At 45.0% G+C, this 60,948-nt stretch overlaps 1 protein-coding gene and 1 long non-coding RNA gene across 2 annotated transcripts; one reads left to right on the top strand and one right to left on the bottom strand.

Moving 5' to 3' along the window:
• Window positions 1-220: 220 nt before the first annotated feature.
• LOC132324407 (uncharacterized) lies at window positions 221-13,362 on the top strand. The gene is made up of 2 exons (XR_009485614.1): window positions 221-4,620; window positions 12,947-13,362. It is a non-coding gene; the product is annotated as an uncharacterized LOC132324407 (long non-coding RNA).
• JAG1 (jagged canonical Notch ligand 1) lies at window positions 5,433-40,461 on the bottom strand. The gene is made up of 26 exons (XM_059840437.1): window positions 40,343-40,461; window positions 39,205-39,510; window positions 28,498-28,549; window positions 22,808-23,062; window positions 21,724-21,784; window positions 17,848-17,978; window positions 17,450-17,569; window positions 16,883-16,996; window positions 16,226-16,339; window positions 15,352-15,465; window positions 14,902-14,948; window positions 14,231-14,404; window positions 13,592-13,742; window positions 12,903-13,067; window positions 12,289-12,402; window positions 11,560-11,673; window positions 11,341-11,454; window positions 11,100-11,216; window positions 10,550-10,577; window positions 10,364-10,449; window positions 9,446-9,559; window positions 9,113-9,222; window positions 8,795-9,031; window positions 8,328-8,459; window positions 7,738-7,888; window positions 5,433-7,416 (listed from the first exon to the last, which is right to left on the bottom strand). The coding sequence occupies exons 1-26, from the start codon at window positions 40,412-40,414 to the stop codon at window positions 6,959-6,961; spliced, it is 3,651 nt and encodes a 1,216-aa protein (XP_059696420.1). The 5' UTR covers window positions 40,415-40,461; the 3' UTR covers window positions 5,433-6,958.
• Between the last annotated feature and the right edge of the window lie 20,487 nt (window positions 40,462-60,948).

Below are 60,948 nucleotides of genomic sequence, written 5' to 3'. Positions count from 1 at the left end.
GGTGTTAGAGGTTGGAGAGTCAGAACAAAGCTGGGCTTTCTCACAGCTCCACAGTGGCATCATTCCTTTTGTCCTTACTGTCTTGATAAGTTCTAGGCTCTTTGGAGCTGTGTGTTCTTGAGCTTCGTTACTATCCAAAGTCGGGTCTTGGATCCTCTCAGAAATGCAGCTACTTAGGGAGAAGGCTTGGAATTCACACTTGTGTCTGGGGTTTAGAAGGTGTTGCTGCTCAGACCTGTGCTTTCTTTTGTCTGTGCAGCAGGACTTTTATCCCAGCTGGTCTTTTGCAAACCTGCTGGTGCTTTGGGGCTGCTGGGACAGGCTGTGTCCGTCTCTCTCCTCTCTCTGCTTCAAGCCCAGGGCCATCTTCTCAGACTTTGCTTTTTTCTTTATCACCCATCCACCTGCACCCAGAGGACTGGCAAAGGTGTGATCTGACATGCTCTAGAACCACAAATCTGATTTCCTAAATCAGGTTTAGAGGGGGAAAAGGGAACTAGATGCTGAGCTGTAGTAAAATTAGCAGTTTGCAAGTCTTGGCTTTCTTTTAACCTAATTGTTTCTGAGCAGCACTAGCATACCTTTCAGTAAATGGAAAAAATATCTGTTCTCTTCTGAAGCAGCCATTGAAGCACAGAAACAATTCCTTTGGTTCATTTTTTATCCTAAACCAGCCAGCTTTGGTGGGTTATTATTTTTAATGAATCATCTGGTTCATTTGGTCTGTGCTCTTGCTGATAATGAAACAGTTGTTTCCTAGTGAAATACTTTCTAATGTGTGCAGATGATAGTTTCCATTATTCTTTACATCAAAGCAGTTAAAAATATTTGTTTAGTGGACTTCTGTGGTTAAACACATATCAAAAGCTAGACCAGCCTTTTACATAATCATTTATAAAGAGGAAGCAGCTCATATGAAAACTCCCTTGCCCAGTGGTGGTCGGTAGGAAGGTTTTAAGTATCCCAAGATCTTGTGAGTACTAAGCTTACCTGCCAGGTAAGCACCTAGACCTCCCTTCCTACAAAAGTTTTTGACCAAATGAGCTGTTAAGTAGCTTATGAAGGCATTTCTTTGGTCAGTGTGAACTTCCTTCCCTCTCACTGCTCAGCATGTGGATTTCATTGGATGAGTTATAATTGGCATTTGCATCATCATCTCATTGGCTATTGACTAGAAAATGCTTTCTTCCTAAAGAAAAAAAAAAAAAAAGGGAAAATATTTTTCTGTTTGCACTTGGAATAAGAAAGATGTGAAGTATAGACTCTCCCAGATTGCACGCTAGGAGTACTTGGCTTTATCAGTACCCAGGGAAAGCTTCTCCATTCAAACAGGCTGAGGCAAACAGAGGCAGTAACTCTAAACCTTTTTGCCAGCAGTGGGAAGTGTGGGTTGGCCTCAGAAATTAGCTTTAATAAAAGGCACTCCTCACTTCTTTGCTTTGTGCTTTTTCTCCTTTAATAAACATAAACTCTCTGGCAGTAACCCAGGTGAAGGAGAAGATGTGGGCTGAGGGAACAGCCACGCACGGAGCCTTTCATCAGAGGATATCAAAGCACTCCAGCTGAACCTGGAGGGAGCTGGAAGGGCTTATTCTGATAGCTGGGGCAGCACTGAGGGAAGAGCTGCTTCCAAGGTAAAGCAAACTGGTTACAGAGCAGCAAATTCTTTCCTCAGCTCGCACGAGTCCTTTCGTCCACCTGTTTCCCCCAGATGTTTAAAATCTGGCCTGGTAGTGCATGACCTCGTCCTTTCCAAGGTGGCAGTAAGGTGACATTTTTAGGTAGGGACTTTTTTGGTTGTTTGGTGTTGCCTTATGCTGGGAAATCCTAATAATTGTGGAAGTGATGGAGTGTGACAAGGCATTTCAGCCGTAACCTGGAATTTGGTCAGGAAATTAGCCACAGATGTCCTGCCTTCCTTACTATCCACTGAAATTATTCCAGAGCTGGGAATCTACTCCTGTGAGAGCTGACAGTGTACCTTTTGTAAAGGACAATTCAGTGATTTGCTCCCATTCTGTCCAAGTTAAATCTTTTAGTACAGCAGTAGGAATTGGTACTCTAGCTCCATAATTGCCTTACTTGCTGGCATAATAATTATCTTTTTTGTTTATGCATCAGATCTTTAAAGAAAACTATCTGGAGCTCTAATTCTAGAGCTGGGCATGCCCCTTTTTAATATTAATATGATCTCATAGTGCTAGAATGAAAGGAATAGAGATTTATTTCTCCAGCCTGTAGGGAAACTGGCTGAAACAATTTGCACATCACAGAAGGCTCTCGCTGGCAGATCTGGGCTGGGACTCCAGCCCGACGCCGTCTGATCTCGCGTGGCTCTGCTGCTGCCCAGTGCCAGGGAGGCACTGCTGAACCGTCCAGAGCCTGCACCCTCTCCTCCTCTGCCCCAGGAACTGCAGCTCAGTTGGCACAGCTTTTTCACTGGGTTTGCCCTCTCTTGGGGGAAGTCACTTGGCAAGCCAGCTCAGTGGGCACTAGCAAACTAACCACCATGGCCATTGCTGTCAATGCCAAAAAAAGAGGAAGCCAAAAATTCCTAAATATGCTCAAATATTCTTGCTTCCGTTAGGAGGGGATGGGGAGGTTACGCAATCACTTCCACCTTCTGGGGAGGAAAAGGCTGAATTTGGTACTTCCCTTGTCAGAACTTCTCATCTTGGCAGGCACTTCTAAAAGCCATGAAGGCTCTGCCTTGTGACTCCCCAGATGGCAGGGCAGCACCCTGGACCTGGGATAGCTGGGAGGCAGGGCTGGATCCAGCCCGAGGGCTGGCAGATAAGGAGCAGAAGCAGGCAGTCTTCAAGGAGCAGCAGGGAGCATAACCCTGTACATCTCAGCTTGGCAGGAAGCTGATTAACAACATTAACTCTTGCTGTGCAGGTGCCAGCTGGTGTGAGAACAGGAAGTGTGCCTGTGCAAGGCAGAATGGTTTCACCAGGGCACAGCTGGACATGCAGTCCCACGTTTGGGCCCCAGCTTGGGTCGTGTTCCCCTGGTCAGAGGGGCTTCAGGTCCCAGTGCTCCCAGCTGCCCTTGGCTCCTGCCAGCACTGCAGAGGGAGCCGTTCCCAAGGCTGGCATTCCCAGTACATGAATGTATTGTGTGAAGGCTGATGTAACCTGCACCATCAGCACCTTTCCCAGGTACCTCTACGTAAGATGGGCCCTTTCCATGCGGAGGTGCAGGGCTTTGATGTGGCCGTGCTCAGCCAGGCTGAACCAAACCCAGATTCAGCAGGTTCAATTAGCTGTCGGTAGAGCAAAGCTCAGAGTGCTAAGGGGAGCCATTTCATTTCATTTCATTTCATTTCATTTCATTTCATTTCATTTCATTTCATTTCATTTCATTTCATTTCATTTCATTTCATTTCATTTCATTTCTTGTATGCTTAAATGGCAGCTCAGGAAGCACACATTTGTCAATGCTTAGATGAAGAAGGATACAAAGAACAAACTTACACTAGCAGTGGGAAACTTCTCCTGAGAAAACAGAATGTATTTTCCTCGAGTTCTAGAAGTGTGACCTGGCAAAGTATGATTTCCACAAAAATAAATGTGCCTTGGTATTGAGGGAAGCCCTAAAGTTCACATTTCTATTTTATTTTCGTGGCAACGGAAACTACTTCATGGACCAGCCCCAGCCTAGTGGTGGATCTGGGCTTTGGGGGACTGTTTTTGTGTTACAGTCACCAGTGTAAGTTTGGAGTTACCACTGAGATAGAAGGATTAATTAAAAATACCATTATGGCAATTGTGTAGAACTTTCTGACTGCTCCCTGTACAACTTACATGATTCTAATTTTCTAACAGTGTGGGATAGTGATGAAGTGAGGAAAATCCATGGGGAGAAGCAGGGTGTGTGTGGAGGAGCTCAGCAGTAGCAAAACCTGTGCATGGAGCACAGGAAAGGCTGGAAGTAAATAAATGAACCCTGAGCTCAGGGCTTTGACATGTTCTGAAGCTTGAGGAACCCAGGGTTTGCTTTCACTGAGTCTTCAGAGACCTAAACAGCTTTGTGACTACATGTACACATTGTTAAATGATTAAGTCTGTAAATAGAAATGGCCTCAGTAGGTTTTCAAGAAGCCTGACAACTATTGTTCTCAGAAATAGCAAATGCCCTATTTGAATTATTTTTTGGTTAATAGAAGGCAGACTCTTAGAAATCCCTATAAATTCAGGTATGTTTGAGCCCTTTGGAAGAGGGGCTCAAGTTTCTGTATCCTTGAATTTGAGATCCATGTGAACAGTAGACAGCAGGGAGGTGGTTAATTCAACATTAAAAGTACAGGAAAGCAGTCAGGGAATAGCCCAGCTTTGCCCTTTGGAGGCAGGTGGAAGATTCCAGTATCTTTAAGTAGCTTTTTTGGACATGACGTGTTTGCTTTATTGCAGATTTAGAAGTCAGGGAACAAAGGGAAACAAATACTCGTGGGATTTGTTTGATGAGGAATTATTGAAGTGGTCAGCTGCAGCTAATGGTGTTGACTTCTCCTTCAGGAGGCAGTAAACTAAACAGGCTCCAGTACCTGCCGTGTGTGAGTGTGAAGAGTAAAAGCAGCATCCAGCCAAAGTAGAGTAGCCACGATGGAAATCTTCTAAAGTGAGTTTAAAATAAAAAGTAACTCTAATTAGATTTTATCAAATTTTTTTTGACAGCTGTAAAAAAAGTACAGAAGAAAGTATTTCTCACTCTCAGGTTTTGTTAGCGTTCAGTGTATTCATATTGCAGCAATCTGTATATAAAATACCTGTTTATTATTGCAAACAAATACAGATGCAAAGGCCTAGCCTTGCAGCAGCTTGGTTTAACTATTTGTCAATGAACTTGTTACACAGTTAATTGTTCCTTCAGCTTTGCAGTAGCCCCTTAGCAGAACAGTTTTGCAGCTTCATCAGAACATGGTAAAACCAGAGCAGACCCTGAGCCAGCCAGCCCCTGCCCACAGGTGGGAGGGGCAGCATTAGTTCAGCATTCAAAGCCATCGTGTTGAATACTTTCAGAGTTTATTTTATGCTTTACAAAGCGCTTTTTGCCCAGTAGAAATCAGCATCATCTATGGATCCCTTCCCATCCAGGTCAGCACTTTGGATCTTGCCTAGCTACTTAGATTTGGCTCCTGTCTGGGGGCAGCTCATTGGCCCTTGCAGGGTAAACTCGCTGCACAGGTGCAGCCACACCACCTCTCTCAGAGTACCGAGGGACACTGGCCAAGAGGCAGTGAGAACAAGGGACATGCTGCTTTCAAGCCTCCTCAGTGCCACTGGGAGCCAGAGGGGAACGTGTAATCATCTAACAAAAACTGACTCCACCAAAGGCAGGGGCAGGTCCTGGAAACCTCCAGCAGCACCTGCCCCTGCTTTTGCACAACTGACTGGCCGGGAGTGCCTCCAAGCTCAATAATCTCCACGCTCTTTTATGTTTTCATACAAAAAATTTAATAAATATTACTTTTCAAGATTTATTGCCAGGAACAACACATCAAAGATGCATTTTCATATAACACTAATATCACAATACAAGGTATCTTCATGATCTCAATGGTTAACCACTGAGATGACTATGTTTATAAGCCTTTTGATCTTAAACATCGTAATAGCACTTTGATTTCCTCACTTGTTAAGGCGGGCAGTGTAATCTATGGCAAACCTACACAGTGATCTTACTGGACATTCTACTGTTCAAGTATTCAACAACTAGCTTATTAGAATACTCCCTAAATGCAGTAGATTACAAAAAAAGTCAAATCTACAAGTGGTTCAGTATTACATATTCATGGTGAGAAAAAAATAATTAGAATTTACAAAATAAGATTGCTGTGTTTCCAACTTCACACGCTAATTTGATATTTTTAATTACATGCAACCACTCACATTTCATCTACATAAAGTAATAGCTCAGTTTTGTTCCCTTAAACTGCTTCTTAGCAGATTATCTGCCTGTCACTCGGTTTTCAAGTCTAAAGCAGCAAAAAAAATTCTCTAGTCTAATTCTCTAAACTGCCTCAGTCAGTACTTACAAATAGTCTTAAAGTGATACTATGGAAGGTGTTTCAAACGTTTGACATTGTACAAAAACCAGCATCAAGGCATGAAAGCCCATCCTATTAAAAATAAACTATTTTAGAACACCTTAGTTTTGGCATATAGGCAACATGTAACAAGAAAATAAATTCAAAATAGAGAAGCCACGAGCTTACAATGCTATCAAAAACCTTCAACTCTAAACACATACATATAAATAAAAAGGAATGATATTTTAAGGCTCTTGATTATTAAGTTAATAAATCAAATATACACAGTGATTAATAAAAAAAGAATTATTTACATATCTATACAAACTTCTATTTTTGACACATTTTCCTCTTTAAATTCTTCATTTACCAGCAACTGCTGACAAGTTCCCCCCACCCGCCCCCAACAAAAATACAATAAAAAAATAAATAATAAACTTATTTTTGATAGTTGCTGTGGTTCCGAGCTGCAAAGGCACTTTCAAATACAGAACTAGTTGTACGTCACCATAAAACCAATATACAAAAAACTCAAATTCAATAAATATAAATAAAATGTATTATTCTAAAGAAACTGTATAAATCGGAACATCTGGCAGAAAAAAAAATGAACACTAAGGAAGAGTAAAAAGGCTATGTAATACCTTATGGAACGTTTCTGTGATGGATCAGCTGCAGCTGAATTTACAGGAGGGCACTTTTGACTAGTTTTGCATAGATGTGAAATGCAGCACTTGGTATTCCAGCCAACCACAGCAACTATCATTGCCAGTGTAAGCCAGCTTGTCCAAACTTAAATTAACACAGGGATTCTAAGTAAATAATAGCCTTAGACTCAAATATTACACAACAGTTTAAGAACTACAAGCTCTTGAGTGCCTTTACAACGATACTCAAAGGCCCTGCATGGCAGCACCCCACCGTCTGCTATACGATGTACTCCATCCGATTTAGGCTTTGTGCACTTTCCAAGTCTCTGTTGTCCTGTTTATTTGTCCAGTTTGGGTGTTTTGTAGGGGTGCTGTTGGGGGGCTTTTCATCTCTGTCTACCAAAGTGTAGGCTGGCTGCTTGGCAAATCGGGCCTTCTGCTGGTGCTTGTCCATGTCATCCTCCTCCACCTCGGAGTTGTGTGTCCTTATTTTGGCGATTTTAGAGTTTTTGTTTTCGTAGTCTTTAATGGGGACAGTATTTGCTCCGTGTTTCTCAATGGGGTTTTTGATCTGGTTCAGCTGCTCCCTGACGTTGTTGGTGGTGTTGTCGTCAGAGGCCGTGTGGGTGTGGCTGCTCTGCTTTCGGCGCTTTCGGATGCACCAGTAAAACACGGTGACCAGGCAACAGATCCAGGCTACTGTCAGCACCGAGCTCAGCAAGGGCACCAGGAAATCTGGAAGAAACAGGAGACAGTTAGTCCTGCTGCAGACCACAGGGGACACTTTGGGATGTCTCAGAGAAAACAAATCTCAGTTCTTACGCCTTGTTATTTCCCGCATCTCTCCACCTGGAGCATGGAAGGGTAGCAGCCCTTTTGTCAAGTTTAGCAAACTTCTGGCAAGTTTTTTTAGGGTTTTTAGCAATGAAAGGACCTTGTGCGCAAAGCCTCCCCATTGTTCCTGATGCACAGGGCCTTGCTAGAAGTCTCCAAAGGGAGGAAAGGCTCTGCCCTGGGCAGGGGTGCTGCAGGAGCTGGGGCCAAGGAGCAGCTCACCTGTTTTGCTCTTGGCCGGCCGCCGCTGCACCCTGACCTCGGCGACAGCGGCGATGAGGGTGTTGTTCCCGTCGCGCTTACTGACGAGGTCGATGATCTTATCTGTGATGTCTTTGATGGGGTTTTCATCCTCCCCGATGTCTTCTGCAGACTGCAGGAGGAGGTACAGAGTTAACACCAAGCACCACATCAGATGCACGGGGGAACTTGCTATTTATAAACCTTCACAGGCAGTGAAGGCTCTTGCTACTGTTCATCTATAACAAAACAGAATCAAAGCAAAATGGCCTGCTGTGGGCAAAAACGAACGACTCTGAGTTCTTGTTCTCATCCTTAAAAAGACCAAAAACCCCCCAAAAGCAAAAGTGTAATAGAGAAATGTTTCACTCCCCCTATTACAGCTGCCCCCAGACGGCAGCTTTCATGTAACCAGAATTCCTTTCCTGTTCTTAAAGGGTATCAGGATGGAAACTAAACCACAAGAAGTGCTGACAAAGCCAGGAATTAATATTTTTATGAAATCCACGTGTTGCACACATATCCAAGCAATTAACTACTAAGACATTTAAAAATATTCCAGGAATACTTACAATAGCAACATGGATTTCATTATTTGCCAAGTGGGAAGGCTCACAGGTAATATAGAGGGAATATTCAACAGAAACATTCTTCAGAATATTCAGATTCCTCAATTCACTGCAAACGTGCTCTGTGGTAAGGCCCTGGAGGATACAAAAAGGATGTTGGCTTTTTTAAAATACACATGCACACGAACACACAGATATAAGATTTGTTTGGGATTTTTTTTTTTTTTGCCCTGAAGTAAGAGTTCTCAGGGGAAAAGGAGGTGGAATTCCCTCCAACCTAGCCTTTTTTTTCTTCTCTAGTCACAAAAGCATTTAGGCTGCAAGGCTATATTAATCCTTCTCACCTTTTTGTTTTCTTTGCTAATGAGGCAGAGTCAGCTTTTGCTGAAGTTTTCCCTACGGAAAACATCATTCCATGCTCTAGGAATGAGTCTGTGTGTGCCACAGCCCAGCGAGCTGCTGTTACTCACCGGGGCCATCATTTCCTTGTTAAAGGTGAAGGTGATGTTGGCACAGTTGTCCTGGTAGTAGGAGTCTGAGTTGCACTTGGTCCTCACGGGCTGCTGGTTGGAGGGCCAGCACTCCCCCACGGCGGCACACGGGCGGGTGAAGCAGTGGTCGTCCCGCACAGGGACACAGGCGTGGCCAGCGGGGCACTCGCTGGGGCCCTTGCCATGCAGCACACAAGGCCGAGGGCCACACCAAACCTAGGAGAGGAAGAATGCTGGTGAGAATCCACTGGCTAGGGGACAGAAGGTGGTGTAAGCCAAACCACAGCACAGCTGTACCTTAGAACAGGTGACTTTTCCATTCAGACACTGACAGGTATTGCAGTCGTCATCCCACTTAGTCCCATCTGGCATGACTCGAACACTGGTAATGCAAGGCCTTCCTGTAACTGAAGAGAGATTGAACAGAATTATAAGCTAAAAACAGGAAACAACACCTTTTCGAAGTTCATCTAAACTTCCCACTGAGTTGCTTCTTCAGGAAGGATACTTGCTTTAAAAAACAACAGATAGTGTGCCCCAAAACCACCCCCCTACAACCACAAACCCATCAATGTGCAATTAGACAGCTCTAGCTACAAGTGCTAGGATCAGCTCTGGCATCTGGAATACCTTCTTGGCATGCTGGACCACTGCGACCCGGGGGGCAAATGCAACGGTAGCCGTTAATTTCATCCACACACGTGGCTCCAAAGGCACAGGGCGAGGACTGGCACTCGTTGATGTCTGTGATGGGAAGGAGAGGAAACGGAACAGTTACTCCATAGAATGCTTTTGTTTTGTCAGGAAAAAAGCCAACATGGGATAGAATTGCCTACTGGAGCTTTATGTTCATTTTCTAGTGTCTACTGGGACATGGATTCCTGCTTGCAGCACCAGTATAACCTCAGAAAAGTCCTTTGACGTTTCTGCTGTGTGACACTAACAAAGATCAAAACCTGACCCCTGTGGCTACTCGAGCTTTCCAGGGCAAGGACACATTCCTTCCTACACAGACACACTTCCTCTCCTCTCCTCTGATGTGCTTCAGTTTTGTCCCCCACTAGATTCTTCAACTGATGGCAGTGTTAAACCCTTCCCAGCTCTATTGCTGCTGTGAGACTTCTATTCCATGGCTGTTATTAAAAGAAGTGTCCTCCTACCTGTAATTATTATTAAATTACAGGGAAGCGCATCCATCACCTCAGGGCTTGGAGGTGGATTATTAATTGACAAGGTTTTTGGCTGGCACACTTTGATCTCAAGCAGAAGCCCGGGCCACACAAACACAAGGGAAGGCTGTCCCAAAGGGCATTTTGCCCACTCTGCTGAACCAAGAGGTTTCAGCTCCAGCTGAAAGACTTTAAATTTCTTTCATTTTCAGTGTGATTCCTGCCTTCTCCAAATCTGCTAAAGATCCAGGTATGGATAGAGACGACACAAGACACCTATCACTCATCTGATCTACTACTTAACTCAATTAAGATGATTGTCTTGCAACAAGATTGAAGCGAGACAAGAACTGAGGCAGAGAGCCATGGGAACACTCACTGATCCTGCAGTCGGGCCCGGCGAAGCCTGGAGCACACTCACAGCGGTACCAGTTCTCTCCATCCACGCAAGTGCCACTGTTGTAACTGTGGACAATTATCACAGACATTAAAAACTGCCACAGATAAAAGGAACCCAGAATTCTAAAGCAACCAAAAGAGCAAAGAATAAACATAACAAACTTACCAAGGATGAGGACTGCAGTCATTTGTGTCTGCAAAGCAAAGACAGACAGCATTAAATATGTAGACTTTGGCTAATTCAGCTCTACTGGCAGTAAGGAATGATCAAACTTCCCCTTAATGCCCAAGTTACACTTAGCTTAACTTTACAAAAATATGCTGAAATTCTCTACTAAATTGATTCCAGGCCCATACCACAAAATTTGTTAACTACATTGTGGAACACATGTACGCAGGAAGAGATCCTTGTAAAGAATCTAATGGGGTGGAGTGAGGGGGGGGGAAAAAGTGGAAGCAGACAGAGCTGCTCGTAGAAAAAGAATGCAGGAGAAAACAAGACAACATCTGTCTCCACTTAGCTCATTTGCAACTTTCTCATGCCCAGGTCAAGGCTGTATCACATAAAGTCATTAAAAACAAAGATTCAGGTGATGCTAAAGCCTACATCAAACAAGCTTTCCCTTCTGGATTCAATCTTGACTCCAGGGGCGACAGGATGAGCTCATGTTCTCATCATGCAACACTCTGGAAGAGTTCAAGCAGAGCTGACTTACTCTGGGTGCACGTGGGTCCTTCCCAGCCCTCCTTGCAGACACAAGTGAAGGAGTCCCCGCTGACTACACAGGTACCACCGTTGTGACAGGGGTTTGGCAGGCAGCTGCTGTTCCTCGCTGTAACACAAACAACATTTGCCGCTCAGTTGTTAGAAAGCCGTCAAGCCTGAGCCGAGAGGAACAGCTGAGGTCAGAGCTGCAGCCCTGCATCTGCTTCCTGGCGACTGTGCAGGCCATTTACCTATGTTACAAGTGGCTCCTTCCCATCCCGCAGGACACATGCACTTGAAAGTGTCCCCCTCGTCGTAGCACGTCCCGCCGTTGTTGCACGTCGCCTCGTCGCACTGGCTGTCACCTGTGGAAAACCCAAACCGTCCTCAGTGCTGGTGCTCCCTTAGGGCAGCGAGCTCAAGCAGCCTATCAGAGCACGTCTGATATGTTTTGGAAATGCTGAACTTACGGGAGTGGCAAGTTTTTCCTTTCCACCCATTTTTACATTCACAGAAGAAGTCATTGACCAAGTCTCGGCAAGTTCCTCCATTGTGGCAAGGGTTTTTACTGCAGTCATTAATATCTGGATATGTTAAGGAGAGAAAACAGGCTCAGTAGTGTTTACAGAACTGACAAACACAATGCTTGGAAGGAGCATAACCCACCCCTAATTTTGGCCTGTGTTTCAATTGTGGATTAAATGCCTAAGTCAGTATTTTAAAGTTTTAAGCACTGTCACATAGATGAAGAGCGTTTCACCCCAGTCCTCCAGTTTGTTTTCATTTTGTTTGTAATCTTGTTTCAGTGGAAAAGTCTATTACATAAACTACCCTGTTAGTCAGGGGAAGGGAGCAGAGCACTCCTCTCCTGTTCCTGAGATTGACAAAATGCAACTATGATATGCAGACAGGCCATCAAGTGGCATCTACTAATGCAAAGGGTTTCTTCCTGGAAGTTATCCAAAGGATAGAGCAGGAAACTCAAGAGTGAGAGAGCCAGGCTCCAGTCGCAGTCCACCTTTGTAACTTGGCCTTAGTTCCAATACAAAAGACTGGGACTTGGTGGGAGGACCTGGTCCTCTGTGGCCTTTGAAGCAGAGTTTATTGACATAGGTCACTGTCATCTTGACAGTACCAGCCATTCCTTCCCAATGTTTTCCCAAGAGATCTTTCTGTGTGCTGAAGCATGGATAACTTACTTGTCTCACAATATGTTCCTTCCCATCCATCGCTACAAATACATTTGTAGGAGTTGATGCCATCAATGCAAGTGCCACCATTTTTACAGGGGTTGCTTTCACAGTCATTGATATCTGCAACAGTTGGGAAGAAAGAAGAGGATTAAAAAAAGAGGGGGAAAAAAACGTCAAACTAGAAGTACAGTTACTAGGAGTCATTATCTTACTGCAGACTCTTTGGTGCTACTTCCATTTCTAATAATACCCTTTGGAAAGGAAGGGTTATTAGCAAGATGACAAATGAGTTAAAAACTGCACAAGGTGATGAACCTGTCACTATTAAAAAATTCAGGAGCCCTTAAAGATCCACGTTAAACCCCACTACTAACTCCCTCAGACCTTGTATACATAAGATTTTCAACAACATACAATTCAAGGCCAGAGGGGTCATGGCTCTGAACCTTCCCAAGGCCTAGCAAATTCCACTCTGCCTCGCCCAAGAGGGATATGAAAACTTACAGCAGTTCCAAGGTTCACTGAGTTACAATGAAGAAAAGGGCTCTGGGAGGGAAGGATGGAATCTTTTCCCAATAAGAGTGGGGGACAGTGAAACACATTCTCTTTTTTGCTCTTACTCTCATGACAGTAGGTGCCAGTGAATCCTTTGTTGCATTCACAGGTGAATTTTCCACCGGCTTGGCTCTTGCACTTCCCATGAGGACCACAAACGTTGGAAGAGATGTAGCGAACCCCTTCGGGTGTGCTGTTGGAAGCCACTGCCACAGTGCAGCTGTCAATTACTGCAGAAAAGCAGAGACCAGCATGAGAATTACCCATGCAACCCGATTCCTCAAGAGCAACATTTTCACTTCCAGCCACGGATGTTTAGAAGACACTCGTGCCATTAAGTCATTTAGGTTGGAAAAGACCTTTAAGATCATCGAGTGAAACCATAAACATATGACTACAAATATGTTTGCTGCTTTAAAATAACATTGGACTCTGCCAACTGTGCATAAAATAATCACAGCATCTTATCTGATGATTGCTGGAACACATCCATGGCTTGGAATAAATGCATCAGGCTATTTGCTACCTGCGCTTCCTGTCCCCATTGACATAATGCTGTCTTTCAATAGCTGAAACTTACAAATACCACTCATCTTTTCACAGTTAGAGAGGCCTAAGGCAGAGGGCAAAATTCAGCCTCTTTACAGCAGAGCTACTCAAGAGACTCCCCCGCTGGAGCTGCATAAGGGCTTCGGCGAGGGCAGGGCAGGAGCCATTGCCAGCCGTGGCCCTTCACGCGCAAGGCCACACCAACCTTCACACGGAGTGGTGCGGCAGTGATCCTTCAGGTGGGAGCAGTTCTTCCCTTCGTAATCCTCGGGGCAGTTACAGAAATAGTCCATGGCAAGATTGAAGCACTGGGCGCCGTTCTGGCACGGATTTGGCTCGCAATAATCTATGTCCAGCTGTAAGTAGTGCACAGAGAGGGAAGGGAAATGGGAAGGGGGGAAGGGAGCAAGGGAAAGCTGAGTGAAAGAGGTTTATCATGGCTTTCCCTCATCGCGACAGGCTGACATTGTGGAATCTGACCTTTTTATCTGCTGCCTCAAAGAATCATTCATAGCACACAGAGTTTAGTCCCGCTCGCCACTATTCTGGCAGGCAACTCTCGATATTAAACTGCCAGAGTTAATAGTGAGAGCTCCACAAAGCCTGACGTGCAAACTCTGCAGTTTGCTTAACAAAGAGAATCCTCCACAGCCTGTCAGGGGTTTGTTGGTTTCTTCCCCCGCCCAAATATATATTAATCAAGCAGCTTCTTGGCAGACTGACAGCGATATCAAGTACAACTTTATACTATGCTTCACTGGATGCAAGGCATTCCGTGCTCAGATCCGGAGCGTCGGAACAAACGGCACTGGCCGAGGGCCTGCCTTTCACCCAGCCTTCTTACCTGACAGAGGTTTCCTGAGAAACCAGCGGGACACAGACATTGGAATCCATTGATTTCATCCTGGCAGTGACCCCCATTCATGCAAGGGTTACTTGCACATTCATTGATGTCTTTCTCACAGTGATCTCCTGCATAGCCAGGTGAACAGATACACCGATAACCATTAACCAAGTCCTGGGAAAGAACAAAAAAAAGTTTCAGAGTTAATGTTGTTCCTCCCTTGATATATTCTTATTAAGAAAAAAAAATTTAAAAAGTTAAAAAAAAAAAACATTGATGTCTAAAATATTTAGAGGGGAAAAAAACCCAAACACACACACAGAACACCCTGTCCCAGTTTACATTCCTAATTTCCAGGCAGGATACATTAATCCACAGGTTGAAGGGAAGTGCCTACATTTCCAGTAGGTAGTTTGCACAACCACCAGCTTGTTCACTGGTGACACTGGCAGTGAAAATGAGTCATTTATTGAAGTTATATTTTTTTGCCCTTACTGTTCCACAGACATATCTCAACATGCTGTAGCATGACATAGGCCCTCCCCCAACTTCAAGACATGACCATTTGTACCAGCTATTTGCTATTTTCCAAACTTTTTGTGCTTAGGCTCTAATATTTTAGTTGCCATTGCAAGTCTTGGGGAAACCAAGGTAAAACAAGAACGGCTTACCCGACAGGATCCTCCATTCTGACATTGTCCACGACAGTCGTTAATATCTGCAATAAAATTAGCACGGTTAGAAGGCAAAAATATATTTACACTAGATAGAGAGTTCAGGTCTCTCTAAAACTGCAGCTAGATAAACTTTTTGTCAAGTTTCCTGCATGCCTTCCTTGAGATAAGGTTATTATAATGGGTGGGAAACCTTTCGCGATTCTTCTAGGAGAGGCAGTAAAACTTCACATCATTGTTTTAGTACCTTTATCAGAATATAGCTATGGTACAGGCTAATGACTTTGATAAAATTGTGTATTTTCATTCGGCACCAACTACTCCCTTTCTAAAAACATCAACTGCTGGGGCTCTGCCCAGTGTTTAAAGTGAGCTCAGAACTCAGGGGCACACACACATATGCCCAAAGAAGCGGCCGTTAATAAACCCAAGGGTAAGGACACTTACTTATATCACAGTTGTGGCCAGACCAGCCAGAAATGCAGTCACAGTAGTAGCTGCCAATCAGGTTCCTGCAGGAGTTGGCATTGACACAGGGCTTGCCCTCACATTCATTGGCATCTGGAAAGCCAAGGGGAACATTGAGGGGGGAAGGGAGAAGCCCACGCCCCAGCAATAACCAGCAGTTCCTCCAGAGCTAAGAGGAACTTGCGGCGTACAACCGGGATTAGCGTGACTTGAAGGAACAAAAGTCAATCACCATCAGCCTCTGAAGGCTCTTTCAGTTTCTCTGCAATTAGAACATACAGGCTACGCTAATTATTTCACAATTACCCAGCCACTCATTAAGAGCAACTTGCCCCCACACACGCATCTCAGCTGAGCATTCTGAAGGAGGAATGCAGCAGCCTGGTCATTGGGATGAGTGTGTTGTGTAAAGAATGCAGCCAGCTCACTCTCCGTGAGATCATCCCCATTTTGGAACCCAGCTGGGAGCTCCTGGGTCTGGAGGAGTTGACATGGTTGAGGAGATACAGCAACTTTCTCACAGGGCTAAGGGAGAGAAGCACAAGTTGGGGCGGGACTGGGAGGCACAACACACAGCCTCCCCACTTCAGGGCAGTTCTGGTTTGAAGGATGTCTCTGGTTAACTATTTCCTGCAAGTGCCAGCATGCAGAAGCAAGGTGATAGAAGCCACACTGCTCTTGGACACTGACCTAGCCCTCAGTCCTGCAAACAGACACCGAATGTCCTCAATGTGCCAAAATACATCCACAGGCTTCAAAAACATGACCGTGAGTAATGCAGGACTATGATCCCATTTGCATTTATCTTTTCCAGCTCTGGAACAACACTGGATGAAGACAAAGCAGTTCTTACCTAGCTGGCACGTTTTGCCAGTCCATTGAGGTGGGCAGATACACTTAAATCCATCAACTAGATCTTGGCAAGTTCCTCCATGACCACAGGGATTTGGAGAACAATCATCAATATCTGTAATGCAGAATAAGGAGAGGCTTAGCTCCACTGCCAGACTGGCAATGGCAGTAATTGACAAGTCTGACAAATGGTTGCTGCTACTCAGGTTTTCCCTGAGGAACAGAAGAACAACAGGACTTCTACTTGGAATTTACAGGTTATCTTTGATTTCAGAAAAAGCCTCATTTAAAGAGAGGAAATGGGGGTTCAAAGCACTGGGGGAAAAGTTTACCCCTGTGGCCTTTTTGCAAATGAAAGTCCTATTTGGATCCAGCAAGTCCCTCAAAGCAGCATCTTTAACAACATGCCAGAATGCTACAAAAATTCAGCACTCTATTTCGTTCAAGAAGCTTTGGGCTGTTCCTTCCCCAGTAGCTGACAAAACCCTTGGTAGAAGCAAAGGGGAAGAGAGTGCACAGGGGTGTAAATGGCTGCTGGGAAGCAATGCTCAGGCTGGGAAAGGTAAAGTAGTCTGCCCTGTAAGGTTATGAGGGATTAGAAAGACTGATCAAAACCAGCAAACTGGCACATTTTTACTAAACACTGAAAAGGACTCACTGTCAGTGCAAGTTGGTCCAGCCCAGCCAGGAGCACACACACATTCAAACCCCGTGGATGTCTCGAGGCAGCTTCCCCCGTTGTGACAAGGGTCGGAGAGGCAGGCGTGCTCCGCTGCACAGGGACAGAAGGACATTAGGGCAGAGGCTACAGCAATGCCACCACAAGCCAGCCCTGCTCCCTCCCTGTGCTTCTGCTCTGGACACACCATCAGCACTCTTGCTGCATCGTGTTCCTGCAAGAACCAGGAATTTCCTGGCTTGCAGAAAGCCTCTTTCCAGCTAAGCCCACCAGCACACCGACCGGCACCTGCTGGGGCCACGGGCACACAGGGTGGCTCGCAGTGACCTCCCCAGTGAGCAGAAGGCTGATGTGCAGAGACACCAAACAGTCATGATAAAGCATGAGAATAGGAAAGGCTGCATCTTTGTACCCAGCTCTGGCTGGGAACGCTACAAATTGAGTTTTTCTCCATCTCATACAGTGCATCCAAAACCAGTCACCAAAAGCTGGCAAGAATTAACTGTCAGGCGGCAGTAAATCTCAGCAGCTCCATCCAACACTTACCAATTTCACAGTTCTGTCCTGAGTAGCCCTCAGGGCAGGAACATTGGTATTTGTCAGGGCCAGTGTTGCTGCAGGTACCACCATTCAAGCAGGGCGGGTGGGTTCCACAGTAGTTCAGATCTGCGGGAGGGGAGGAGCGTTAAAGCCAGGCTGGAAGGTTACAGGAACATCACCGCGTGCTCTGTTCTGCTCTCCCGGAGCCTTTACAGAGTGCATGCCCACAGAGGAGCGGGACAGGACGGGGACAAGCTAAGGACAGATGCCAACCATGCTGGAACAGAGCGGGGACAAGGGCAGGAGCTGAGGGCCAGCACGTTGTGTCAGCTCGCTGAGCCCCGCGCACAGAGTCCGCCCACGGTGACATCCCAGTGTGACACGGCCCGCTGGCATTAGCATACCTTTGTCACAGAGCTGACCACCCCAGTTGGTTTCACAGAGGCACTGCCATGGTTCAATGCAAGTGCCATGGACACATCCCGGGTGTGGAATGCACTTATCACAGTACTGGCCTTGCCACCCATACTGACACCTTCAGTAAAAGAGCACAAAAAAAGGGAAAAAAAATCAGAGCAGGGAAAGAAACCCAAACCCATCATAACTGCTGTGTGCAGATATGAGTGTGCAACTCCAAAGCTTGAAGGCTGGGAAGTGGGGGAGAGGGGCAGGATGAGGGGAGGGGAGAAGCTATTCAAGGATTGTTTGATGGTTTCTTGTAAACAAACATTTTGGTAGTTTTGCCAAGGTCTCTGTAGCCGGCCTCCTGACAAAAGAATAACTGTTCTGAGAAAACCAGCATGAGGCCATTCAGCACAATAACACTCTTTTGGAGCCTCATATAAATGTGGCATAGAGGGTGGGTGTGCACTACAAATCAATCTCTGGACTTTGACAGGGTGCTTTATAAATTGAGGGGGGAAGAAAAAGTCAGTGGAAACAATAGTTATCCAGAGATCCTCATGAATACAAGGTTCCAGGCATTTCAGCCAGGCTGGGTTTTTGCAGGAAGACAAACAAAACCATAACCAGCAACTCTGAGCCCTTGGCAAGGCAGTAGCAAAACATGAGGAGTTCCCTGCTCTATCAGAAGGCACCCTTACTCTGAATGGAGAGACACACACACAGGGCCAGCGTGGACTGAGCCACAGTCGGGAATGAAGAAAACAGCACGGCAGGGTTTTACACGTGCTCAGAGATCAGCTGGCAGTGTGCTTCTGAGTTTGATTTGTGCTGAGAACCTCTGTGCAGGGAACAACTAAATCATGTCCAATTCTGAGAAACACTGATGTCTGGAGAATTTACTGCTATTTGAATTCTTTATTGTCACCATCAATGAGCTACCTGAATCCTCTACTTAAAAGGAAGATGTTCTTTTAAAGTAAAGCCCCCTTAAGGGAAAGCTTCTTTTGGCTTTCATTTAGCTCTCACTAGCAAGACCAAGGATCCTTCATATTTAAGTGAATCTATAGATAGGAACAAGCAAAACAAGTTGAAAATGAAAAGCAAGGGCTTTTTGAGGTACTGTATTTCATTAACAGGTCCTGAGAGTAATTGATCAGCAGCAATTATGCACTAAGCTGTCACTAAATTATGAAAACAAACCTCAGCTCTACAGAAGTCAGCTAAGCTTTCTATTTGTAAAACCCCCCACCATTCTTCTGCTGGCAATTTCTTCTCATGGGAAAAAGCCAGAAGGATCTATCCAATGGATAATCACACACAGCCAGTGGTAAGTCTGACTTCCCTTCTAAAAATCTCAGGTGACAAACTTCACTCTAATTAACTTTTTTTCTTTAATAGCTATCACAATAGCAGCCTTTCCAAAGTCAATGGGAAATTCTTATTAGTTTGTGTGTTAAAAAAACCCAGTCAGGGCAAAGAACATGAAAAAAACCCAGATAAGGCAAAACAGCCTCCCTCAAGTACCTCTTGGAAAATCCTTCTGTACAGGGCATATAATAAGAATGCACAAAGATCAAAATTTAGGACCAGAACCTTTTAATTTGTGTTGCATTCAAAGCAACTTGCCTGTGAGCTTGCACACAAGCCAAACTAAGGGACCTCACCTGCAAAAGCAGGTATCCAAATTGAGAATTGATTTTACTTCTATCAAATCAAAGTGGTGGTGGGTTTTGTTTTCTTTAAAACAAGTGTAAAGAAAGCAAAATAATTTTAAAACCCCACACCACACAGGAAAAAAAAAATCATGAACATTAGAGCCAAAGGTACTACTTCAAACATCAGCTTCAAAACATAACAAACAAAATTAGAAAAGGCTATGGGCATTTAGGAAAAAAAAAAAAGTGGCATATCAATTCCAGAGAAAGATTCACAGCACTAACTCACATTTAATAATATGTATGCAGCAGTTTCTCATGAGAAATTTCAAGTTAACTTTCCTTGTGTAGTGATTCATGAGTAAAAAATGGTTTAGTTGGCCGGCCTGCATTGAAGAAAGTGACTGGCAGCGAAAGGGAAAAGGATATTTTAAGAACGTTTGCAAGTTGTCTGTTGTACCAGAACACAGAGCAGTTTCTGCTCGGATGTTATTTTTAAACCCTGCTGCATTTGTAGCATACAGGCTATATGACTCATCAAAACTTAAAAGAAAATAAAATCTTGTTTCTGTGTTCACTTTAAAGATAGTGGTCTAACTTGGCAAGCAGAAGTTATCTGAAAGCACCAGAAGGACAGCATTGTTTCAAGACTATGCAAATCAAGTGTGGGAAAGTTGCACCTTAAGTAAATAAGAGCACTAGTGCATGTCTGGGCAGTGAGTGGGAGGCAACAGACTTAGAAAGAGAAAGGGAAGAAAAAAAAACTGGAAACAAAGCCTGTTGTTCTGACTAGGAGACAGCAACCCCTACAAGGCATGTTTATTCTGATGACAGCAGCACAAATCACTGGTAGCCCTGACTGATATGCTCCTCTCACCATCTGCACCCCCCCATACTTCCTACTACTTGTCAGGCTTTTTCTTAATTAAAAAAGATTTAGATTTGGTGTTCTGGGGGTTAACCAGCTTATATCAGTGCTGCTGAACATTAAAATCACAGGACAAGTGACAACAGTCTGTCCCCTGGCTGGACTTTCACTTTGCCACGGCTCTGTGAAGATGAGAAGTTACTTCCCACCTCACTTTCAGATGGTTCCTTGGTAATTCTTGTTTTGTTTTGTTTTGAAGCATGAATTACAGAAGCAGAGAAAATGAATGAGCTACCACAGCTGTTTAGGCTGAATTCTTATAGAATAGCCTGTCAGACACTCCAGATCCAGTTCCTGTTGGAACTCTAGTCCACTTTATGCAAAGGTTTCCAGCAACAGAGGATTCACCAATTTACCTTCTATTCCTTCAAACTTCTGAGTCTTATTCAGGAATACCCAAACTTCCCTTTTAACCCTTCCTCCACAGGATCAGTATGAACATTTTTGTAACCTCAGAAGCTCTCAGGTGTAAACAGAAACGATAAAAGGGTTACATGCAGCAACTTGGAACCTGCCTGTTGATAAAGAATACCCACATTTAATATCCACTACCCTTCTAAGGGTAAGGGACCAGACTTCCCTGTGCTGTAAATATGCACTGCATATTTTAAGGCATTCCAGATATTTAATTGTTGGGTTATGGATAAAATCTGCTTTCCATTGTCTCCATGCCAGGACAGAAGGGACTTCAAAGCTCGGCAACAAAATTCGGCATTCATCAGAGCCCACTGACAAGATTTCATCCCAGCCATTAACCTCTCAGCACTCGGAGCCAGGCTCACAATGGGAAAGGAACCCAGAGATTTAACTAATCCCATTCTAAAGAATGCTTGACTTTTGCCTACTGATGGAAGAAACCAGGGGGTGGAGGGAAGAAGGGGGAAACACTGAAAGGGAGAAGAAGAGAGAAAAGCCACACTGTACTTCAAGCTTGGAATTGAAAAAAACCTACTAACCAGGCTGCTGGAAAAATCCTAGCCACCAAACATTTGCACTGTTTATGCAGAAACAATTAGTTAGTGCTCATTAGGCAGCATTCACGCGGTTTATCCCATAGCCCCCTCTCCCTCAGTGCCACCACTTCACAAACCAAAAGCTTCTTAAAATTATCAGTGCATTAAAAGCCTGCTCCCCCCCCCTTATTCTGGGCAAGTCAGCATGAATAATGTGTCTTGCTCAAAACCACAACTTCCAAAACGCCCTCCCTCACCAGTCCTATTGTGTTTAGCATCACTTGTTTAATTAGTTGGGGAGGGGTGGGGGGGAAGCAGGCAGGGATAGGAAGCATTTACCTGCACTCTCCTGGAATTGTGCAAGAACCATGCTTGGGGCTACATCCCTGACGACAAATAGCTGTTAAAACAACAAAAAAGAAGAGTATCAGCACACTGCCCGCTTCCGGCGCCTTCACACTCGTGGGAACGTTTTAATCTCTAACCAGCACTGCAATCCTGCTGAATCCAAGCTTTTAACCAGTATCTCCTATCAAGTCCACTGGAAGGAAAACCAAGGTAGCTGTCTCCCTGGGACAGGAAATCTATCAGCTTTTCCTTTCTATAGAAAAACTGTTCCTCTGACTTTGCAGAGGAGTTGTTCCTAGTGCTATTCAAAGAGCTGTTTTCATGTGGGAGAAACCATCGTGTCTTGCAGAGCTCAGGTCACTTGGAGTCTACAGGTTTCCTTTCTCTGTCTTTTGCAGGTGATCTGAGCCACTCTCCCTGGCTTTACACCTAATTCAAAGCAGCTTTTCACTACTCCGGATTAAGTTTTGGCTGTATCTCTGAACAGATGGGATAGCAAGATGAGCAACAATTCAAATTGCAGGTAAACTCAGTCCTTAAGAGAAGCTGATAGTCTGTTCCTAAGTCCTGCTTTCTCCTTCCTCAATTAGCTAGGTAGCAGCCAGCAGCCATTCCCTAGTAAACATGTTGAACACATCTCAGGTGGAACAAACAAGCCTGGGACTTTTCAAACACCAAAGCTTTACACTTGCCAGGTCAGCTCTAAAACAAGTCTCTCCTTCCTGCTTGTCTTGAAGTTCTGCACCAAAGGGGAAATCCTTTTTGAAGTCAACAGCAGAACTCCCATTGAAGTCAGTGGGCTGGGTTTTCTTCCCAAGGGCAAAGATGCGGATAATCAGAGAAAGAACACATCTGCTAAGCGCCCAGTTCTCTCTCCAAGACCTCTCTGAGACTTTAAGGCAAGGCAGAAACTACTCTTCTCCTGCCCCCAGCTCCCTGTGTAAAGAGCCAGTCACTGTCCCATCAGTCCTTAGCCCCCTGTCTGCACGATCTGACCCCCGAATGCAACCTGGATAGGCCGCCCTCAAATCCCTCCCAGTGCCACTGGCCTGCAGCTGGAGCGCTGGTCACAAACCTTTGTTGCACTCTGGTCCCATCCAGCCTTCCAGGCAGGTCTTGTTGCCGTTCTGGTCACAGGTGTGGTGGGTGAAGAAGTCGTCCCTGGGCCGGCAGAACTTGTTGCAGCCGAAGCCGTAGTAGTGCTCGGCGCACGTCACGCGGATCTGGTACTCGAAGTGCGCGACGCCCGCGTTGTGCTTGAGCGTCTGCCACTGCCGGCTGGGGTTGATCATGCCGGAGTGCGAGGCCTTCTCGATAACGCGGTCGGGGTCTGCGGGCACAAGACATGGCAGGCTGAAACCTCCCTGCAGGTCTCCTCACTGACTCCCACATCACAGCTCTCCGGCTTCACAGGCAAGACGCTCTGAGGCAGCCCGTTGGTTTTATTAACTTTCTGTTTCAGACACTCAGATAAGGCTGCCCTGGAGCTACAAACCATTAACTGAACCACACAAGCAGCATTATCAAACTGAACCAAGCTCGAAATCAAAAGGCACTGTTCAGTTACTGCCAGTCGCTTACCCCTTTTGCACCGTAGGGCATCCACTAAGAATTCATACCGTTCACGACTAAAGAAAATTCATCTCCAACAGACTGGTAAAAAATGTGTTTTCCCCTGCTCCTCCATTAATGGCACTAGTTTTTTTTTCAACGGGAGCATTTACAAAAACAACTTACTACAATAGCCTAATAAAGCCACATCCACAGGCTGAACACAGGTTCGCAGCCTCTTCCTTATGTGCAGACACTGGCTTGAAAACTACCAACTCCAGCATTCAGATGACATGGGCAATCTCACCAGATTTTAGCTGAGAAATAACACAAAAGTCCTGTCTTCAGACAACACCTGAGAGTACCAAGTCAAGATGACCAGAGCTCAAAGCAGAAGACTCGAACTACTGCATATATGTGCTATAGATCCCCTTCCTCTCTACAGAGCATTTCAAAGTTTAGGCTTGCACTTGACATTTAGTTCTGGCAAAAGTCTTCTGGCTTTCAGAGCCATACAACTGTCTGAATTATGGCTTGAGATAATAATATTTCACATTTGCTTGGAACATTGTATATATCTGTGGTATTTCACTTTGTAGTCCAGGTCTTGTGACTTAAACGATCTGACACTGCCTTACGACCTGCGGCTACCCAGCACTTGACTGCTGAGTGAAAGTTTATCGTAAAACAGCCAAAATATCCTCCCAGACTGAGCTCAGAAAAACAGTGAGTATATGGGAGCATAATCCAGCGACAGGAGAATTGGAGGTAGGAAGGCAGTTTGCCAGTGATGTGTTAGCAGCGTGTGAAGTACTGGCACCTCTGAGTGTTAAGAATTAAAATGTACTGATGTGCTGCTTGTTCTTCCAACAACTACAAAAGAACCTTCTGGGATTTTACATAAGGCAGAGCTGAAGACTAATGAAGTCTCTACTAAAGCCATTAGATGGGACGGGCAGTTTTTAATCTAAGATACTTTTATATGTATTGCTAAGGACCTTTGATTTGCAGCTTTCAAAAAAAAGAACTTCCTGACAGGCTTCTCAAGCCTCAGATATACCCATTATGGATCCACCACTAGGTCCTGCCTGCTTGTCTGCAGTTTGGAATGAAGTCAAAGCTCTTGCTGCACAGCCACAGAAGAGTGTCAAGACTCAGACGTTGTGAGCATCTGCCCATTTTTGGGGTATTTGTGACTTGAGACTGCAGCACTCATTATGTGTTTACAGTGTGAAATTAAGGGCAACAACTTCTTGTTCACCTTCTGGTATTTCTGGTTCTATAATATTTTTCCATTTAAATGAGTTTTTATTATTCATTGGCACTAAGCCCCCAACTGCACAACTATGTGTCAGACTTTCAAATGCAGGCAGGCCTTTATTAATTTAAATCCCATTCACAGGTAATGGGGATGCCTAAGGACCTTTCCATACTGGTACATCCAGAGCAATATCACGCTCTGTGCTGTGCAGGTGTAAGGCTCTTAGATCTCATCAGCAAGATTATTGACTCATTCTAAGAGGTACTTAAGCAGATGCATATCTGCTTGTCTTGAATGGGGCTAGTCTGGCAATTACAGTTCCACTCATGCGTGCTGGAGATGGCTCTGCTGCACTTGCCAAGATTACACTCCATCCACAGCACAGCTGGAAAGCAAAGGCACTTCCCCAAACACCGAGTGTGCATAAAGACATCCTGCTCCTTGTAAGTAGGACAACTTTATCCTCTCCTGTAAGTGGCAGAAGAAAAGGAGAACGACACTCAATTTAATTTTGCAAACCAGCCCCCCCCACCTCCACCCCCACACTCATTCTTGCTTTTCCAGTCTTTTCCTGTTCCCCCTTGGGAACATACCACTGACAACTATTTCAGTCCTTGGCACCAGAAAGGGAGTTGCCTTGAAAAAGGGATCTTTCCTTCTGCCTCTGCTCTTCCATTCTTCTCCTATCTGCCAGCTCATCAGGAAGCCTGTCCTTGCTGTACGTCCATGACCTCTCACTCTGGCCATCAGCACTTTGGAGACCTTAACCACAGCCTGAACTCAAATGGAAACACCCTTTTAAGCCCACTGGACTTCTGTTTTTTTTTTTGCAGGTGCTCAGATGAAACCCAGCTGCCGTTTCCCTCTGGATCACAGATAAAATGTCTCCCATTGGATACTCATTTTAAAGCTACCCCCATCCAGCTGAATTCAAACACAGTCTCACAGGTTTAAGCTCCCTTTCCATTAGCCATCACCCACAGTTTTCACAACGAAGCGCTGGCATGTTCTTTCTTGTACAAGAGCTCCTCCACCCTTGCCTATTCCCACCTGTCAGAGTGCACTTACACAAGGGTGCTGACCCAGACTCCAGGGGAGGCATTGCAACAACCCTGCCATTCTTAGCCCGCACCAGCCACCGTTTCAGTTTTATAGGAAGCAATCCCAACACAGCAGAATGGTTAAGTAAATAAAAAGCAGCAGTCAGCCAGGCTTGAGACAAAGGGATCTTCTGAACTCCACTGCCTTCATCTGACTCAGAACCCCATGCTTTGATAGAAAGGTTAGAGGAAGCATTAACCCATTAGAAATTGATGAAGTGGAAGAGAGAGGCTTTCTGTACATCTCTGGCTTCCGCTCCACTCTTCACTGTCAGAAACTCTGTTGGTTTTATTCACTTCTTGTGGCTACGCTTCAAAGCTATAAATCCCTCTTTTTATTCAGTGGGCAACTGTATCAAAGGTTTTAGACACAAGGAAATGAGCTATTTTGACTGCCCACCTTTGCCTTTCAGTGCTCCAATGTCTGGAAATTATAACTATGCAGCATCAGGAAGCAAAAACAACAACAGAAAGAGCCCAGACTTCTCTGAGCAGTTTGGGTGGCCAAGGACAGCACAGTTATTTTTCAAAGTCTTTGTTTCAGACAACTTCCAGCCACGGCTTGGTTTACATTGTGAAGTCTCTTATGCCCTCCTGGAATTCACATGCAACTGATACCAGTAATTTACAATAGCTCTTTGACATAGTTTGAGATGCAGTGTCAGCCCATTAGCTGTATGTATGAAGCAACAGTAGCAAGATGGCAACCAGACAAGAACCAGAGTAAGAAAACCATTTGAGTTGAATCTTGGCTCCAACAAAGCACGATTCTCATCAACTTCAACAGGGCCAGAATTTAACTGCAAGCCTCTCTTGGAAGTGAGACAAGAGAGAGTATGTGGTAAAGCGAACGTAGGAGGAGTGGAATGTAGAGGGGGGAAGGAAGCATCCACTTGAGGATCTTCTAACAACTGCATTGATCAGAGGATGCTTTCAGAGCTATTGAAAAGTCACACAAGGCCTACTAAACCCACTTTTATTGTTGAGAGCACTCACGGGGTCTTTACGATTCAGTGGCAATTAGGGCAAAAGAAAACCCTGGACATCAAAAAACCCCACTCTTCTCATTATATGATGACAATTGTTTTGTTCTAATCGTTTTCTTAACTAGTTCTACAAGCCTTAGTCTGCAGCTCTGGGAGAGCTGACTAAGTCAAGCCGTGCAGCACAAAGGAGAAGTTTTGTGCAGTGCAGCGACTGGAGTGACCTACAGATGGGTAAGTGACAGCAAAGCTGGAGCAGGAATGCAGATCAGGAACATATGCAAGAGCATGTCTGCACTTGGTCAAATGCACTGCTGAGAAATGAGGCAATTTTGTCTGAAGACAATTGTACTTCCAGAACATGAAAGCAAAGAAAGGGTTCATTGTGTAGCTTTGGAAATGAAGTTGTTTCATGAAAAAACATGAGCTCTAATAATAGTAAAAGTGGCAGAAACCCAGTCTGAAACAACTCCCAGATCCTACTATAAACAAGACTTTCATTTTGAATTCAGGCATCTTCCATTTTTAATATTTCACTACTGCTGCAGCATCTGCTTTCTTCTCCATATAACACTCTATATCCAAGAAATCCCCCAGCCACTGCTCCATGACTGTGCTGGGGTAGAGTCTGAAATCACAGGTACTGCAGCAGTGCTGAATGAGGCTGGTTGTGGCTACCCCTGACAGGCCCCGTGATTTGTCTCAAGCAACAACTGCTTTCCTGGAATGAAGAATTAATAGGACACCCCATGTACATTTAAAAAGATATAAAGAACAGATCTGCACCGAGTAGTTCCCAAGCTATGCTCTCCTCACCAATTAAAACATAAAAGCACAGCACTGTGCACACTTCTCCAAGGCCTTCCTCTCAGGAGGCATGAAGCCCATTTCATTCCTGCATGGCTGCCACCTTGGCACTTCAAAGCAGACTGCAAGAAGCTGCTGTGGGACTTCTGTAAGACGGGCCACAGTGCTGCTGCCTCCTTGCTGAAGGAAAAGGCCTGTTGTGTCAACAAAAGCTTTATGAGTTGAGATTCACACTCTCTCCTGTGGCTTTTACCACACACACACTGTGTGAAAGCCCTAGGTTGAAATAGAGCTGATTTTGCCCACCTCCTTCAGTAACAGCAGGCAAAAAGCAGAACAACTCATGGGCCAAGAGACCCTGTGCAGCTTCCTCTAGCCACGGGAAAAGCTGAGCAGAATGGTTCTGAAACCACCCAGTCACATTCCAGGAGAAAGACCCCCCACCCGTGATTTCCAGCCAGCCCTACCAGGTGGTGTCTGGTAAATGTTTTTTCAGCCCCCACATACAAACCCCCAGACATCCAATTCCCAAGGAAGAGCTTGTAGTAACTCCTCTTTCTCATCTACAGTCATTAGATGAATACGGATATCAAGTCTTACACACATTTTAAGTTGTTTTCTTTTTTTAAAGCTGTACATTCAGTTTTGAGAAGTGCTTATAGAGTTTATAGAGAGGTCTCAGGTGAACAAGACTTAGGCTTCTGAATATTGGTCCTAATTTAAAAGAACAAAACAAGACCAAAAAAAAAATGAAACAATGAAACCAAACAAAGAAATCCCTTGGCTTTTACTCTCCCAGAGGAGAAAGAAGGAATTAACAGCATCTATTTTTAGGCATCACACTGTTGGTGCCTAGGTGAGCAAGCTACTCATCCTCTGCAGGCAACATGAGTGAGACAGGCTGCTACAGAGCCTGGAGGAACTGCTCCAAGCTGTTTGGGGGAGAGCTTTTCCCTCTCCTTGTGCTCTAACTCACAGCAAGCTGGTGAGGCTCCCAGAGGCCTTTCAGTGCCCGGGACACAGAGGTGTCAGAACTAAATAAGCCAGAGGAAGGAACACTTACTTGTGGAGTTATCATTGTAATCCCACGCCTCAACAAGCAATGTGTAGGATCTCTGCAAAAGAGAAATAAAAGTTAGTTTCAAAGCCACACATGACTAAGGGAAAGAAAAAAAACCTGCCAACAATTTTAATAAAAAATTCTGGTCTCTACCCCAAAGCAGATACTTGAACACAGAAATAGGTAAAAGATTAGGCTTGAGACAAACATGATCTTCTTGAAACCACGTAAGCTACCTTATCCAGTCTGACTTAGAAGACCTTTCACCTTGGATAGCTCATCTTTGTCATCATTAAAGCATCTTATGTACTTAACCAGGAAGTGCAGCCTTTGACACTGCACTCCAGCCGAAATAAAGCATGTGGGACAACTGCACATGGGAGACAGAAAGCACTGGGATAGCACAGCAGCGTCAAAAAACCCCAAACCAAACCCCCACTCTCAAAAACTGCTTCAAAGTTAGTCACAGAAAAATAGTCTCGAAGTCCCTGCCCCCAGCCATCCTGAAAGCAAGGAGTGTTGCTAAGATTACCGTGCCCTGCCTTGACAGCGCAATCTCCAGGGACTTTGCTTTTCAGCACCCCCTTTGAAAGCTCTGTCTGCGGAGGGCCATCGCAGCTCCCACAAGTATCAGGTAACCGAGGAAGGACTGATGGATGTGGAAGGGGGTGGGGTGAGAGAGAAGCACTGTAAAACAAAGGCTAAGAAAGCCTCCTTGGAAGAGCAGGGAAAGGGCAGCCCGCTCTCCACCCGTGTCCCTTTTACAGATGCTCCAAGCTGCCAATGAGCTCTGTAGCACTCCAGCAATAATAATCATAAGCATAAACTGACTGAAGTGACTCCATGGGCTGGAAAGATGCCAGCTATTACATCTAAGCCACCTTTATCTTCAATCCTAACTTGAGAACAAGACCCATTAAAACATCTCCTCCTCCTCCAGCTCTACCCCGAAATATTGCTATCCAGGCTGTATCTTTCAAAGATGCCATTTAGCCAGCCAAACTTACACAATGATTAAAAACCAAACCAAAACACCTCCTCTTCAGAAAGGGGGTGGGGGGGAAACCCGAGGAAAAATAAGCAAAAAATATGACTTGAAAAGTAAAAAATACAATAACTACAGATAAGGCAATAAATGTAACATCTTTCTGGAGAGCAGAACAACAACACTACAAATAAAAATTGTGTGAAGTGTTTTGATGCTTTGCCATAGCAACTGGGCATTGCAAGGTGTATTTCTCCTTAGCCTGTGCCCATGTTCAGTCACAGGCTGCTCATTTGTGGTCTGCAGTGCCTCTCTGGAACAGAGGCCAAAACTCAGTTCCGAGAGTGAGCTGCTACAAGGTGCACGGGGTAAGGTAGAACTCAGACTTCTGAAGAGGAGAGGAAACAAAAGGAGGAAAAAAAAAGAAAAAGGAGAACAAGAGTTGGAGCAGACTGCTTTCTCACGACTGGACACAGCATGAGGCTCTGAATGAAAACCCAGTTTGTGATGGACACCGGCTTGCTGTATAGCCTAAATATGTTTCATATTCAAAGCAGACCAGGATTCCATTCCGTTCACTGATAACTGTGGGAAAATGCTTCCAAAAGTAAGCAAAGCTGGGCAAGCCAAGACATGCACCCAAACTTCTACACAGAGGCTCCACTGGCCTGAACCATTTTTGGTTAATATTTCATGAAAAGTCATATGTTACTTGTTTCTATTCTAGACCAAGTCTGACAACCTGAAAGAAACTCTGAAAATCAAATAAACCAAAATGCAACTCGATCATCTAACACCGTTTAAAACAGATTTAAGTAGTCCTTGCACAAGTCAGCGGTGAAAAAAAAAGAAAGAACCAAAACAAACAAACAAAACCAGAATAGAACTCCCGAGCCATATTACAGATGCAGATTGCACTATCTTGGGTGCTTCCTCAGTGGTTTAATTACTAACATTAAGCAGCACAAGCTCAACATGTTACTGCAAGCTTGACAAAAAATATTATGATATAGAGAATGAATTATGACAACGAGCACTACTTCCAATAAAGTTAAGGATGTTTTCCTTTCAACCTTGCATAATTGTTTTGGAAGATATTTTGTCTAAACTCATAGCAACAGTTCCCTGCTGGTTCTCAGGACTGTTTACCAACACACCTAGCCCTTAAGGAAAGGAAAGGCTGAATCCTAGCTGTGAGTGCTACTGTTGCTAGATACTTGTGTGACCACTTTCCTCTACCACACAGGAGCTTGGTTAAAACAGAGGAGATGGCTTCAGCTGACCTGGATGGAAACAAAATGCGGGATGAACAGACCTACCCTGGCAATTCCCTGGTTTCTAACTGCCCCCTCTCATTTTGTTTGAATGTATTAAAAGAAGAGTCCCTGTCCTGAAAAGGGGTGATACAAAGAATGGCATTTGATCCCTTGGCTCTGTCTCTCTCAGCACGGGGAAAAGACCAAAAAAACTCAGGACTTTGTGTTCAGAATGGGACACTTTTAAACAAAAGCCACACAGATACCCAGAGCCTCACACCAGTAGCAAACCCTTCAACAATCCAACTATCACATACCTCTAGCTAATTCCCTCAGCCCCCCTCCCTGAAAAGGAGCTCTGTGCAAAGCTGCACTGTTGAGATTTTTTTAGAAGTGCATATCATCCCCACTCTATAGATCAAGGATTCAGATATCTCAGGAATGACTGCTTACAGTGTGGAGGTTTAAGTTTTCCCATGCCCATAGATGACCTCTGCCCATCTTTGAATAAATATATATATATCCAGACCCAAGAATTCCACATCATGCACCTTATTCCATCAAAGCGATGTCCTAGGCAACAAGGCAGCAGTGAACTCTCCAGAGTCACACCCAATTAGCCACTGTAAACCTGAGTTTGACCAGAAGGCAGGGATTCTGGCTTGAGAGGAAAGGCAGCTTGAAAGGAACAGCAAGTCCTTTGCAGATCAGTCCAGAGGCTGAAAGGCAGCATGGCCAAATTTAAGCAGAACTTCTGTGAGTGGAGCTAGGAGAGGATGGAAATGGTCAAGTTCACACTCCAGGAAACAAAGCAAGCATCAGCGTGCAGGAGCTGCTTTCCTCAATGACAGGACACTGTGTCTTGATCCACTGAGAGGACAGCTCAAGAGACTGTGCAGACCTGAAACCCATCAGAAATTGTCCCTTTTAAGGATCTCAAAGGGCAATGCAACCTCCTTTCTGGTTATTTAAATGAATCCTGGCAGCTGCAGGTAAACAGGTGTTTAAAGCTCTCTGCCTGATTACCCTCCTCCCTCCCTTCACCCAGACATCCACCCAAAGGAGGTGCTTTTGTACTCTGGCTTCTAAGGGCACTCTGCGAGTCAGTGGGCCAGAGCCAGATGAAAACATCCGGCTCCTCACTGAAGCACAGCCTCTGTTTTCAAAGGTTTTCAAAGGGCTTGCAACTCGTCTAACTCCTTTCCCTGCTAGCCCTGTGGTTAGAGCGTGTAAGAGCTTTGCTGAGCATGTGAAACCGTGACTAGACAAATGCAGTGGGAAGTTTTGCATTCAGAGCGCTGCGCCTGCTCCTCCTCTGCCAAACAAGGAGAGCAGGTTAAGCCCAGCCGCCTTCTCCTCACGCTCTGCACAGCTGTGAGTGCCAGCTTGAGAACAGAGCTCACACACCCGTCTGCACCAGGGCGGACACTGAGGACACACACACAGCAGGCCACACGTGTCCAGCGTGCCCAGGGGCCAGGCAGGAGGCCACCTCTGAGCAGGGCTGAAGGTAGCCAGAAAGCCATTTCCTCTGACCAGCACCAGGACTGTCTCTTGGGTACCCTGTCACTCCACGATGACACTGCGCAGATGCATCACCACACTGTGCCATGGTCGGTCAACTTTGACAACTGAACATCCTTCAAAGGAGTTAAAGGCAACTGGCACCTCACCCAGAGGATATGCAAACTTACTCCAGAAAAGGAGGAAAGCCACCTAACCCTCTCAACCTTTTGTGAAACGGAACATCATCAGGAAGCTCCTCGTTGGGACAGCCTACGTAAGGACAAGGCAACATCCTACAAAGCTGTTACTCCCTCAACCCGGTGAATATAAACAAAGCCCAAGCCGTGGCAATCTCTGTCACACCTCAAAGCCTGTGGCCAAGAGCTCGGCTGAACCCCGAGCAGGCAGCCCAGCCAAGAGCCTCATCAGAATATGCCCACACCAAAACACAGCACGCTGCTCCTTTACGCTTCATCCTGAGCAGCTCCTTTGCTGCTCTAAGTGCCAGCAAACCCTGCAGTGCCACAGAAAGGAGACATGGAAACAAACTGAACCATGTCAGCAGCCCCAGCAGAGACCTGCTCTCCCGTCCTGCCTGGGCAAGGGAAGGCAGCAGCCCCAGTCAAGACCTTCGTGCACCAGCACGGCCACCCTCCAGCCAAATGATGGAGGACACAAAAGTACCGCTATCCAAACTATGCATACGCTTAAGCATCCAGTAAACCAGGCTGATCTCTGATCTGGCAAGCCTGCTGGAATAATGAGTATCCTGTGAATACATAATGTGCTGAAGTTGCCATTGTGTGAAGTAAGTCCATGGTTTGTCTGGGAGCCGAGCAATGCTGAGTCTACTGCTGCTTCCTGTTGCTTGTCCTGTATTAGCATTATTTTTGGATAGGCCCCATTATGTTCTGTAATCCTCACTGCAGTCAGTATGGCCACACTATTGTTCTTGGTTAATATTAGCAGTCAATGCCTCTGTCTGGGTGGCCGGACTACAATGTATTCCAATCATAAAACTAGCATGCATTAACGGGACAATGTACTGGGCTCAGGGGGGAGACTTGGGGTCTTCCCTCCGCCCCTTCTTTAAAAAAAAAAAAAAAGGTAAGAAGTATAGCAGCCTTTTTTTCCCCCCTTTTTCCCCCCTCTCTTTTTAAGCTAATGATTTCAAGTGATCTCAGCTACCAGGGTGCTTCATACAGCAGCAGCATTTTAATCAGCACCTTATCTAGTTACGGAGTTATTTTCTCACGGGGCCCCACTTGTCAAAGAGCAGCAGATAGGCCAAAATGTCAATGGTTGCTTTCAACCTTCCCCAACAAGCAGATTACCTGCCCTTATCAGTCCCCCTACCTGTTTAAAGCATCCCACTGATAATTAAATGCACCAGTTACAAAAGGGTGGCAAGGTTAATAGACAGAATACCTAGTAGCCAGCCAAGCAAAACAGTCAGGTTCACATGGAGCAAGCCTGAACAAGAAGCCTTTCTACTTATTTACCTAAGTGCCTAAGAACTGGGTTGAGCTGGTAAAGGACTCTGGATGTTTGACTATTTACAAACCACTTTAACCACTTCTATCCACTTTTTGCAGTTTCTTCTGAACACTACAAGAATAATGAGTGTAATTTACGCTGCAGAATAGTGACCACAGAACCATGAGCTCCACAGACTAACAAGAAACAAATGCAACAGCTTCTAGTTTTGACATCTTTCCTTGTGTTAAGACACAGGGGTTACGAGTTAAATTATTAGAACTGAGTCAATTAACATATAAAACTTCAGTGCATCTAGAGAAATTCAAAGGCAAGCTTAGTTTCAGTTTTCAAAACCAATCCTGTCATTTGTGTTATCTACAGAGATACCTCTCCTTATCTACAGAGAAGTACTTTTAAGAACTGTAGCTTAAGGCTTCTGCTTCGCAGGGCATCACAACTGCATTAGGAGTGAAGATGGAACAAACAGCTCAGAGCCAAGTTCACCAGCTTTAGAACCAGCTGACTCCTACTCCAGCCTCCAGCCCACTGGGAAGCAGTGTTTCCTTGAGGGAACTGCAACTTGAAGTATAAAGCATCGATTTTATGCAATTCGTTTTCAGCCATACTGACTTCCAGCTGCATAAACAAGCTGACAGTGCTGGATGTGTGTAGCCTGAGAAAGTTTAGGAATAAGCTTCAGTGTCAAGCCCAATCCAGCTGCCACTGAAGCTAAACTGGAGCAGGCCTTTATTATAACAAGAACAAAAATTCTAGGAGCAGGCAAGATGAGGATTTATTTTTAGACATATTATGTTAATATAGTCAAATGGTTTTACCATGAAGATGAAGCTCTGAACTGGCTGGAACATTAAAAAAAATTCTTTAAATATGTAAGAAGTCCAAAACCTCTGACTGGCTACATCACTTCTCTCCAGTCCTGGGAAAAAAACAGCCTTGTGATGCTAATTATGCTTCAGATGTCACTTAATACTCCCAGCTCTATTTTGAATAGTAATCCTAGGCAAAACATTGCACTTTGAGTGCTAAGATTTATTCTTATATTATTAATCAACAATAAATGACAGAGTATGGATTTGATTATTATGCTTCTTGCTATTATAAAAATTTCTTCTGATCTGCCCATGCTCCAAGATGACTTATCATGCATTGTTCAAGAAAAGCATGAACAATAATCTAGCATTGCTTCTATAGGTTTTCAAGAAGTTCACTGGAGGGAGAGAAGAAACAAAATCAAAAGCCAAATTTTAGTCCTATGACTGTGACATACTGGGCTTAAAAGGAAAAAAAAAAAGAAGATGAGTGTACTGATATTTTTTCTCAGATTCAAAAGCCTGTTATTTTTAATATCAGCTGCAGATTAGTATTTTAGACACCTCGTGTCAAGAGAGAGGGAATAAGTTCACAAAGCTTAAAAAACACTGAAGCTCTTTTACTATGTCTCTATGGCCACAGAAAACAATGCCTACCCAGGAAACACATTTTACATCTTCAGGAATCAGGACCACTAAGATTTGCCATGAAAAAGGGGCTATTTTATTTTTTTAGGTTGACTGTTTTTATTTTAAAGTTGAAATAAGACGTTCAAAACTCTTTTAAATTGTATTTTATGCTAAACTCACTGAGATGCTAGAGGGTTTTTTTTCCACCTCAGTAGTTTCCTGGTGTGTTGGTGCAATTGGCCCCAATATTAAGTAATTACAAGGAGCATAATTTTGGGATAAACAAGCAGTTTGAAATTGGAGCTATGCATACCAAAGGAATTGCCAGGTTTGACCTTCTTACTCAGTCTCGCCAAACCCCCAAAAGATCTTTCTTTACATAAAAGCAAAGTGTAGTGTTAAGTTTTGCTTAGTTAATTGATGCTCAGCTCCCTCAAAGTGCAGCACCCATCACACTTGGGGCCCTTTAAGAAAGGCCAGAGGTTTGATTCATGTGAGAAGAGCATGTGTCTGCCTTGGAACCAGACTTGTTCAGACAGAGCACTTGGACAAGTGGAACATGGAAATGCTTTTGTTCCGTACTTTTTTATACGGCAACATAAAGCCAAGCTTGCCTGTCAGGAAAGTCAATGAAGTCTCAAAATGAATGTAAGAAGCAAGCCTTGGTGCATTTTACTTTTTTTAATCATCATCACTATTGTTTCAATGCACTGAAGAATTACCAGCTACTGCAGGGGCAGCTTTCTGATCCACTCCAGTTCCTTTCTGCTGGGCTGCTGCCCCGTTTCCTGGCAACTGACTCAAACCTCCCATCACTTAAATTAATTTATGGCCCACCGTCTCCACACCCATTACTCACAGGGGAACCTATCAAAACTGACAAGAGCAAACCCCATAAGTTATTAATAAGACTCTGACACTTCGAATCTACATTACAACTGCAAGCTCCCTCTAACAATACTTTTAAAGCACCCCATTCTCTCTCCTTCCTCTCCTGCATGATGAATAAAGGCCTCTAATGCAATGCAACTATTTTTCACAAATGGCATAAGGGGGCAGCTTGACGTGGGAAGAAGCTTTTTCTTTTTAATTTTTTTTTTAAGTAGTCAAGGCAACAAGACTTCTGAATGTTACTACTGACTCAAGCTGGAACGTCCAAGAAAAGCCTCCCTCAGAGTAAAACACAATCCAGAGAAGGGCATGAATTTTCAAGTGCAGTATGATTAACATTTTGGTCTAGCTCTTATAACCTCTACTATAATTTTCAGCCGAATATATTCAAAGATACCTCTCAGGATCAGCCACATGAGTAAATGCAATGCTAATCTCAAGCTGTTACTGAAGTCAACAGTATTCAGCCATCTAAAGAGTTTTTTAAGTTCTGAAATTTCAGCATCAGATTAGAGCTGACTAAATTAAGTTTACCACTTTATCCGTAGAGCTTTGAAAACGCCTGAAATGATTTGTGTACACAATTTTAGTACAAATAAGAGCTTTGCCACATTAGATATTCTTTTGTTCAAATGCCATTTGGAAGTCACAATGGCTAGCATAAAAGCTGTGTCCTGTGGAAGCTAAAGCTGGGAAGCAGGCTTGGTAATTGCACAGGGACTATCATCAGCATCTCAAAAAGTACATTTCTGCCTGGGAAAATGCAAGAGCTTATTCCAAAATTCCAGGCTTATGAACCAAGCATCTCAAGTTGTTGAGTTTTATCCATTTCAAAGGTTGCACTGGAGTTTTGCTGCTGCTGCTCCAGGATTCCAGTGCTGAATGAGATTCAGCAGGACAATAGAAGCATTTCTTTTACTGAGATGCAGGCAAGCTTAAGAGACTTCTCCCAGGGTCCCCACCCCCCAAACCCACCCTCTACACACAGATTTCCCTTCCCAACCCCATGAAGAGAAAGGCTGCTAGAAGGAACATGTTTAGTTTTCACACCATTTTTATATGCATACCTATAGATTCAAGACAGGTTACTGGAAGCTAGTTTAAAAAAAATCCTCGATGTACCTGACTTCTCTGACAAAAGTCAAAATCTGCAACACAAGCACTACAGCCATTGGCAGAGCTTCAAATACTTCAGATTTTTACAAAGCCCTTTATCCCTTTGATGGCATATTTGATAACAGTTTTATCTCATTTCATGTTAGGGAAAAAAAAAAGAGAAAGAAAAGGGAAAGAAATAAAGGACAGACTTGAACTTCCAACAGAGAATACTTTTGTTAACTCTGTTATTGTACTGTGTAATACTATCTCCTTAAAATCGGAGACTTAATTTCTGCCTTGTGCCTCTTGGGCCCTCGATATTCCACAAGTCCCGGCTGACAGCCGAGGCAGGTAGGAGGCAGCACAGGACACTTGAAGAACGCACGGCTGCCTGCAGCACTTGGCGGCAGGACCACAAAGTGGGTGTCTACACCACAGCTGCACAAGGAACGCTTTTGGGGCGGGCTGTCCTCCCCCCAGAAGTCCAGGCCCTCCCAGCAACCAGTCCTTATCTGACCATGAAGTGCCAAGCTTTGGAGGGTCCAGGCAGGCTTCCACCTCGCCAGCAGCGACAGTGGCAGAGGACAGGAAATGAGATTCACCCCTCCCCTGCATGCACATTCAGCGCCCTCCTCCCCTCCCAAAAATGACCTTAGGCATCTAGGTTAGGATGACTGGATTTACAAAACTGCTGAGCATCAACATACCCTAAGGCAGTTGGTAGGAAATTGTCTGCTCAGCGCCTTTGGAGAAGGGGTGTGTGTGGCAGGGGGGAAACAGTTTTGTTTCCTAGGTGATCTCAAAATACAAGTTTTCGGAGCAGAAATTTGGGAGCGTTCAGCATTCGTACCACAGCACCCCAGAGAGGCACCTCAAGAGCCAGACAGGAGCCCCCCAGTGCACACAGCACTGCCAGGCACAAAAACTGTGCACCTCCTGCCACCCGAGGCCACGGCACTCGTCCATGTCCGCGCATCCCGGGGCCCTGAGCCTGCCTCTCTGGGTCTGGCCTGCGTGATGGCTGTTTCCAAAAGATGCTCCTCACTTTCTCTGCAGGGAGCCGAGGGCTGCTCTGCAGAGCTGGCCATCAAAGCCCCAACCCTCCTGAGCACCCCAGAAGAAACATGCAGCGGCAATGCCTGAGTACTTTTTCCAGCCAACAACAAAGCAGCATCACTGATGAAGGAAGGGGTCACTCATCCTCCATCTCTTTGCTCTAAGGGGCTGACCAATATTTACTAGAGTGGACAAGGCTGGAAAAGCGCCTGGAAAAAGCCCCACCTCCTTGAGCCACCGAGTTTTGCACACAACTAGGGGGAAGCCAGAATCTCTGGACCGCCAGAGGCAGGTAGCCAGGAAAAGGTGTGCTGTGGGGAGGAGTGGGTGAAGTGCACCAAAAGCTAAAGCCAGGCTTTTCTCAGTCTTCAGCTTCTGGAGTCCACAAGCACCTCCAAACACAGCCAGCTTCTCAGGGAAGCTGGCAACTACTTCACCCAGAACAGCAACAGCAGCTCCCATCCACACCGAGCAGAGCAGTGAGATTTCCCCTTGGGAGAAGCAGGAAGCCTTCCCAAACACGCTCCGGGGAAGGAGGCCAGCTATGACACACACTTTTCACACGGGATCCCTCTACAGCCCCTAACCCACTGCTCTCCTGGCTTAAGCCCAAGACTACACTGGTTAAGAAAAAAAAAGAAAAAAAATGAACTTCTGACCTTCTAAGTCTCAAGAGACTTATTCATGCTGTAAAGTGCAGAGATACTGGGTTTGCTTCCCTGACCCATTTAGATCCCCCTCACTGCACATCTGACTTTCAAATTTAATAGGCTGTGCATTGTGAGCCCCAGGGAACAAAAACAAAAACACCACCACATTTTACTCATTTCTGTCCTGCAGATTCCCGACGCTCTTGCCAAGATGCCCGCTTCCTCCCAAATCCTGATCCCTCTTCCCTTGGCACAAGAAGTTAGAGCTCAGCTCACTAAGGACATCTCAAGCACCGTCCAAGAGAGCCAGAGCAGCTCAAGAAACTCACCGGCCAGGCGAAGCTGAAGGGGATAACGATCCGGTTCTTTTCATTATTCCGGTTGTACTTTAAATTGAAGGTATTTCCTCCGATGACAGGAGTGGATTTGGATCCGAAGCTGCAAGGACCGCCAGCAGTGACCCGCGATTGATACTCCTTCAGGCAAACTTTAAAATAGGTGTCACACTCGTCTCTGGTGCACTTTTTATCTCCTGGGTTTCGGGTGCCATCGCAGCAATTTCCATTTTGCAGTTCACCATTCACATTTTGCATGGATAAGATCTCCAACTCGAACTGTCCCGACGCTAAAGTCACCTGTTAATCCCAAGAAAGAACCGAAGGAAAAAAAAAAAAAAACCAAAACAAACGAACAAAAAAAAGGAAAAAAGAAAAAAGAAAGAAACAAGAGACAGACTGTTACCTAACTTTTTGCCCCAAACACAATCTACAACTCTGAAGACAGGAAAAAGTAATTTTAAGTGCGCTTTCAAGAAGCACATGCATAATGTTAAAAAAAAAAAAAAACAAACACAAAGCTAACCACTCCAAGCTTTCCCCTATCAGACATCCATGAGAAGGGCTCATAAATCAGCCCAACTAAATAACGCCATCAATGCCAAAAAACAACCTTAAGCGCCAGCTCCGAAAAAAACAGCGCGAGGAAGGCTTCCAAATGGTTAGGAAATAAAACTAAACTAAACCAAGAATGCAATATGCGAGGAGCAAACCCAGCAAAAGGATGTAGCTCATAATGCACTGCCTGGAAAGGCACCCAGCTACCCCTCTGCCTCCTCCGGGGTGCAGCTGAACCGGGGACGGCTGGACTGGGACTCAGACCCCGCTCATTAATCACCCCAGCAGCGCTGCTATTAGGTTGATTTAAAAAAAGAAAAAAAAAGTATTTAAAAAAAAGGAAAAAAAGTGATTTTGGGGGGAAAATAAAAGCGTTTGCAGTAATCGCGTTTCTCTTTCCCAGGAATTAAGCCTCGCTGGCAGGAGCACTCCCGCGTTTGCCATCTCCAGAGAGAAGTCAGGGCAGCAGCTCCGCTCCGGCCGGAGCAGCCGTGCAGAAGCGCCCGTGCGGGATCTCCCGGACCCATCTCCCCAAGCTCGGCGGAGGAGCGCGGCAGCCGTGCCCGGTACGTACCTGGGCCCGCAGCGCCAGGAGCAGGGTGAGGATGGAGCACGCCGCCGCGGCTGCCCGCCGGGGCGCACGCATGCCGCCGCCGCCGCCGCCGCGCTGCCCGCCCGCCCGCCTGCAGGGCCGCCGCCGCCGCTCGCTCCGGGTCGGGACGGGACGGGACGGGGAGGGCCAGGAGGGAGGAGGAGGAGAAGAAGGAGGCGGAGGAGCTGGTGGAGGAGGAGGAGGCGTCGCTGCTGCTGCCGCCGCCGCCCCGCTCTAATATACCGCGGCGCACCCGCGCCGGACAACGCCGCTTTTCAAGCGCTTTCAATAGCGCCCCGCTCTTCAATGCAAAGCAGCCCGGCCTCCTTTTATCCGCCTTATTCTCTCGCCTCCCCTCTTTTCTTTCCCTTTTCTTTTCTCTCTCTCTCCTTTTTTTTTTTCTTTTTGTTTTATTATGGCGATTATTATCCCAGTCCTTTTATTTCTTGCGGCGGAGCCCCTCGCCCCCCCGAGACACACGCACACACACTCACACACTCACACACACACGCACGCACATGCAGCACACGCACCGCCCCGCAGCCGCCCGCCCGTCTGGGAGCGCCGCTGCCGCTCCGCTTCATCTAGCCCAGGGCGGCAGGCGCATGCGCCCATCCATATGCATGAGGGGGACAGCAGGAGGAGGGAGCGGAGGAGGGGAATGGCACGGGCAGGGGAAGGCAGGTACTGGCGGGGATGGAGGGAGCCGCGAGCGAGGCGGAGCGCCCCGGCCGCCCCGAGTGTCCGTGCCTCGGGAAGCGCCGCTCCGCAGGTGCTTCCAGCGCGACCTCGAGCAGGAGGAGCCGCGCTGAGGCGGCCCCGACGCTCCCTCAGCGGCGCTCGCGGCTGAGGGCTTTTCCCGCCCCGCCGCTCGCTGAGGGGACGCGCGGGTCCTGCCCGCCCGGGAGGCGCAGCCCGTTCCTCCTCGCCTCCTCGGCGCTGGTGGAAGGAAGAATAAAGCACGAAGCATTTTGGGGGACACTTTTTGCGGTGTGAAACCTTTCCCCTGGCACTGGCCGGCGGCGGCCGCCCGCCCTTCCCGGCCCTCGGTAGCTGAGGCGGGGCGGGCCGGGGGCGCTGCCGGAGCGGGCCGGCGCGCCCTGAGAGGCCGGGAGGCGCGGCCGGCCGGCGACTCTCAGGTAGCCCCGGCCAGCCGCTGCCCTGAGAGGGGCGGAGGTGGCAGTCGCCACCGTGCGACTCGTGCCCGCCTCAACACGAGGTCGCGGCGCCGAGGGCCTCCCGCGCTCCAGGTGGGAGGAAAGATCCCTCAGCTGATCAGTGCCGGTAGCGCAGTGCTGGCAGAGTGCCGAGACCATCAGGGACCCTGTGCCCGCGCTGCAGAGGCTCATCCCAGTTTTCAGGTGGGTGCTGGGGTTGTTCTGCCACACATCCTTTGAGGGGCAAGGTCCAGAGCCACACAGCCAGGTGATTTACTTAAAGGACTCCCTGCCACAGGTTACTGAGAAGCCCAAAAGTTTGCACAGTAGCAAAAAGAATTCAGACTGCTTCCCAGAGGAAGAGCCACACATCAAAGGGCATTGAACAAAAAAAGAAAACCCAAAAAAACCCCACCCCTAACTTTGTCTCTGGTTTGGGAAGTCCCTGGGCTGTGGGTCTAGAAGTTGGGTGACTGTGCTGGGAACTTGCTGCATCACTGTCCCTTTCTTCCTGAGGCGCTGGCGACAGGAACTTGGCCTACATGACGTTCGGTCTGACCCAGAACAGCTATTCTTATGTCCCGATCTATTCCACCCTGATCTAACACAGTAGATGTGTGAATGCCTGTTTTATACACCAGAGTCAGTGGTACAGAGGAAAACAAGATTTCTGACCTAATTTTATATCCTTTGTTTTCATTTCCTATGGCAAAAGCAAAGTGCCTGTTCTTGGCTGTGGTGAGGTCTGTCCCGTTATAGGGTGCCCCAGGCTGGAAAGCTGGTGGTATTTGTGCCCCTCACCTTAGAACTGTGCTCAGACTTCTACCTGACTCCTGCAGATCCTGTTCCCATTCATGAGTTCATGGCTTAGATCACACTCTGGCGATTTTGGCACACCTGTGAGTCGCACAGTTGCTGAATTCTCCTTCCAGCCTCGCTTAGCCCCCAGGTTCCAGCAGTGTTGGCCATACCTCACCGGATTCATTAACTTTCAAAGGCTGGTTAAACATCATGGTGTTTAATCTGCAACATGGCTGCAGTTTGGTGATACCAGTGCCTCTTTTCTTTTTTCCCAGTGGGTGTTGGTTAGCTTCCACAGCCTGGTTAAATGTTATTCAGTCCCAAGTGCCACACATCTGCTCCTCTGGGCCTTTAAATATCCTTCTGCTGCTGGTATGCTCTGTACCTTTAGGGCAGGTCTGGAGTTGGCCTTTCTGTAAAAGGTTACTCCACCTGTTTGACTCCAGTGCTTAGGAAATCCAGAGTTCTCTTTCCCACAGTGCTTGTGACTCAGCAGTGTAGCTGCCCTCAAACAGAATTACTTGTCCAACAACTTAAAATGCTTTGCAAGCATTAATGAATTAAGTCTCCCAGTGTCTTGAGATGGAGAGTATTAGTGATAGGTAAAGCAAGGCAGAGCATGAATCATGTGTAGAAGCGCATTGCAAACCCTCTCCCTTGCAGCCCTGAAAGAAACATGGACCTCATGGAAATCAGCAGTAAAATCCCCCTAAACTTATTTAATCTAGAATTTCCCCCTTGGAGTCCTATCTCTTGCTTTTTTCCTCTGGGCTGTCAAGAGCCCAGAGACCCAGTGGCCAGTGGCCCCCTTGAGCTGCTGCACAGCACAGCCTGCAGCTACTGCACAGTTGCCTGCAGCCTGAGCATCTTTTCAAGATGCTCCCTTCACTACGGCCACAGACACGTGCAAACTGCTGCGTGCACAGGGCCCTGAGCTGCAGTTGCTTGGAGCAGCCTGAGACCGGTGCACATAAAATCCCTGCTGCAAGGCTCTGCCTGCACGTCTCACGAGGTGTGGAGCCGACGTGTCTTCCTCTGTGGCTGCTGAAGAACTTTTCAGCGTCTGGCACTGGGCTTTTTACATTGCGTAAAGTTACTTCCTGCTAATCTTCCTATTCCGACATAATTAGATCACATCCACATTAGAAGTCGTTACAGACATGGAGTGTGCCAAAGCCCGCCGTTACAGGCAGTGCTTCAATTCAGGCTTTGGGCCTCAATCTGCTCCCTAATGTAGAGCTGTTCATTGAGGCCACTGGGAGATTGCCCAGGACTTCGGTGGGACCAGGATCACAGCCTTTAGAGGGAGTGTCTGGCTTACGAGGGTCAGGTGTCGTGAAGTCAATTCTTTGTGTGAGGAAAGTTGTAATTTCCTTTTAAAGCTCGGTGACTCATTGAGCCGTGGCTGTGAACAATCCCACAGGATTTCCTTAGATTTGTGATACCTGAAGGTAAGCTTGGAATGGCGCCCCTGGAAAAGTTCTTCGTTCAGGGCCCTGATGCATCTCATTTTCGAGTCGGTCACTAAACTTTTGTTTACTACTGTAATGCAGATCAAGACAGTTGCATAATCATAGGGGACTGACACTGCATCAGCCTTCAATAAACCAGTTAAAGGACTACCAGAAAAGAATCTGTTGACATGTGGAATCTGTGGTCATAAAGAATTCATAAAGCTCAATGACCTCTTTTCACAGCAAACGAAGAGGCTAAAGGGGCCCTTTGTTCCTCCAGATTTTTATAAAAGTAGTTTTGCTCCTTGAAATTAGCCAATAAAATAAATTTGCTGCAGTTTTAGATGTAAGCCTGGACAAGCTGAGTGGAAGAGTGAAATTTCATCCACTCGGCTAATCCTTTATCTAGGAGTTAAGCTTCCCTGTTGCAAGGAGAAGGACATATCACCACAGTCAATCACGGATGAGTGAGCTTTTAGATAAGGCCATTCCTATAATACACCCACAACACTTCATTTTCCTCTGGCTGTTCTGGAAGTGACCTGCCCACTTGGGCGAGTGTCGCGGAGCAGAGATAGGGACCGCGCCGTGCTGCTCGGCTGACACGCATTTCGGAGCAACACATTCCAGCAGATGAACCCATTTGCACAGTTGAGTGATCTAAACTTAGAAAGCTAATTTCTCTAATTACAAAGTGAGACTGAACTCCTGTAAAGCTTTTCATCACCTGAGTGGAATGGGAACTGCGCTTCCATAATCATTTAATGCTTAGAAACTAATTAGGAGGCGTTTTGTGGGGAAGCCACACCCGGTGTTAGACTATTTCACAAATGGAGCAGGGGAGAAAACCACCACTGATGAGAAAGTTGAGCAAGTGGCAGAGGTTAGAGAAAGAGCACAGTTTACCCAGCGCTGAAGAGTGCATTCCCACTTCCACGAAAGCATCAGTTCTTCCCAGTCAGGCAATTTCTTCAAGCTGTGTCTTCAGACAAGCTTTCCCAATGTGACAAAAGCTTTTGGAGAAGAAGATGCTCTAGTAACCAGAGCCCCAAATCCAGTTTTCTGCCATAAGCCCTTACTTTCCCCTTTCCCTGGAGCATGTTGCTTCAGACAACTAAAATTTACAAGCTGCACTGCGTTAATTGTGCATCTGCATTTTGTCACTGTGAAATTCCCACCTTAGTTTTTCTGTATGTTAGAAATGTTTCATTCCCCAGAATGAAAGTGGGGCACTAAATCTGTTTCAGAGGATACTCCGAGAACAATTAAAAAAAAAAAAAAAAAAAAAAAAAGATTCTGGGGTACTCAGAAATTACTGCAGTGAGAACCAGTAAAGTCCCTGAAAGAGTTAAAGCTGTAGTACCAAAAAATACGTCTGTTGTAGAGCCTTTATGTTTTATCCAGCTGTAATTAAGTGAATCCATAACATTATTGCTTTCTGTCACAGCTTAAAATTGAGACCTTACTCCATTCCAGAGAATAGTGCTGTTTTTCGTTCCGTTTCCTTTATTTCTATGCACATAAAACCTGCTCTCTGGTTGTTTCTCTGTTAACCCTTCAAAGATCAGATGCCTCCACATTAACCTGTGGACCCAACTGCTTTGTCCTTCACTTATCCTCCCCAGGGGTGGGGTTCCTGAGCAGCAGTGATGTGATCTCAAATCCCCGCTTTCTAAAAGCAGGGAAGAGCTGAGACTACAGTTTTAGATCTGGGTAGGGGTGCAGTTTATCAAGGTGGAGTAGCTCCCAGTAGGTGCAAAGACTGTGACACTGAGCAGTGCTGGCACGTCTGTCACAGACAAGATCACACTTTCATTTGATAAGCAGCAACCTCGGCTATTCTTGTCAAAGAGGCTGCACTGAAGCCTGGGCTGAGCCCCATCTCCAGTGAACAATGGGATGCTTTTAAAGAGCTCCAAGTTTCAAGTAGGGTTTTCCTCACAGCTTTCTGCAAAGGTGCTTCTTTGAGCTATTTTTGTTGAGGAAGTGCTCAGACCAAGTTTCATTTTCTTGCCATGACAGCGTCAAAATGCCCGAATTTCTCTTCTCATGCAGATTGTTTTCATTGTTAATTGCATGTGAAAGTGTGTGTTCAATGTTCTCAATCACAAATTGGCCTGCAGGTGCAAGACTGAAGTACACAGGGGTGTCATTTAGCTAAGGAAATGTCTAAAGAGAACAGAGCTGTGATTAGCAGATTTAAATTTGAGTGTACAGTAAGTGACTTCTTGCCTTTGCCTGCGATCATTCCCTGGCTGATCTAATATTCTGGGCCTTGACTTTACTTATTCCTGTGTGGAGGGTATAAAGAGAGTTGCTTCATTTGGCCTGAAGAAACTTTTAAATACATTAAGATTTCTAAAAGCCAATTTCAGCCCAAAATAGAGATGGGCCTAAATCAAGAAACAAAAAACTTTAGGTAAGGGATGTGTTTAAGTAACTTGCTGGAGTGGCCAGTGGGTTGGGCCACAAAGTTCATTGCATGGGAGTGATGCTGCTGATCTACAGGGGAAACCCTTTCTTCAGGGACTAGGGATGTGCACAGTGGCCTGTTTCTACCTGGTCCCTTGGCACTGCTGACTCCCTGGTGGAAGGAACCTTTTTGCATCAGCTAAATGTTTTTAGATAAAGCAAGGCCACAGCGGGTGGCTGGTGTCCTTGGTAGTACAGATGAAGACAAAGCCCTAAAGGCAGAAAAATGTCTTTCTCTGTGTTCGTCCTTTACACAAGAATGAAAAAAGCCTCCTGACCATTCTGCATGTCACAACTGTGCAACCACCCGCAGATGTGCATGGAGGACTTTTCTGTCACTGATCATGCAGCGAGAGATCTGACAGGACTGGCTGTTAGAGCCGGCAGCATTTGGAAGAATCAGAGTCTGCACTGATTTAGGAGTTTTGGTGTTAAAAATTCTGCATTTTGGACGAGATTTGTACCAATACAGTTCATCCCTTGAGATTCTTCCAGTCCCATTCTGGTGTTAGGTGTGGCCAAAAGGCCTGAGAAGGACTGGAATAAGAACAGTCTAGGGGTGTCAGGGAGAGGTAGCAAAGAAAGGGACTTATTTTTGGGAGTCTGAGCTCTGAGCAAGTACAGCTCCTGGTCACCCTGCCTCTCTGGTTAAAGGTTGTCTTTGCTCTTGCCACAATACCTGGAAGGTTTTCCATTCCTGCCTCCCTGACAGCTGTTTTGTCTCACAAGGTCTTCAAGCACAGGGGAGATGATTTTTCTTTTCAGTTGCTCCTGATCTCAGCCCTGAGGCTGGACCACTCCAAGTGGGGTGAAGGACATCCCTTATTTGTGGCACTGTGGCAGCAGGACAGCTTGGTGAAGACCTGAAAGGAAAAGAGCCTGGCTGTAGAACTGGACCCTTAAAACCAATTAACTTCTTTGGAGTGTGCTTCAGCTTTCTGTCTGAAAGGGGCCACAGACTCTTGTAGGTCCACAATCTGTGTGTTGCCCCGAATTGTGGGGATTTTTCCTATATATAATGATGATTTTTATTTACTGTGGCAGAGAGGAACAAATGAGGATCTGCCGCAACTTGAACAGAAGCAATTCCACACCTGTCCTTTTAACTGCCTGTTTGTGGTTGGCTGCCTTTTATTGTCCTCCCCCCTGTGGGGCTGCAGGGCAGCAAGTGTGTGTTGTGTGTGTAAGGATTTCCCAGTCTAGTGGTTGACCCCTCATCTCACTGCTCCAAGCAGTGGCTTCCGTCCCCTCCTTTCTCTCCAATATTTATTGGAAGCACGTGCTAAGGAATCTGAGGCTGCAATGCTAATGAGTGCGTGGCATGGAGCGGGCAGCAGATGCAAAGGGACAGGCACGTTTCCTAATGAGGGAGTCTCGAGACCCATCTGTTGACTCTCGTGGGCCCTCAATGCAGTTTGCTGCCCGAGGTTGCCAGTGGAGGTTTTTTTTCTCTGATGCTTTCAGTTCTCAACAAGTGCAATCCTGTATAGAGCAGCATGTCATGGGGTTAGGTTTTGTTGTTACTAGCAGATAATGTGACTTTGAAAGGAACGCCCCTGCCCCAGCTGAAAGGAGGATAACCCTCCTCTACCCCCTTCCTTCCCATCCTTCTTGCTCGGATCAATAACAGGTCCCTAGGCACAAAGCCTGCATTCTTTTATTCTCAAATTAGAGCAGCTGCAGCAGCAACACCACAGCTCATTGGAAACCTATTAGCTTTTGAAAGACTTAATCCAGTTTGAAAATAACTAGTGTTTCTCAATCCTTCACGCATCACTCCCGTAAGAGTTCTTAGGCTGCACTGACAGGGGACTGGGCTTACTATTACAATAACCTGCATCTCTCGCCGTGTCCCAAAGGGGCAACAAAGAAGGCAAAATGTCAGTTTCCCAGCTTCACAGGGCCTAAGAACATTGGATTTACTCTGCCATATCACACCCTATCCCTGAGCTCTGCCACCTACCATCCTGCCTTCAATGGTGACTGATGTCTTGTGATTCACTCTCCAATTTCATAGTTTTTAAGGCCAGAGGGGCTATTATGATAATCTATTTGACCTCCTGCACAACACATTAGAATTTCATCCTAGGTGGGATAAAAGCTGGGAGCAGCTGGATTCTTTCATGTGGCTCTGCTGGGCAGCAGTGGAAATTTGGTGTTTTCTGGGGATACTCTTTGCTGTAAGGGGAATTTGTTTTTTTTCCTTTTTTGAAAGCACCTGAAGCACAGAGCTTTGTGAATGGATGCATATGCAGCAAATGCCTTCTTTGGAGGTAGGGGAGCTGATTTTACTTGGAAAGGGCTTGCTCCCCTGTCTTGGTTTCTTGTATCTCCCCTTTACTCAGGATCTCCATGCAGAAGAACTTTAAGCTAATTATTCTTATTTTAAAGGTGGTGGTCTGAGCTTCAGAAATGTTTAGGCCTTAAATGTCTTGTGAAGACCATTGCAGTGAGGAAATAGAGTTTTCTTGAACAGGATCCTCAATTTCATGCCCCAAGTCACACTGGAAATCTGTAGAGGATGAGGGAGCTTGTTTTCTCATTTTTCTTGAGTCACAGCCTAGTGTGCTTGCAGGAACACCTTTCTCTGCTCAGACTTTTCCTGTACTGTGCCAGCCCTCAAACTTTCCTGTAAGTGCTGCCAACTGTTATCATTAGTGTTGGTACAGATGTTTTGCCAGAGGTGGCTGGGGTGGGACCACCAACTGATTCCTGAAGGCCACTGAACAGCAACAGCTTTTGATTTCTGCTGACCTGGACCAGATTCAGTGTGGTGACCTAGAGCTAAGGGGCTCAGTATCTCATTACTAATCCCTTGAGCTAGCCAATTCCTTCCACCAAGTCAATGTTTTCTAAAGTGTTAAAAGACTTTTCCTGCCTGCCTGCCCATTAAATCCTGCTCTTCTGTCCGTGTCCTTGGATCAGCCTAGTCACTGAAGTGGATCAGTTTCAAGTCTTAATGATGCAAGCTGTGGTCCTGACAATGCAGAAGATGGCAGGCAGCACAGCTGAGGCAGGCTCTGCTCTGGGGGCTCGGCCTTAGGGTAACCCTGATGTGCTGCTTTTGTAGTGCATTGCCAGCTGGGATACAGGGGCTTTCCTGCCTTTTGCTTATTTAGCTGAGATTTACAATTTAGCTGTGCTTCTAGACACTTTAAAAAAGAAAAGAAACCATGTGTTTTCCTGGATTGTCCATTGGCATTGCTTTTGGGGTGCAAGTAATGATTTTCTTCTGTGATATTTTAATCTCTTCACTTTCCTAGATGGAGAATTAGGCTTTACAGAAGGAACTGCATGGAACACCATCACTGTGTTTAATGTATCTTTATTAGTAAAGTCCTATATCTTAGAGATACAGAGAAATGTGTTTCAAGAGAGCGTGTACAGAAAACCACATTAGAATCAGCAATAGCCTCCTCCTCATACACCTAGCAGGAAACAGCTTCCATTTGCTTAACTGTAGATTGAACACAGAGCAGTTTACAAGTCCCATATATGTGTCTCCTCTTCCAGCAAAGCTTCCTCATAATTTTTAGACTTTGTATTGAGACTTCATATTTAATGTAATTAATATAATTTATATTCATAATTCATAATGGTGGACATACACATTGCTCCATGTATATGCTTTTTTCTCCTTATATTTTTTTATATATATATATATATATATATATGTGTGTGTGTGAAAAAGGGAAATCATTGTCAGATATTTCAGTTACTTATCCGTGGTAACAGTTTTCCTAATATTTACCCTGGTAAAATGGGCATGGCTGTGTTTTTATGAGGAATCTTTTTCTTCTTGCAAAGTAGGAAAACTTTCCCCCACTGCTTATGTGCACGCAGGCACTCGAGTACAAATTTCCCTTCCCAATTTTTTCTTAAAACAAAAATTATTCATAGAGAGCAACTCTGCCTCTCACTGCATATAATAGACCAGGCTGCAGATGAGAAAAGCATGAATCTCTTAGGTTGTGCTCTTGCTCTTCTGAAGGAGCTCAGTATCCCCTGAGTGATACTAAGCACATTTTACTTACTTACTTTTAGTCACTGGATCAGGATACTCTAATTCTAGGCTATCTCATTAAGAATCTTCCCAAAATAGTTAATTAATCTCCAGAATCTCAGGGGGTTGCTCCTTTCTAGTACTGGTGATGTCAATTAATGCTGTGTTACCATTTGAAACCAAGTTCTTAATGTGGAGCTTGACATGAGGGCCCGTGTCTAGTAAAGACACAGAAGCAAAATCTGACAGTGCCCTTCCTCTTGCTAGCACTTTGTTTATGTGAATTGTTTCCCAAGTTAACTCCTGTGGCCTAACCCCAAAGAAGAGAAGATCTAATCTCTAATTGTCCTCTGGGACCATCCCTGCAAGGTCCTTGAAGAATGTATCCTGTTTCCCAGTCAAAGAGTCAATCCAAGGATGTGTCCTGGCTTCTCTTCTCATTTGAAGATTGTTTACCTGTTATTTGTGAACTGTGTTTTGTCTATGGACTATTGCTAGTGCGGTCGCATTGTGATGCTTGCTAGAGAAGGAGGAAGGATTCAAATGGCACAAACTTTACATTCAATATCACATATTCCATGCAGAAGGATTTACAGCCATTTTGCAACTGCACCAAAGTCCAGTCAGCCCTTGGAGGCTGCAGGAATTCTGCCATTGGTGGAGACAGATTGAGCCTGTAATAAAGAAATGTTGGGGGAATTCCTAATTACCTGCTCTGATAATGTTTTAGAGCAGTATGGTATGTGTTAGTGGGTATCAGATGTGACACAAAACATTGGACATTTCAGGATGATGCTAAAATGAAAGCAGTTCAAGGATCAAATTATGTATGAGTGTCAATATTCAAACCCAGCTGTAGCAAACAGAATGCTCTCATTTATGCCAGCTGGGACTAGAGTTTGGGCATTTTATTAAGAGTATGAAGTGGTCATTTATTGTTCAAAGAGATTTTCCCTGAAAGGAAGGCAACCAGGGCTAAAGAGCTGAAAGCACTGAGTTGTGTTCATTTGGATTAAAAATGTGTGTTTTGGGCCAGTGAAGCTTCAAAATAAGCTTCAAAATTCTCAAACCAAACAGTTTTCCTTTTGGTAGCTGAAAAGGAAACTGCACATCCAGGAGGAATGTAGATCAAAGCAAACTCTGCAAATGATGCAGAAACACATAAAATAACAAACAAGGCTGGTGGGAAGAGGGAAGCTTTTGTAAGTAGATAGGTCTGTTCATGTTACACTGAAACCAAAGGCAAGATTGCTAAAGAAGATACCAGAGAGGGGTATATAGGGGTATAGATTTTTCTCCTCAGAGGAATTTTCCAGCCTGTTTTTGCATCTCCATTGTATTTGCAAAGTAACAAATAAGGGGCATACTCAGCAGCAGATCTCACTGATACCAACTTTTGCCTTTCACCACCCTGTCTTATCTCTTACTTTCCTTCTTTCTTTAGTTTTCCCTGAGCCTCCCTCTGCCAAAGTCTGTGGCAAAACATGTTTGTTTCACTGCTCACCCACAACAACAATGATTGCACATCATTGGGTCAATAAACTTACAATATTTAGGTAGTTTAGCTTTCATACTTGCAGAACAGAACAATTCTGAATGTAGCTACTATTAGCTGTTTACATTGCATTTGTTTAGGATTTTATGTATGAGAGTACAAATCTACCTCAGAGCTGTTTTTAATAGAAAAAATAATTTTGCTAAATAGTTTTAAACTCCTCATTTCACTTATGTGTGACTATGTTGCTGCAATAACCAATTTTAAAAACAGAATTGATGGGGATGTGGCAGTTGTTGCAATGAAGTCATTCTTCAGCTGAATGACTTGTCCAGTCCTTTCTTGGATGCATCTTCATGAAGTGATTGGCATGTAATTCCTGAACGTCTCAGGGTTTTCTTTCACAGAATTCTCCACACAAGAGGAAGGACCTTGCAGAAGGGAGAATGGTTTTTTGTCCAACAGCCAAGAGGAGCTGGGGTTTTGGGGATAGCTGTGCTCCCTCCTGTGGATCCTGCAGACGTCTCCATTTCCCTTTTGTGTTGGCAGCTCTTCCATGTGCCTTTCCAGCTGAAGAAGCTGCAAGTGTGCACCTACCTCACCTTTGGTAGAGAGCAGCTCTTTCCTTGTGCGGGAGGTCATTTATTTCATCTAGGCCAGAAAGTGGAGAGGCAGCATTTCTTCATCAGCCTCATTTCTTTACACAGTGAATGCCTCTTATCTCTCATCCCCCCTCTCTTTCCTCTGCAGCCACACACATTTTGAAAGCACACTGGTGCATATTGCTGGAGTAGAACGGGTTCCTAGGGCTCTGTGGATTCAAGGACAGGGCATAAGCTGTATTTACACTGCCTGGTAGTTGGAAAGATTTGATTTCCCTTTTTTTTAGATAGACAGCCCCTTTTCTCTCTGCTTTGAGGAGCAGCCTTTCATCAGGAAGGACAGGCCCACTGCACCCATCCTGTGCAGAGCCACATTTCACCCTCCCATCTTCCCCTGGGCGGTGCACAAACGATGCCTGCTCCTTGTGGAGAGGGCAGGGGACTGGAGGAATGCTGCTCTTCTGAAGACTCTCACTGGGATAGCTCAGGGGTGGCTGGAAAACAGTGTTTTCCCACTGTACCTATTGAGGCTTGTTTGCACCAGAGATTTCCTCTAGCAATGTTTTATTTCTCCAGGCCTCCAGAATTGTTTGCCCATTCTTTGAACTGTTTTTTTTTTAAGTGGCCACTTTTAGCCTGGATGGAGACCAGTGAAAGTTTGAGCTGTGTATCCAGGGAAGCTCCTCTCTGTGTGAGCACTGGACCAGTCAATAGGCTCCAAGCCGAGGAGTGTCAGACAAAGGGACAGCCTGCAGCAAAAGGGATGTTTGTACTGTGGCCAGAGTAGGCTTCCTTAAAAATAATAGCCAAGGTAAACACTATCAATTCACAAGTCAGATGCTTGTGAAAAACCACCAGCCCATTTGCTAACCCATTAAGAAGGGAAATAAGACTTGACAGTTCACTGTGCTGTGATTCTAAGCATGATGTTTCCCTGAGAAAGAGTGCCTGTGCTGCTGTGAGTGCTCTGCAGCCACTGATGGCAATGGATTGGGAAGATTTGTTGCTGCCCAGAAGTTTGTACATGGTTGGTTTTAGGTTGTTTAAACCTATCCACATCAAGTGACAAAATGCAAAACTGTCAGACCTGACCTGGCAAAATGGAGCTGGCATTCCAAAAAGAGTATGTCCATTCTGTGACTTCTGTTTTTCCACTCAAATGTGGTCTTTATGTTTGTGACTTCAGGTAACAAAAAATGTGGGATGTTTTGTTGAAAGAGGATTAAGCCCAAGCCTAAGTTAGCCTTGCCAGATTTTTTCCCAAGGAGATGCCTTCCAAATACAGAATGTATGACCCACTTAATTCTTGGTAGATATATGGACAGCAGATCTGAAATGTGGTCAGAACTCTGCATTCAGTGGCTAACTGGGTGATCCTGGTCTCCAGAGGAGGAAATGCTGGCCTTGCCCAGTCTTGGGAGGAAGTTCATTGGTGGGAGAAAGTTGAAGAGACCTTGATGAAAGGCATGGGGTAGACCAGCTCTAAAGCAGACTGGACAGTTTCTGAGTAATTTTATACAGAGTATTTCAAAGTTCCTAGGAAATCTCTCACTGAGTCCTAGAGGTTTTGTATGTCCCAGTGGTTAGCTGGCCTCAGATATATGGGAAGTCACCTTAGAATTTTTTTAAGGACAGCAAACAAACAGCTTCCAGTACAATTATGATGGTTGTGTTTTGCACTGATAACTGGGATCAGAAATCAACTACATTAATCAGAAGATAATCCTTAGTCCATAAAACTGAATTTAAGCAGTTGAGGCAGAAATGTGGCATAGAGAGATAAAGTAAATCAAAGTGAGTAAGAAAACCTGCTTAGGAATAAGCACTTAGCCTGGACCTTACACAAAAACAATCCAGGCAGGAAATGAAATATATACTTCAACATGAAACTGAAGACATCAATTGTCTGAGGGTCCTTTGCTGAAATACCTTGCTGTGTGCAAGGCTTTCAAGGCTGGTCTTTCACTCTGGTGACTCAAACATTGTTGATAAACGTAGCTTGAAAACTGATCCAAATGGACCTATGGGGTCTTCATTTTGCACACTTTTCATCAGGACCCAGCTTTCTAAAACACATGATTAAATATTTGATTACTTTGACCACAATTAATACTGATTAGTCTTTAATTCAAGTTTTTTATAAAGTAAGTAAACAATTTCCCCCAAACTTCCAGAGACTCAGAAGTCCATAAAGATCCCTAAGAATTAGGAACAGCTGCCTTTACATAAGTGTTAGTATAGCTATTGCTTTTATTACAGTGTGGTTCCTTCACAGTGTCTCTGATGCTGACATATGTTAGCACAAGAGTCATATTCTCACTCAAAATAGTCACTGGTGTTTTGGCAACAAAAAGCTATAATCATAAAAAAAAATTGTATAAGCAGCAATTTTCACTATTCAAGTCCTGCTTTTGAGAGATTTCTGACAACTCTTAGCTTGAAAGGGACAGTTTTTAAACAAGGAAAGTGCTGTTAATATCACCATTCTATAGAGAAGTCAGTGACATAAGGAGGAAAGCAATAGGGAAACAAACTCTGCCCTACCAGGTAAGACATCCAGTGTGATAACATTTGTTGGTATTGGTCAGTATAAGGAAAAAAGAGATTAGAAAGCAATTAATTATTTTCCCAAATTAAAAAGGAGGCCAAGGCTTTTGTTAGTCATTTGGATGAGAATCACAGGATAACCCTGTGGTTGTACCTTGTCATAAATAACACTAATTTGTTTTGAAGTGCAGCATTTGTGGTTTCCTGGTTGTTTTTCTGGCAGAGAGTTCCATGGATAATTTATTCATATCAAGACTTTTCTTAAATCACTTAAAAATATAATCTTTCTACTCCATTGACAGAATCTTCGTCTTTTGTTAGGAGAGAAGGCTGAAGAGGACACAGCTCTCTGTTTGTTTGATCTGTTGTGTAACGCTCACATCATTTCCTTTAATAATCATAATTCTGGTGTGCTCAGCCTTTTTTCCCCACACATTTCTTTAAGCTTCCTGGGCACTTCACTTGCCAGTCTCTGGACCCCTCTTGTTCCTGCTCTTGTCCCCTTCCTGTGGATTCAGGATTTCAGACAAGGAACTAATGTATGGACACTACTGTCCTAGGAGAGTAATAAAATGTATACTGAATGCCCACGTATTATAAACAACTGTCTAGACAAGACTTTACAACACTTATCTCATCTTATGGCTTCTATTTTTTAGGTTTTAGACTTTTAAAGAACAAGTATAGTGAATTCTGTTGCAAAGAAAGTGGTGGCTGGGCTGAGCCAGGTAGGTGTTTCACGCTTCTACTACTTAATAGTTATGTCTGAGTGAAAAATAAAGGTATTGAAATGACAGAAGAGCTGCAGCACTGAGCGTGACTTTCAGCCTGAGCACAATCTTTCATATTGCTGCTGGAGGTAAATTCACAATGAGTCATAGCATGGTGGTTCTGAAAATCAGTTGGTTCAGGCCTGTGGTCTTCTACAGGATGATCACATTACAATGTAAAAGTTTCCTGTACATTTGGGTATCTTTAATTCTGGAGTACGTGTTTCAGGAAGGCTTTCACTCTCCATATTTCAGCGTGTCTTGCTGCTGACACTGAACACTGAGCAGTGTGAATGGCTCATGTCAGGGGATCTTGGTCTGTGGTGAAAGAACAGGAACAAGGCCAGTACACACAAAACAACTGGCTTTTGTTTACTGAGTCAAAGCTGCAAAACCGTAAAGGGACCAAAAGCTGAAATCAAGGGACACAGAAATAATGGAGTATGAATGGAAAGGAGAATCAACATGTGAGGGTTCTTCTGTATGAAGCAGAGATCTGGGTTCCAGAGATCTGGGGAAAGATGCAAATCATTCTTCCAAAACTTTTTGATGCAAGGAGCCCCTTGTTTTAAGTTTGGATTTGAGGCTCTTGGAGTGGAAAAGATTATTCATCAGCAAGTATTCCTCAACACCTTCCCTCCCTCTCAACGTTCAGCCTGGTTCATCAAAGCCAAAAAGTGGCTTTACATGATGATAAATTTTCTCTCAGACTGCCAGCTGAAGCCAGGGTCCTCTGTTGTAAGAGAGAAAAGCTTCATTGCACGATGAGCTTTCTTAGATTTTATTCTTAAAAAAAATGCACTCAACATTCCTAGTGGAGACTTCCCACTTATTGGAAGCTACTGCTTTATTAAAAACCTTTGGTCCTTTAGAGCATTTTAAAACATACTCATAGGAAATGCTGTATTGCTGTGGGGCATCTGGCTTGTAATCAGTCAATCCTTTCAGTCTAACTCTGCCGTCATGGCACCGACCCAGAGCATGCCTGGTGTGGTCCTGGGGAGCCATGTGCCTTATATGTCCATTGCAACTTGCAGGAGGTCAAGTAGGGGGAAGCCAGAGGATTTGTGCAAATGGTGGAGCCAAGCAGAAGGTCAGGGATGGCATTTTGTGGCCATGGGAAAGAGACAGATCTTTCTCCTGGGTCGGGATGAGTCTCCGTCAGTGCCGAGTCCCAAAGACTCGCAGGGCTTCCATGGCTGGCACCCAGCGTTCTTAATTTTGTGGTGAACAAGAGCCCTGAAAGCACATAATTTAATCCGCCTGAAGATAATGGTTGAAATAAATCATTCTCTTGTTTAAAGAATAAATCTTCAGCAAGTTTCAAGAGAGCCTACAGCACTGCTGATTTTAATCATTACTCTGCACAGGGAAGTGTCTATACTGCTTCATGTTTCCAAACCAGCAGTGCTGCTATTATAAAGCCATGCTTGGATTTAGAAGCTGTCACAACTCAAACGAAGCTTTTTTGGGGATCCCTGGATTCACAGCTGAAAGAGAAGAGGCCTGGTGAGCAGAGACCCCACTGCCCTCTGTGGATTTACCTCACCACTGAGCTGCACTGCCATTGGTGCCTCAGTTAGGGTGTCCAAAGGCAGGGTTCTGTGGCCAGCACTCTGCAGTGCACTGGCATTCTGGAGGGGAGGAGTGCTCCAGGAAAGATGGGTATTTGGGGTTTTCTGGTGTTGCTGGGATGTTGCTGGAATATGGGCCGGGTATGACAGGAAATGTGCTGTGGTGTGTCAGGCTGTGCCACAGACAGCAGTTCCAGTCAGTGGTGGGTGATTGTTATCAGACCGCCCTGTGGGCTCCCTGGGGCTCTGCTGGGCAGCTGCTCCTCTATACCATGTACTGCTTTGGTTGAAGTTTTTCAGGGTTTGGCTGGTCCACAGGGGATTTTTTTTTTTTTTTGAGGGTGTGAAAAGGATTGGTTTGGGTGAGACGCATTCTAGCAAAGCAGGAATTACCCTGGTCAGCTGAGGTCTGCAGAGTCTTGCTTCACTAAACCTCCCTGTCCTGCATCTGGGAGCTGTGCTGGACAGAGGTGGTTCCCTGCAGAGGCAGGATGTGGGCAGGAATGGCCAGCTAAGGTGTTCCAACCACGGGTGAGGTAGGATTTGGATACACCACAGCTTCTTTCGAGGCTTGAGGGTTCAATTAGCTCTTGGCAATTTAGTGGCTCCTATGACTGCACTCTCCATTCCCTGGCTGGCTAGTTAAAAGGTGTCCTGCTAATTTATGATACTTAAGTTAAATAACAGAGAATTTGGGCCATTTGTGCATTAATTCATTATGGATTGCAGGCAGGTTCCTGCTACTTAACCATTTTTTCCCTGTCCAGTAGCTGAATGCCAGAGTAAGTTGGTGATCCTGATATTCTCCCATATTTCTGTTGGGTTTTTTTCCCTTTTCTTGGAGTTCACTTGAAGATTTTGTCTCTGGGAGAAAATCTAGGAGGAATGGACACTGCTCTGGTCTTTTCCATTGCAAATAATCCCATTTCTCCCTGTCTTCCAAACTGGGAAGTACTTTTGAAGCTGATTGTAGTGCTAAAAAAAAAATTCATACAGCATTTGGTACAGCAGCATTGGAACGGTTTTAAGTGGTTGGAAATTAATTCACTCTGCCATTTAAGCTACTTTGAAGAAGAAGAGCTCTAGCTACATTTTATTTTGGTTGTATTTTGTATGAAATGTGTGTCTTATGGGAACCAGGTATATTAGTTTTGTGTTAGGCTGATGTACACCAGTTAAAAATGTGCCCCCTGGCACATGGAATTGAAAGCTGAGGGTTTTCTCAGGCACAGGTTCCACCAAGCCCCCTCAATTCAAGGTACTCCAGCTGCTGGGTTTGTTAGTGTGTGTAAGAGATATGGAAACACTGGCTCCCAGTGCCATTTCCGTCAAGTCATCAAGCCTTAGAACTTGCTTTTGTCTGAAGCAAAGTATTTGTTAGATGTTACCAGACAGGACCTTACTGTGGGGTAAATCAGGGTTTGTTAAATTGTTAAATATCATGGCATGGTTTGGGTTGGGGGGAATCTTAAAGGTCTCATAGTCAAACCCCCTTGCAAGGAGCAGGGACATCTTCAACCAGATCAGGTTGCTCATAGCCCCCTCCAGCCTCACCTTGAATGTTCCCAGGGAGGGGCAGGCACAGCTCCTCAGGACAAAATGTACCAGTATTTCACCTCCCTCACTGTAAAAAATGTCCTTTTTTTAATCCAGCTCTTTTACTTTATAGGTGAGCATGGGATATGTTTAACTCCAAAAGTGGTGAGGTTGTAGACGGTATGTCATAATTGTTCTACTGTCTTTGCTGTGTTTCTTGCACAAATCACACAAGTGTCGTGTGTCACAAGCACAAGGTTTCATAGGCAAAAACATTCTTAGAAATTTTCATTTGCAGAAAATCTTGGGAGCCTTTGTTCAAAGTTAAAAAAAAAAAAGAAAGGAATCAGCTTAGAGCAGTCGTAAATCAGCCTCCAAAGAATAAATTGTGAAAGAAACAGCATGACACTCGCAGCTATCTTTAGAGGGAGGTCTGTTCAACAATACATTTCAGGTGACAAAACACAAATATGATGCACGGTGCCAAATGGAAGGAAAGAATAGACCCTCTGCTGCTGGGAATAGAAGAAGACTGTAGTAATGTGATTATGGTAATGGTCAACAAGTCATAGTCTTGTGCTTTTGTTCACTGTAATTAACTTCTTGGAATGGCACGGTCGCTTTCTCTGTGCTCATCAGATGGCCCTGCCTTTGTGTCTGCAGTCTGTTATTTCTCCTGCAGGGACTGCAAGCCTCCAAGTGCATTACTGAATGAATTCATTGCTGGAACAAAGATTCAGTAGCAGAATAGAGATTGATATCTTTTGTTGTCAGACATTCAATACCATATAGCAATCCAATTACTTAAGCTGTTTCTATCAGTCTTATTACGGCTCACTATTGAGGCATGCTTTAAAGCTGGATAATTCTGTCTCGCAAGAATGTAGTGGAACAGATTAGAGCTTTAATGAGAAGGCTTTCTGGGAGCCAGGGCACTTCCATTGTATGTGTTGGGATTGAGGAATCATACCTAGGCAAAGGCCTGGAGTCATTGTTGCAAAGAGTGATCAAAGGGAAGCCTGCAATGTGTACAATTGCTTTAAGAAATTTTACGGGTTATAAAAAAATAAAATAAAAACGGGCAGAGTTTCTGTGTGCTGTTCCTTATCTGTTGAGAATCTGTGCTGCACTGGGAAAAGGAAATTACTTATTGGAACTCAGATTGTGGAGGGGATATGTCATCTTGTGTTTGAACTTTTCCTCCACTGTGGTATAGGTTGAATTCTGTGCTTAGCTGTAGCATTTTAGGAATGCTGCCAGCATGGATTCAGCACAAGGCTTATTTGCATACAACTTCCCAGGGTGGATGTTTGGGGAGGAGGGATTTCTAGTCCACAAAGACATAGAAGGCTTTGATAACTGCAGGTAGAGGAGGAAGGATTAGACCAGCAAGTCAGCCTAGCCAGGTTTGCATCCTCACTGCTGCTCTGTGCAGCACAAAGCAGGTATTGAATGGATTGAGCCCCAAAGCAGCAGAAAGCTGGAGCTGGAGTGTCAGTAAGACCTCAAAACTGAGCCTGGAGGGTAGAAGTGGAGAAAAGTTAGTTTATCATGAGAAAAAAGCAATGAATAAATCTATCTACTTAGCAAATTTATATTTTTTTTGAGATTGCATCTGTAAATCACACCTGAGTTTGTTGTGTGAAACCCAAGCAGTAGAAGCCTGGGAGATGCCAGACTGAATTTGTATGTCCAGCAAGTCAATTTGGCTGCTACTTAAATGTAGGATTTCTGATGGACTTTTAAAATGTGACAAAACTCTTCAGCTCTCTTTCAGGCCTCGGCAGAAACATCTGTGCTTTAAGTCAACACAGTGTGACCAGAAGAACCTCAGAGATGCTGAGGTTGAAGTAAACTGGAAACACAGATTAGAGTGCTTCTGTGTGCAATACACACAGCTTGGGGTCATTCATGAACACAAGTATTTCTAAACTTGTCTGAGATCCCACCTGTCTAGGTCACTCTCCCTGAATAACTGAGGTATGGTTTATTTTTTGGTATGATAAATGCACCAAAGCAAATACTCACTTGGAGTGAATGGCAAAGCTGTGTAATTTCCACAGGACAACACTGATGATGTCCAACAATCTGAGGATATAGCCTATTTTTCCTGGATGCAAAAACTTGTATGATTTATAATTTCATTATAATACGGCTGATTTTCCATTTCTCAGTGT

This window comes from Haemorhous mexicanus, chromosome 3 (assembly GCF_027477595.1).
Source record: "Haemorhous mexicanus isolate bHaeMex1 chromosome 3, bHaeMex1.pri, whole genome shotgun sequence".
In the NCBI taxonomy this organism is placed as follows: domain Eukaryota; kingdom Metazoa; phylum Chordata; class Aves; order Passeriformes; family Fringillidae; genus Haemorhous; species Haemorhous mexicanus.
This window is presented reverse-complemented; position numbering and strand designations above follow the sequence as displayed.

What these genes read in the sequence shown, in the direction of transcription:
- JAG1 (XM_059840437.1), bottom strand. Translation starts at nt 40,414, where the DNA reads ATGCGTGCGCCCCGGCGGGCAGCCGCGGCGGCGTGCTCCATCCTCACC. An exon ending in GAAAAGTCACCTGTTCTAAG is followed by an intron (nt 9,032 to 9,112) that starts GTACAGCTGTGC and finishes TTCCTCTCCTAG; the next exon opens with GTTTGGTGTGGCCCTCGGCC. An exon ending in ATGAAATCCATGTTGCTATT is followed by an intron (nt 7,889 to 8,327) that starts GTAAGTATTCCT and finishes CTCCTCCTGCAG; the next exon opens with TCTGCAGAAGACATCGGGGA.